The sequence below is a fragment of the Quercus suber genome, unplaced genomic scaffold (genome assembly GCF_002906115.3).
Source record: "Quercus suber isolate HL8 unplaced genomic scaffold, Cork oak 2.0 scaffold_6, whole genome shotgun sequence".
NCBI classification, from domain to species: Eukaryota; Viridiplantae; Streptophyta; class Magnoliopsida; order Fagales; family Fagaceae; genus Quercus; species Quercus suber.
Genome location: NW_027069472.1, coordinates 1,353,850 through 1,425,938, shown reverse-complemented (window position 1 = coordinate 1,425,938; position 72,089 = coordinate 1,353,850). Strand labels below are relative to the sequence as shown.

Below are 72,089 nucleotides of genomic sequence, written 5' to 3'. Positions count from 1 at the left end.
CAAGACAAAGGATTTGGGCTCTCAATTTACTTATTTGTGGGCTTCTTCACAGTCTTACAGGTAGTTGCTTCAAATGCAGCCTTGACAGTCCAATTTCCATCGTCACTTTGATTTTAAGTCCAACACCATTATCCTCTAATCTCTCCTCTTCCCTTCTTTCCCCTTTCTCGTTCTCACCCCTAAGTTTTCTCTCCCAATTTTCCCCAAATTTTCTGACCAACCCCTTTTGTCTGCCCTCACTCCCCTTATATATATATATATATATATATATATTCTGTCCTTAGTGGGGGTTCAAATCATTGCTTTTTCACTAGTTCCCATGCAATTCTACTTTTACCCGGAATCCTTAGAAACAATCATGTCTTCTAAAGATTCTCTCGAAACTTGCTCTAGATGCCAAATGACGTTTGGCAGCGAACTCCCCAAAGGCACTAACGGTACCTGATAACTGACTTAAATTTAACCATTTCCTTGTGGATCTCCCACTATCTTATCAGTCGGTAGTGGGCCTAGCTCGGCCTGAACATTATGGTATGCCCTAAACGATACTTTCTAGGTCCTAACGTACTTATCGTTGGACTAGGCCTATTCCTACAGGATTTAGGCCCAACTCAATCTTCTGATCCAGCGTTGGCTACTCAGGTTGATCTTGGGCCCAAGTTAAGTGGCCCGGTACTGATTACCCAGGCTCGAGCCCCTTACACATATTATTGGAAGAGTCTTGCAACCAAACCAACCTATTCTTACTTTTTACTTTATTTTCCTTTGGTATTGAGTCTGTCGATGTTTTAGTGTCCAAATTTTATGCACATTAATTATGGTCACATAGCAGAATCTGGCATTTTGAGGGTTCCACTCGAGTTATCGATGATTTAAAATAATGCAGCAACATATACCAAGTATGTGATAAACTTTACATGCAATAATATCTAGCAAATCTCAGACCTCCATATTACAAACTTCTCTTGTACAAGGTGGATGATAACAATTAAAATAAATCACCATGTGCTCGCACCGTGAGTAATCCAACACCAAACATGTTGAAAAACATTGAAGGGATTTTTTTTTTTTGGGTAATTCAGCTTTTATTTAATGAAACAAAATACAGATTACAAAGGAAAATCCCAAAATAAACTAGCAAAGGGAAACCTCCATGCTACGGCAACCAAAAACAAAACTAACCATAAAACCAAAGCAAGCCAAAACAAATGGCAAAGCAAAACACACTAAAACTACACTAACAACTAAACAAAGCATCTATAAGGCATCCCAATCAATACCTTTAGCACAGTAGCACATAGACTAGCACTTTGGCAAACACAGCAGTACAAGATTTCAAGGATAAAATTAAAATACTACTTGGATCAATCCTCCAATTACAATAGATGGTAGCATTCAAAACTGACTTCTTGAACTTGGTTTTAAACCCCAACCAAGCTTTGACATCCATAATGATGCTTCTCTTTAGCTGTTCTTCCTTCCAAATTCTTTCTTCATGAACTATGACATTTCTTTGTAGCCAAATATGGTAGACTGTTGCCAACCAAACAAGTTTGCAAGCTATTGCTCTCAGCCCCCCAAGCAATTTTTCTAAATTCTTCTAGTGAAAGAACATTCAAAGAAGATATGATCTCTACTTTCAAGGAAATTTCTACAAAAAACACATAAGTTATCACCCAAGTACCACTGCTTGGTCATTCCATCTCGTGTGGACAGCTTGTTGATTATAGCTAATTAACCAATAAACGAACGCTTTGGGATAGTTAAGTGGAACTAAAACAACTTCCACCACTTAACTTCACTAGATTTATATCTAATCTCAGCATATGTTGCAGCACAAGAAAACTTCCTAGATTTAGTAGCTTGCCAAAGGGTTTTATCCTCATCTTTAAGCTCAACAAGGAATAGTTGACACTGAATAGTTACAAGGGCATCAAATCTAGCAAGCCTCCAAATCCATGTCTTATCTTTCAGCATAGAATCCATTTTAGCTTCAAGATTACTTGTAGCATCATAAATGAAACGAGAACCAAATCTTTGAACCAATACCCCAGCAAGATGCCAAAGGTCATGCCAAAGAAATATAGTTTTCCCATCCCCACCTCAAACCTAATAAACTTTCTTGCTTCTTCCCTTAATTTAAGAACTACTCTCCAATTCTAGGTAAATTCTTGTGGAATTCTAACAATCCAAAAACACTTACCTTTGAGAAGATTTGCATGAATCCAAGCCACCCAAAGAGATCTAGCATTAGTAAACAAGCTCCAAATGTGTTTCATTATAGGAGCTCTATTCCAACTTGCAACTCTTTGCAATCCCAGCCCTCCCTCTCTTTTAGGTAAACAAACTTTTTCCCATGCTACTTTAGTTTTCCCTTTGCCAGTACTCTGCCCTTGCCACAAAAAAATATTGAAATTCTGCTTTAGAGTCTTGATGACCTTCTTAGGGAGGATAAAGTTACTTGACCAAAATCGTTGAATATTATATAGAACAGATTGAAGAAGTTGTAACCTGCCAGCAAAAGATAGTTTCCTTCATAACAATGATTTGTTTTGCCTTGAATTTTATCAAGAAGTGGCTGATAGTCCTTCAACCTTATTTTTGGGGGGGGGGGGGAGGGGCGATGGCCCCCTCGCCCCTATGTAGGTCCGTCCCTGTCAAAATTTATTTTGTAAAGTTGGTTCAGTATTTCCATTGTAATTGTAAAAGGAATTGTTTGGTTAAAGTAGAAGCTATGGTTTATTTTTGTTAATTAATAATTAGAGGATCTCGATCGCTCAAGTGAATGACCATAAGCCCTATAAGATAGATCCAAGTATTCACACTCAAGCAAGATTCAGCATTACCTGTGAGATAACTTGTGAGTTCTTGACCCCTTATCCAAGTTGCCTAAGCACCTGTGGCGGCTCTAGAAATTTTGTTTAGGAGGGTCATTAAAAAATTTTAATAAAAAGAGAACTTGAATATATCAAGTTATCGACAAAATAATAATAATAATAATAATAATAATACGTGAAGTTTTACAATTTTATTCTACAAGCTAGTTTTCAAATTTGGAATGTTACATGATAGTTAATTACAAGTATTTATTGTCAATGTGGGTAGTTATGAGTCTATGATCATTTTTTTTTTTGGTTAAGTTTATCTAACATTTTTATTTTTATACAGTTGTTATTATTTATTTAACTTTGTTTTTATAAAAATATTTTTGACTAAAGGGCTGTTTGGGATCTGCTTATTTTGCTGAAACTGAAAACTTTTTGCTGAAAATACTGTAGATAAAGGTAAAGAAAGTTAGCTGAAATAGTACAATGAGACCCATGAATAGTACAAAAAAGTACAGTATGACTCATAAATAGTAGCAAAAATTAGTTGAATAGTAAAATAAGCTGGTTTTTTAATTTGGAGCCAAATGCACACTAAATGACTAATCTTAACTCATTGGCTCTGTATTAATTATTGGCGCACACAATTACATTCATTCATATATAAAATCATACACGACGTGTCTACTTAACCAATCAAATACTTGAACAATTACTAACTTTACAATTTTTTTCTTGAATTTTCTAACTTTATAACAAAAAGTTATTATAATATGATAACAATACACACACATGTAAAAAACACCTCTCTATTTCCTAATTATTAAGTTATATAAAGTTATATTATATTTATATTGTACACACAAACATCCACACACATCATAATTTACACAGATAACATTAGAACAAAAAGTAATGTACACAATCAATGGTAAACACACACATAATATAAATTTATAAAAAAGGAATTATACTTACAATTTACAAACACTTACTTTTTACTCTTACAATCGAAAATACTTGTAATAAGAGTGTGCAAGATTAAACTAACAAAAAAAATATTTTACATATATAATTATTATTTTTTGAATAGGCTGTACCGCCGCCCTGGCTAGGCACTCGATCAAGTGAGAGTAATTATTTCCCACAAAAATTCCCGTGAGACTGGGCCATTGGTAATGTGAAGACAGTGCCGCCGGTTGGAAACTCGCTAGGGCAAGTTTGTGCCATATTAGCTCCAAAGCTTCATTAAACACTGTTTTTCATCACTTATCTCTTGAGCTTATTGTTTATGACTCCAAAACTTTCAGAAAATGAGAGGAGACATTTTTCTTATAAATAAGACTAAGTTACACCCCCCAGAGTGAGATTTGCCCATGCTGGTTGTGTATGAATATTTTGACTCTCATTTGCAATTGATTAGAAGAAATGAAAACATATCATCTCTACCTCTAATTCTCTAAATGAAAATTAAAAAGGGGAGATTTCTTTAGAAAGTAAAGAAATAAAGAGATTTATTTATCTATTTTTAGAAACATATATCGTTAATATGCGTTGATTTAATGAGACACATATAGTATGTGTGATGAATGTCATCGGTGCCTTGTTGTAACATTTCTAGTATGGAACATTGCCCATGGTATAAGACTAAAAAATTTTCCCATTCATTTTCTTGATGAAGAAAATCCTTTATCCATTTATTAACTCTTTTACCCATAAAATAAAGAGAAAGGAAAGCCGAAAGTTTATTATTCGTTGCTCTTTTTTACAAAAGAGTATATAACTATTTATAACAAAAGTTATTTTATAAGAAAAAGTAAAAGACAAGAATGAGAGCTACGTGTCCTTATTGACAAAGTGGTAATCTTACAAAAGATACAACCTATAGACAAATGTCTTTGAAGTACAATAATACAAAAGAATAACAATAATAGCTATTGACAATTTACAATCCTTATCTGACACTTGTTGATTACAAGATTCAATCATTTACATATAGTCTTATATATTTTTTATATGACGATACACTTTGAATGTTTTCTACTTATAAGAGTAATAAGTGTAAAGAAAGGATGCATTAGTCAATTACATATAGAATAATTATTTTAAAATATAGGAGGGTTATTAATTAAATTTTATACCTAACTTCTAATTTTTAAAATAAAAAAATATTGGAGACTAAGGATTTTTCATGCCTATTTGCATGAAGTTAGGTACATTGCAAGTCATGATAAAGAAAAAGTATTTCTAATAATAGGTTTACCAAGTCACTCATGTAACATCTCGATGAGTGAACATTATATAATTCAATTTAAAAAAAAAAAACATTTTGAGAGTTGATCCACCAACTTTTCACATGTTGATTGGATTATACCATGAATACTTTAGTATTACTGTTAAAATAGATATTTTCTCCTTGCAACAATGTTATAGGCACAACAAATTTCTCAACCTTGCAAGTCATGATAAAGAAATTTTTTTTTTTTTTTTTTTTTTTTTTTTTGTAGACTGGAAATTTCATTAAAAAACTAAGACAAATGTAAGGGACATATTTTTACGTAATTGACATATCATTTCACAAAACACACTTTACTTGTATTTGAGTAAATCTAAGTAGGTTCAAAATAATCATTATAAGTGGTTACATTGAAGACATGAAGATTACTCAAGAACTGCTTAAGAAAAGTGCAATCTGCTGATCTCCATACCTCATCGATAGAAGCTCAATCTGTTGAGATTCATTAAAGCTCGACACGTCTCGATCTATCGAACTTATGGGATTCAGACTATAGCTAGCAATGTTTTTATTCTAAAATGTTATTTGTTTATGGGTTTGTATAATCTTTATTGGACTAGGAAAGCCCAAGGTTTGTGTATACCTATTTGGAATAGGAGAGCCCATTGAGCTCCTATTTAAACAAGGAGGTGGAAAAAGAAAAACCTAACCCTAGAGAGCTTCATAAGGTTTTCTTTTTGAAACCCTAGCCTCCTCCTATAGAAGAAAGAGTTCTTGTTGTGTTTCTTGTACACTTTTGGGTTCTGTAAAAAAGTAAAGTCTCTCACACCATCATTGAAGATCTTATTGGTGTTTCTATGTGAAGCTGTTGTAAATCAACTACATCAATCAAAGGGTTACTGTGGAGTTAGTCACGTACTAGAATTCGTGCAAAGGAGTTAGTCATGTACTGGGATCCATGCATTATTGGTTAGTCACGTACTAGGATTCATGCATTAAACGGAAAGATTATAGTTACAATACAAGTCTAATTGGGTATAACTGTGGGTTGGTATTTCGGGATAGGCCAAAGGGTTTGGTAAGATTCCCTATACTTGTAACCGCTTGTGATTAATAATAGTGGATTCTTGAGAGTAGTGACCTTAAAATCGCCTTACGGGGTTTTTTTCCTTGGTAGTTTTTCCCATTCGTAAACAAATCACTTATATCAAATTTAATTTCCCCTGCATTTAGTTTTATTGGTGATTTGTTTGTGCTATCATGCTATTGCATGAAATTCGATCTAATTAATTAATTTGGGTAATTAATTAATAAATTGTGATGGGTTAATACATTTCAACCCAATAAGTGGTATCAGAGCAGGTACACTCTGATTGAATTAATTTCCTGAGTATAATCCTTGACCCCTGTTGTTATGGAAACTCTTGATTATGTTGATTTGCGTGATCTTGTGTTGAATGATGATAATGATATTCAAGATGCCTATTGCAAGCTTTATAATTTTTGTATGAAATCTCTTAATTGTTTTACAAAATTAAAAGCTGATTTTAAAAAAGGTTAAACTTGAAAGAGTTGAATTGATTGAATTGTAAAATTGGATGAAGCCAATAATTTGAATGAGAAATTTAAAAATCAAATTTCATTTCAAGAGGACAAAATTAAGAGTTTGGAAGAGCAACTAGTTGAATCTAAAATTGAAGTTGAAAAATTAACTAGTGCCAAACTTCTTGTTGAGCCTAACTCAAAGAAAAAAAGTGTTTATAATCCTCCATTTAAAAGAAATAATGAAGAGTTGAAGACTAATTTTGCTAGGATAGACAAAGGTAATAATTCTGATGTTAACGCTGAAGTTTCTAAACTTATGTCTAAAACTCCTTCTAGGATGAATGAAAAATCTGAATTTGTTCCCATTTGACATGGTCATATTAGGCCAAATTGTCCTAAGTTGAGGTCTCCATCAATCTCTAAGGTTAGACATTCTTCTAGGGTGCCAAGTAGTCCTAAAACTGCTCATGTTTGTCACTGTTGTAGTGTTTCTGGACAAATTCATACTAATTGCTTCAAGTTGTATCCTCATAAGCAAGTGTCCAAACGGTTACAAGTTCCCTTTCAAGGTTCAACACTTTTGTTTGGAGAGTTATTAAAAGTTTTGAGCTTTTTAACTCAATTTCAGGAGAATTCTAACTCTTCTATATCCTTTAGTAGACATACTAGGACACGTGCCTTTTCATCTTCACGGCTAAAGACTCGTGCTATGTGGGTGAGAAATGAGCTTAAGATTTAATTGTCTTTTCTATATGTCCTTTACTTTAATTCTTTCTATCTAAAGTAGGACTCTCTTTACTTGATTTCTTATCTACTTTTGGAATTATGCTTCCATGCATCTGCATCTTTTTTTCATGCTTTCATGTTGTTTGTCTGTTTTTGTTTAGTTTTTTAATGGAAAAAACTGCCAAATGCCCTTTTTAGGCAAACTAAGCAGCGTTTTGTCCTATTTTTCAAACTAATTAGGGAAATGTCCATTTTTTGAAAATTGATTTTCTCAAAATCGAGTTAGGCCCTATAGTGGCATTTTAAAGGAGCCCATAGTGACGTTTTCAGGACCTATAGTGGCGTTTTGTAACTCGATTTATATGAAATTGAGTTATAGGTAAAAAAATTAAAAAAAAAAATTGCCTATAACTCGATTTAATAGAAGCCGAGTTACAAAACGTCACTATAGGTCTTTAAAAACACCGCTATATGACTCAAGAATTTTTTTTTAATAACTCAATTTTGAGAAAATCGAGTTTCAAAAGAGGGGCATTTCCCTAATTAGTTTGAAAAATAAGGCAAAACGTTGCTTAGTTTGCCCAAAAAGGGTATTTAGCAATTTTGTCCATTTTTTAATCTTTATTTTGTTTGTTTTTCAAAATAAAAAGAGAAGAAAAAAAAAAAACAAAAACAATGTGTGTTTGTGTATATTGGTACTTGTGTATCTTGGATGGCCATTGAAACACAGTTTCTAAATTTTGTATCTCTTGTAACTTAGATGGGCATTTTAATGCACAACTAAGTAAGTGAGCTTTGTGACTCGTGTTTGTGATGAGTACGATTAAGATTGTATCTTACATCTCATACTCATATCACTCTTTTTGACAGGAAGGACTAGAAAATCCTAAAGAGAAATGCATAAATAACCAGCTCACTACTAAAACCCACCATCATGTATAACATCTGTGTGCTTCAGCATAGCAAAATTGTGATGTTTTGGCTTACATAATTGAGTATTTCTTTTCTCTCTTATATGCCCATGTATGCCATGCTCAAAAAGAAAAATATGTAAAGAATAAAAGCAAAAAGATCAAAATGCTTTTAATATGGTCGCAAGCGTGTTTTTAGGAGATGTGGGAGTTATAGGATGTACCTTAAACGTGATAGTCCCCATCAAACAGTTATGATTGTGTGTGAGTGTATTAAATATTCTCATATCTCAAATCGTCATAATATGAGAAACTTGTGCACACTTGTTATGTTTTCATACACAATATGCATATTTTTTGCTACTCTTGATACATGTGTAGGTACAATATGTTTTGGTCATTACTAGAGATATATGTGTTAATATATACTTGCTAAACTGTCTTAACTTATTATTCAAAAATAAAATTAGTTAGACTTATTTAGTGTGTGTGTGTGTGTTTCTGTTCTAGGAATGTTTTGCATCTAGAGTTTGAGTTGTGTTTGAGTGCTTAACATGTTGCTTGGATGCTTGTTTGAGTATGCAATCATGTTGCATTTATCTTGTGTGTTTTCCTCCCTTGGAAAACCTTGCTTCTGTCTGCTCGATAGCTGCTTGATACCTTCTCGATAGCATCTCGACAGCAGCTTGACACAAGTTTCTTGTATCGAGATTTCTGGATTTGACATCGATAGCTTCTTGACAGCTAGGTCGATCCATCGAGCCAAATTTCTATGCCCTTTGTTTGCTCGATACATTCTTGACAGATTCTCGATCCATCGTGATTTCTGGGTAGCTTTTCGATAGATTCTCGGCACATATCTCGATCTATTGACGTAATTTTATATGCTCTCTGCCGACTCGATAGCAACTTGACAGCTTCTTAATCTGTCGAGACCCTCTTGCATGCATTATTTTTCACTTGTTTTGCATCTTTCTATTATCTTGTCATCAATAGTATCTTCGTTCATTACATTCATGCATTTATATGGATTTCTTCTGGCCCATTGATCATCTTTGATCAGCTTTATGTTTCTTGAATGAAGCTTTATATCTTTTTATACCTTTTGTCAATCATGACAAAAAGGAGGAGAAAATGTGGTTTCTTTTTAAGATTCAACATGCTAGGGGGAGAAATACTGTGAGAGATCGCACCCCCGACCCATTTTATGAGGGTTGGGCCAAACTCACGTGAATGGATGGAGTCATGTTATTGCCTCTCAAAATGGAGGTTCGACTAGTTATATTTTCCCCCTTAGATTAAAGGTTTTATAATGGAGTCACCACTTATTTAATTATTGGAAAAATAAGAAAACCATAATTGATAAATTCCTCATTTTATTAATTTGAAATTTACATTGATCATAGGAAAATTACATGACTTTGGTCCTAAATACAATCTAAGATAAAGTACATGACTTTGTTCCTTAGTTACAATCTAAAAATCGAAAATTACATGGATAAACATTTGACTTACTAACCCTTGATCTAAGCTCGGAGACTATGTTACAAGGTGGGAAGGTGTTAAGCACCACTTTGTCCGGTAAAACTGGTCTTCTAGACTATGGTAGCCAACATTCATAACACATCATCCAATATGTTATCAGTCAATTTGCATGTTGAATTCATTGTTTGTGCATGTGATAAACCCTAATTCAATTTATTAAACATTGCATTTAGATTGAAAAATAAATTCTAATAAATGTGTGTGGATGGTGATATCCTAGATTCAAGAATTTGAAAGAATTATTAAACAAACTTCTTTTTCATATTTTTGATGTGGATTTAAGATCAAAACTAGTGATATGTATGAACATGTGATGAACAACCAAGAACATGTGAAGAACATATAAGAACATTCAAACATATTCAAGAGAATTTAAACAATTGCTATCATGATTCTAAATTCTCATAATGGCAACATAAAAAACCAATTAGGGAAAAGGATTATACCTTCATGCAAGATCCATATGGTGGAAGAGGAGAATCTTGATGAAGGTCTTAAGGGTGGAGGAAAAGAAAAGTTAGGAGAGGAAGAGTGAGTCTCACTCAATACCTTGAGTTTCAAGAAGACCAAAATATGACAAGACTACTCTATTTTACTAGAGCTCAAGAGAGGAGAAAAGAAGATATTTTTGTGTGTTTTGGAATGAATGAGATGAATGATTTATATTGTAGCGGTGGAGGAAATATGAATGGAAGACCATTTAATGAGGGTTGACAAAGAATCATAAACCTAGACTTTATTTTAGGCTTGAAGAAAATCTAATGCATTAAATGGAGAGATCGGTGGGAGTGAGGAGCAAGCCAAAATTCGGTTTTCCCGTAGCTGCTGTAACAGCCTGTAGAGCCAACTTCGAAAAATCATATTTGACTCAATTCTGATCATAATTATCTTGTTCTTACTCAATTCTGATCATAATTATCTTGTTCTTACGCTCAAATTGAAGCCCTGGATGTCTAGTTTCTGGGGAAATTAACCTCATTCATAGATTTAAAATATTTTGAGAGATATCGATGAAATGGTGAGCAGAGATCATTTGTTAGAAAATGATTTCAGCACAATTAACATTAATAGGTCCCAAATTAGCTCTCAATTAACATTAAATGGCTCCAATCACTCCAATTTCAGACTTAATTGGTTCCAAGTTTACTCTAATTAAAAGATAATTGCACAAATTACTCATTGAATAATTCATGTTTAACCATCTAATTAATTAGGTGTATGCAACCTTACCATAAAATGTAATCTTAACTAATCAGATTATGACACATCATTGATCTCAAATTGATTATACTTATAACCAATTGAAATCAATTGTTCATAATTATATATGGTCGGACTCAATTTGTAATAGTGTATTTCGGCCATTAAAACTTGATTTGATGATAACTTTCAATCGGGTGGTCCGATTAAAGCTTATGACCAGTTGATTTGATCTTTACAATATCAAGATCATTTTGGTGAAATAAGATTATGGATCTAATGGTCAGAATCAAGATGCATATTTCTAAGGAAAAATTACCCTTTTACCTTCCAAGTGAGGTTAAATGCGGATTGTAAAATGCGGTGTCAACAAATACATGCCTTTGTAAAAGGGAGTTGTGTTTCATCTTGTCAGGGGGAGTTTTTACCTCCTTGTTATTTTAGGAGCTTCTTTTAGCTTTTTATACACCGGTCTTGTGACCATTTTTACATACATTGTACTTATCTTTGATATATATATATATATATTATATGTCTTCTTCACCTATCTTTACATGTGTTGTTTCTTTTCTATCTTTATACGCATATTTCTTTATGTACACAATCTTTATTTATGTTTCACACATGATGCCTTGATGAATTTTGTTTAAGTGTTTCAGAAAAACAAGTTGTGAAAGTCTATCTTGCCATGAACTCTCTTTTGCAAAAATTTTCAAGAGTTTGTAGTAAGGATAGATTTATTTTGCAATACAACAAGTGGTTATGAGTTTAGTAATTTAAGACTTCTCTCATGATTATTTATTTTGTTGTGATTTTGTCACAAATTGCCAAAGGGGGAGATTGTTAAGGTCATATTTTATATAATTGATTAATTATTTGACAAAATGCACTTTATCTGTAATTTGGTAAATCTAGGATGAGTTTAGTACTTTAAGAAACATATTGTTCAAGCCAAGTATTAAAGCCATGAAGATTGGACCAAGAAACAAATGAAGAAAAGTTTTTCATTAAAGCTCGACAGAAGCTAAGTCTGTCGAGATCTATGAAATCAAAATTTCCAGATCTAATTTTCATCTTATGCCGACATGTATGCATAAGGTTTCTTTTCTCCCAACTCTAGACATATATAAGACTTATTTTAAAGGTCGCTATATAGAGAGAACACATGCAGAAAGTGACCTAGTGCGTTATTCTCTCTGCAAGAAGTTACTTCATTTTTGCGCATTAGGTTTTTGTAACCAAGTGTTTCTTGATTTTCATTGTTGAAGAAGTGAAGAACTTTGCAACTAACAACATCTTCTTCAAGTTGCTGGAGTTAGTCACATACTGAGATTCGTGCATCATTGATGACATTCATATACTAGAGAGTTCAGAGGTTCTAAAGCGGTAGAAGGTTTCTGCTGTAAATTCGTCTATTGAAATTATAGAATCTAGAGACAAAGGTTTTGTATTAGATCTGAAACCCTTTTTATTATAGTGGATTGCTTTTTGGGAAGGTTTCCCCTCAGGTTTTTTTACTGTGAAACTAGTTTGTTTCATTGGTTTTTCTAAGTTATCACATCTTGTCTTATTTACTATTTCGCTGTGCATAATATTGACATAATATTGATGTTTGTTTGTTTTAACAAGACTTATTCATAATAAATCTAATTAACAACTTGAGTTTAAAATTTGTTAATTCTATCAATCGTGGTCTAAATTTTCCAACAACAAATTACAAATTCTAGGATAAACTACATTCCAAGAATCAGCTAACAGTTGGTACAAATTGCAAGGAGAGGGGTGGGGCAAACAATAAAATTCCTAGGGGAGTTGAATCCCCCTTTTGCCAAAAGGTCCGCACAATGGTTTGCCTTGCGGTGGATGTGCTTGAATTGAGCTTCCTCAAAATGTTGGAGGAGGGACCTGTAATTAATAATAATAACACTGTAAGGATGGGTAGAGTTGAACTCAACGTTTTCATAGATAAAGAGGTTTACTACTGCAAGGGCATCCACTTTGACAATGATTTTTTTGATGTTTTGATTTGTTGCAAGATTAAGACCATCTCGAAGGCCCCACAATTCTGCTGCCATAAAGTGAGTGTGCCCGAATTTTCTAGAGCAGCTACTAATCCAAGAGCCACTCGCGTCTTTAATAATACCACCTGCGCTAGCAACACTCGGGTTTCCTTGGGCTGAACCATCCGCGTTCAACTTGAAGAAACCTGTGGGTGGAGGTCTCCAGCCAATGTGATGTTTGGTTTTAGGAGAGTTATTTATTTTGGAGGGGAGGGTGTAAAAGAGGTCAGTGGCGGTGGAAATGATTTTTTTGAGGATGCTATTACTGTCGAAACATAAGCCTTCCCTGACCAATTTATTTCTCGCCGTCCAAATGCTCCAAACAGCCACTGGGAAGACGACAGACCAAGGGATGTCACTAGGAGGAGGAGGGTGGCTATGAGTGACCATTTTCTTCAGCCAGTTGAGGGCATTGTTGCAGTCAAAGTTGCCGGGTAAGATGGAGTTAGTGAGGTTGGTCCAAATTGGCTGAACGTGAGAGCATTCTCTAAGGATGTGAAGAGTTGTTTCAGCTTCGGAGTGGCACAGAAGGCATGAGTCATCCTAAACTATCCGTCTCGTGTTAAGAAGAGTTTTGGTGGGAATTTTTTCGTGACAGGCCAGCCAAAGGAAGGTTTGGATTCTTGGGATTGTAGGAGTTTTCCAAAGCCATTTCCAAGTTGGGGGGGGTGATCGGGGAGTTTTGGGAGAGGGCGTAAGCTGAGCTGGTGTTGAACTGGCCATTCGGCGAGAGGTTCCAGGTTGGGATGTCTGCAAGCTTGGAGTGGAAGGGCTTGGGAGTTGCATAAATGGTGTCTAACACACTTCTAGGGAGGACAAAAGAAAGCTTATCGAGTGACCAATTTCTGTCATGTTCCTAGACCACACGGATCGTGAGGGCATTCTTGTTCCTATTGAATGTTGTTGCGAAGGGGTTTGCTACCTGTCCAGTTGTCACGCCATAATTTTATAGAGGCTCAGCTGCGGATGAGCCACCTTGTGCCTCTATCGCAGATGGTCTTTGCCGTGCAAAGGCTTGACCACGTTGAAGAAAGACTCTTGAGACAGTGGGCATTTGGAGGGTTCTTATAATAAATAGTATTTCTTATAATAGGTTTACCAATCACACATGTAACATCTTGATGAGTGAATATTATATAATTCAATTTTTTTAAAATAAAAAATCGAGAGTTGGTCCCCCCAACTTTGCACATATTGATTGGATTATACCATGAATACTTTAGTATTATTGGTAGAAGAGATATTCTCTCTATGCAACAATGCTATTATTCAACAATGCTATTATTGGTAGAAGAGATATTCTCTCTATGCGCACGAGCCCTCGTCATCGCCAACGTCCAAGACGAGAAGGGCCATTGTCATCGCTCTCCGATCTCGTCGCTCTCTCTCTCTCTCTTTTGTTGGTTGGTTGTTTTGATTGTTGTTGGTTGGATGATTTGGGTTATTGGTTGATTTGGGTTTCGATTTGTGCGATGGGTGGGTTTTGGTTTGTGCCGTGTGTGGTGGCTTGCGTTTCGGTTTGTGGGGCCTTTGTGGGTTTCGATTTGTGTCGTCTGTGGGTTTTGGTTTGTGTAGTGGGTGGACTTTAGTTTTTTTGGGATGTGTAGTGGGTGGTGGCTGTGGCTAATTCAGCGGAGCTGTGGCCGTGGCTAGTTCGGCGAGGCTGTGACTGGGTTGGATAGGTGGTTGTGCCGTTGATAGGTGGGTGAATCGGTGATTGTGGCCGCATTGTTGTAGTAGTTGCTGTTGTTGTTGTTGCTGCGGCGGTGGTCGATGATGACGATGATGATGGGAAGAATTTTTTTTTTTTTTGAGAAACTGATGGGAAGAAATTTAATATATTATTTTAGTTTGTAGGAAATATTATTTTAATGTATAGAATTGAAGGATAAAACATCTGATAAATAAGATGTTATAAAATGATGTGGTAAAATAATAAAGTATGGTTTTAATGTGGCAAAATGGCATAATTTTTGACACATCTGATACGGATGCTCTTAGCACAACAAATTTCTCAAACTTTTTTACAACTTATTGGAAGTAACAAATTGTGATTAGTGCAACATTACTTTCTTAAGAGACCACTACCAACATCGTTTTTATTATGCATCAATCATAATCTGCCACCTTAACGGTTGTGAAACATGTAGTTAAAGTTTGTTGTTACGTTCAACTTATTGGTCTCCATGATAACATAGTTTCTGGAATTCATGTTCAGTTGGAACATTTTTTGAGCTAGAATTCTACAATATCGAAGGCCCAGAGTAAAATTTATATATCAGCCAAGCAGCAGTAACAAAGCTCGGTCCAAGGAATAGGAATAGTGGAATACTACATGCGGTTTATGCCACAATTATGGTGATGGGACTGACGAAATAGATCCTGCAAGAGGTAAGGCCGACGACGAGGAAGATCGATAGTGACGAGAACACACGTCATTGACGAGGGTATCCCCTCCATCATTACCATCAGTAAATGATAAGGGGCGGTTACACATCCAGACGAATAGACCGTTGGGACCAACTTAAAGCCACTTAATAATGCCAGCAGGCGTTATGCAGAGAGAAGTTAAAGCACCATAAATCACCCAACGGCTAAAATCTACAACAACATATATAAATCCTTCACATCCCCCAACGGGAGAGGTATGAACATTTCTTTTACATTTGATGCTGTGTGTTTGTTTTGCTCTCATATAATTCTTGACACTGACTTTAGCATCGGAGACGTTGTGGCAGGCACCACACCGGTGACCATCCATCAGGAAAGATCATTCACGAGGTTTCAGTTCGTCTCTGATCTTCATCACTACCAACATATGACTTTAGAGAATTGTACGCATGCATGCATAAGAAATTGTTCGTGCAAAGCTGCTATTTATGATTCCTCCAATTTGGGAAATTGCTATTTACAATCCCAAATTTTCTCATTGAAGTCCAATTTTGAAGAAACAGAGTCTAGGTTTAAATTATACATTAAGGTGCAGAATATTCCTCCTTCACAATCACAACTCCAGCTTGATATACTATTGGGATCCAGCCTCGCATTTGCCCAGATTCTTTTTATTGGAATCTTTGTTTTTCTATTTTGTAAGGAGGAAGTTGTTGAGGAAGGTGAGGATTATTGTTTAGATCAAGTAACAAGAATACTCACAAGATATTCTTACGTTGATTTGCAAGCCATAACAAAAAATTTCAATAACAAGCTGGGCGAGGGAGGATTTGGCACTGTTTTTGAAGGGACTCTAATCAACAACACTAAAGTTGTAGTGAAGCATCTTGATGGTTTCAGTCAAATCAAGAAATCATTTTTAGCTGAGGTTAAGACAATTGGCAACATTCATCATTTTAACTTGGTGAGATTAATTGGATTTTTTGTTGAGAAATCTCATAGACTTCTTGTTTATGAGTACATGTCTAATGGGTCTTTAGATAAATGGGTATTTCACAAAAATCCTAAGATGTTGCTTGATTGGCAACAAAGAAAGAAAATCATCATTGACATAGCAAGGGGGCTAACTTATTTACATGATGATTGTAGGCAAAAGATAGTTCACTTGGATATAAAACCTCATAACATCCTCTTAGATGATAATTTTAATGCAAAAGTTGCTGATTTTGGATTGTCTAAACTAGTTGATTGTGACCAAAGCCAAGTTGTGACAACCATGAGAGGGACACCTGGGTATATGGCTCCAAAATGGTTAAGTTCAGTAATTACTGAAAAAGTAAATGTTTATAGTTTCGGAGTAGTGCTCTTGGAGATATTATGTGGAAGGAGAAATGTGGATTGCTCTCAACCAAAGGAAGCAATGTATTTACTTGATATTTTCAAGAAAAATATTGAGGAAAATCGATTGTTGGATTTGGTTGATAAGTGCAGTGAAGATATGCAACTACATGGAGCTGAAGTTGTGAATATGATGAGGGTAGCAGCATGGTGTTTGCAAAATGATTTTACGAAGAGGCCTTCCATGTCCATGGTGGTTAAAGTCTTGGAGGGTGCTATGAATATTGAATTTGACCTAGATTGTTTCATCTTGAATCTACCTTTACCAAACATGAGAGCTGGAGTTGATGATCAAGAAGTTCATGTTGTTGTTGCTACTCCATTATTGCCTTCAGTTCTATCTGGACCACGGTGACTTTAGCTGTACCATCTCCATTGCTTCACCAATGAGGTAATTTCCATACTTATAATAAATTCTCTCATCAAGTAACGAATATTAATTGTTCAAATTCAATGGGAGCCTTCAACACCTGTCGTTCATGTGTTCATATTGGCAATATCATGGCTTCTCGTTAACATTTATTTGGCAATGTTGCAGTGATGTATATGTGTGTGTACTCTGCTGGTGACACTAGAATTTAAGTTTGAGTGGTAGAGTATTTGTTGTATTGTTGTGTTTGGATCCTAATGATCAGTGTGTAAAATATAGTATTGTTTATGTAAGTTTGAATTAGGGGTGGCAAATGGGTGGGTTTGGGATGAGCATAATTAGATTGGGTATATAAAACTCCTTTGTCCATTAAAATCCATTTAACTAATTGCTTCTAATTCAAATCCAACACAGCCTAATTATTATGGGTAAACCCCAACCCACCCAATTACCCAATTATCAAAATTACCAAAATGCCACTAAAATTCAGTTCCTATCAGGCAATTCAATTTATAATTAAAAAAAAAAAAGGAGAATTCAACAAAAGAATCCAAATTTTCTTTCTCTCTATTCTTTTCCCAGTTCACTTTCCTACATTTTCTCAGCAACCAAACATAGAGTACAATCTCAAATTTCACAGAGAAAGAGGGAGAGGATTGAGCACTTGTGGGATTCTTTATTAGGTTCATCCAAACACCAAACAGAACTACACAGACTAGAGAGCTTTTTATTTGTTTCTTCAATGGATTCGAATCAATCGGAAATGCAAGAACTGAGTATCGATACCGACAAGCTGAGCTACAAAATCTTCTTTATTCTAGAGACGAAGGCTCTGTTTGGCTACAATGACCAGAAGATTTGGATCCCCAAGCAGATTGCTCCAGCAGCCGAGTCCAAGCCAGAAACTCAGCCTTAAGCTCAACTGCAACCGAGGATGGTTGATAATGGCGTATCGGTGATCAAGAACCAGAAAGGCAAAATCTACATTCTGAGCATCGACGAAGGTGGCATGCAAGGCATTCTCTATGTTTTTAGTAAAACGTGATTAGGGAAATGAAAAGTGAAAACCCTCTTGAAACCTGAAACGTTTGAGACTCTGAGGGCTGGGTGTTTTTTTTTTTTTTTTTTTTTTTTTTTTTTTTTTTGTGTGGAAAGGATTGGGTTGAATTTGGGTGTATTGTATTTGGGTTAAATGGGGTTCAATGAGTTTTTAGTTAAAACCTAATAATTACTAGGTCCAATTGGGTTGATGCTCATTTAACCCAACTAATAATTGGATGAGTTTGGGTTTAATTAGAGTTGGTGGGTTTGGGTGGGCAAATGGGTTTGGGCTTATTTTGCCACCCATAGTTTGAACCAAAGTTTTAGAGCTGGGATTTTTCTGTTCATATATATATTGTCACATCCCGAACCCAACTATAAAATAGGCACGTGACAACGCTGCACGCTTATAAAGTGAGAACCATATAAGTGTGCAAGGCATTCTTAATAACTAAAATTTATCCTCAAAAATTAAATCAAATAAATCCATAATACCTCAACAAATTCTTTATGAATAGATCTCCAATAATTTAATAGGAACAAAATCCAAATCTTATGTACATAATGCCAATTGGCCAATAAGTATAAAACTATTAAAAGACTATCCAAATTCCAATATCTCAAAGCTTCTTTTCCTGCTCACAACACAACATCAAAATTCCCAAAACTTGCTATTCTTCACAATCTGAAACTGGAGGGAAAAAAGGGGGTGAGTTGATAACTCAATAAGTAACCAAAGTCCTAATAAGTTCTATCAAGCAATAGATCTGTAAAGTAATAAGATAAAATATGAGTCTTCAAAAGTTATAATATACTATGGGTTTTCAAAAATAACTAAAGAAGTTTCATAATCTTAAAATAATAAGTTGCAAATAGATCACATACTTTAATTTGACAAATATATCACAGATGGTTTAGAAAATAGTCAGTTTTCCATAAATCAAAACTATAACTTACAATATGTTCCAAAAAAGATACATAAGTAGTTCTAATGACTCAAAATGGTTCAAATACTCAAACATTTCCAAAATCACATATGTAGTTTTAAGGACTCAAAATAGTTCAAATATTCAAACATAATTCATATTCTTAACAATCTTATGACTGTGGTCACGTTATATCCCCGTAACTGGGCATCAGAGTATTAATGAATCACCCCTATTGGTTGGGTATCAGAGTACCAATGAATGACCCTCATTGGCTGGGTATCAGTGTACCAATGAATAACACCTATTGGTTTGGGTATCAGAATACCAATGAATAACCCCCATTGGTTTGGGTATCAGAGTACCAATGAATAACTCCATTAGCTGGGTATCAGAATAAACTCATAGTCAAACTGTTCATAATCATATATGTGAAATCAATCATAGTTTCTAACAAAAATATATCTTATTCAAATACACATATATATATATATATATAATTATATATTCAATATTCAAATTTATTTGTGATATTTCTATAATTCTTTACTTTAAATCAATATAGCTAAAACAATTAAATAAAATAAATCTTATATTCAATGCTTATGTATATTTGTGAAAATTTTTTATTCCTTACTTTGAATCAGTATAGCTAAAAACAATTAAATAAAATACATCATATATTCAATAATCAGATATATTTGTGATAATTCTTTACTTGAAATCAATAATACAAAAGAAATAAAATTGTAATAACTGTAAATAATTTTCAGAAGTTAAAATACGCAAAATAAAACCAATTAGGATAAGATTACTTACCTCTAAAAGCCATTCCTACAAGAACTTTCCCTAACACTTCTCCTAAAATCCTTAAATATCACCTAGAACAATTTTCAAATATTTTTACTCAATAATCAAATAATTTAAGAAAGACTTATAACGGTACCCGAACAATAGAAAAAATGCTAAAATATCCAATAATTTCTCTTTATTATTTCAAAATAAAAATCCATGTATTCAATATATATATATATGTTCTGCCACCATTTATGCCTTGATAAGGCTCCTATGTCACTCTAGGAAAGACAAGGACGTGTGCTACACTTACTTTACAGGCTTTCTTCTTCTTCATTCCATTTTTTTTTTTTTTTAAAACTTGTCAGACCTCAAACCTAAACCCATGCTTTGTTGACTTTTCGTTTTTCCCCTATTCGATCCATTCGGGCACTGTTTCTTAAACAACAAAACTGTGCAGAAAGTTGACCCTTAAACCCATCACGTGTAAAATCTACAACTTCAGGCTACGCTTATTGCAACGGAGCATATATATATATATATATATAGATTTTAGAATGCTGAGCACAGAAAAATCTGTAGGTAGAAGCATCGAATTGACCGAAATATAAATCTAAACTTCTCTTCGTTTGCCTCATTAAAATTTTTAAATAATTAAATAGTTTCACTACTGATCAAAATATCCACATAAGAAAATATTTTAATACCACATAAAGTCTAAATTTGACAAAAATACAAAATTTTTTGAGTTCTTACCTCAAGGGTGTAGTCAATCTTTCTCTACTTCAATCCTTTAGGTAATCTCCTCTCTCAAAATATCACTCTCTATACGTTGACTTAATAAGCTTGGGTTTCAACCTTATTTTTAAAAAACTCCTTTATAATTAGAAATTATAAATTGGCCCCACAAAAATTTACTTAAATATCCCTCCTTTTAAATCCTTTTTTTTTTTTTTATCGGGTATTACATATATAGTTCAAACTCGCATGGTTTAAGTCACATGAGAATGGTTGGAACTGTGCAGTCATTGATCAAGTTTGCATATTGAAGTTCCTATTAAATGGAGAAAGGATCAGATCATGCAAGTTATATATATATATATATGTATGTATATATTTTGTTTGAAAAGCCTCTTTATACAGATGTTTGCTTAAAAATCTTATTTAGACCCCTCCAACCTATGCGACAGAATAATGAATTAACTGGGCTCGTTTGTATTGAAGGGAAGTGAGGGGAAATGGAGAGAAGTTAGGTAAAGTTGGTCGAAAATTATGCTAAAAATGGACAAAGATTTTTAATGGAGTCCAAAAGTTAACAAATTAATATATTGCACAAATACAATAGGTATCACCAAAATCCACAATAAATAACAACAAAAAGCATATAAGAATTTGGTAATGAAGTAATGTTTGACACAACATACGAACACAACACATTTTTTTCGCGAGTTATTGTTTAGTGTAAATAAATTAGTGTCAAAGCAAGTTGACACAATTTAACACAATTAGTAAATGGGTCAATTGCAGGTTGACTTGCTTAACCTGCAATCAACCCAAAATGACTGGTTTGTTTGAACAAATATTATCTTATCTGACATATATAAATTAGAATTCTAAAAAGATTTGGGTAATTTAAAGAATTTTAATGTTTATATTGATAAATCTTTTATGATGCTCTAAAATCCTAATCCTTTTACCCAAAACAACGAAAACAACTCTATTTTTTGCTTTATTTTCCAAGACCTATTTAACTTGTTTGACTCAACGAATGCCCTCTTTACAATGCTAGATAATGCCGAGCATAGTAGTACGCAATGTTTTTGAAAATGAAGAATTAATCAAGCCCAATGGGTGTTTGTCGATTATGTGTAGCGGTAGGCATCCTGATGTGCAGACTGATATTATGGGGCTTTTAGAGGGCTGGCCCTAATGAGCTTCCAATGGAGCCTTGATCGAGGATCATATCCTAAGTGTAGAGGCTTAGGTAATTCCTTTACAGTTAGTTCCAGCTCAGAAAAAATGTCATAGAAGCAAAACCATCCATCTTATTTCTTATGGAAACCAAGCAATAAGTAAGGGAAGGGAAATACTAGGTTCGCATGTGGAAGCTTGAGAAATTTGTGGAAGTAGCACTGGAGGTCCATGCCTAGGGCCTTCTGTTGTGTTTTGTGTTGGTCAGGTATCCCATTTTATGAATACAATCCTCTACCCCACTTTAGGTGTTAGAACTAGACCACTTTTAGCTATTTTACCACCTCAAACTCCAATTTAGTGCCCAACATTAATGATGCCAAAGACAATGTTTTTTTCCTTCTTGCTACCGTGAATTGCCAAGACTAACAATTCACTGTAGCAAGACGGTAAAAAGAAAAATTTATTTTATCACTTAATTTGGTTTCGTGGCAAAGAAGAAGTAAGAAAAAAATTAATAAAAAAATGAATAGTATTTGGCTGATGGAAAAAATAAGAGAATTGATGCAAAGTGTGTTGTGAAATTGTGTGTTAAATAGATGAAGTAGCTTTTCACAGTGTTAAATGCTAAAATTTTTAGCTTCACCAATGTGGATGCTCTTAGAAGCAACAAAAAATGTAATCCATGTAGAAGGTGAAAATGGGGTTTTATTTTTTGGAAAAATAATATAATTTTATTAATAATTATTAAAAACAGATCTAATTTGTTTATTTTTTTTTTTGGGAGAATAGCATCTTCATGATTTTAAGCATTGAAATCATGTATTGAAAATATGATTTCACCTAAAATTCTGTTGATGTGGCAGGAGTTGATAGGGCAAATGTCCATCTAGAAATTGTGTTTCTAAAACACCACAGTTAATAGTGCAAAATTTTCTCCATGCCTACTTATTAGATTTCAACTACCCTCACCCAAATTTAGAGTAAAAATCAAAATTTCAAAATTTATACTGAAACACAATTTTACAATTTAAACACGATTTCAATGTAAAAACACAATTTACCTTGCATGGATTATAGAATTTAAAATTTTACATTAAATCTTGTTTTGCAAACATGAGAGTTACCCTATTAGCAGTAAAATTGTAAAAAAAATTGTGTTTTGAAAACATGATTTTAAGGTAAGGATATTCTCCAAAATAGTTTTTCCAAAATCTATTTTTAATAATAATTAATAAAATGATATTATTTTCCAAAAAAACCCATGTACAAATTTATGGGCAGCCATGTCGTCATAAAAGGCAAGAGGGTTTGGTCAAGCTAAAGGCGGTGATAAATTCTCCCTAAACAGTCCAGACTTCAGACTATCCAGTGGCAATGGTTCAACTCCATAAGGCATGAAGCTAAAGGCGCCCATTAGTCATTACAACTAGGACAAATAATAGACAAGGCAATGATCTTGTACTTGGAACGCATTGATAAAGCTTTGTTAATGAGGAATGGTTAACTGACTCTTGGAATATCAATATATCTTGTTCTGCTGCACTTATCCTTTGAAAGGATTTCTTTCCTCCAGACTAAAAAGTGCTCCAACATAATTTCTGGAAGGAGTAAAATTGTGTTTGGTAACCTCCACTACAAAATCAAGGAAATTAGGATTAGCCACTAATGAATTGGTTGATGTTCAAAACAAGGCTTTTAACCCTGAATTCAATCAACAAGCAGAAGCTCTAAAAATTATTGGACATGGAGGAATCTTTTGGGCTCAAAATGCAAGGTGGAGAATAGTATGCATCTGCCCATAGCAAAGGGAAATAAAAAATTGAAGCCTAGTCCATTGGAGATGTTGCAAAAATTTGTGTAAGCTTGAAAATTGAAGCCTAGTACATTTCTTTAATTTTTTTTATTTTATTTTTATATATTTTTTATATTGTTTTGTTTCCAACATTAAACTCAATCTGTGTAAGTAGTGATATTTCTTGAAGCATAGTAATTTTAGTAAAATACAATATCATGAATCATTAAAAGGTTAAGAACATTTGCATGTTTAGCTTTGGTAAGGACTTGGAAACATGTTTGCGGGGGACAAATATCTCATCTTCTCCATATTGATCCCAACTCCCCAGCAGAGTCGTCAAACTGTTGAGGGTTCTTTTTACGTTTCTTGTACTTTTGACATGTGTCTTGATGTTATTAGACAACGCTTAGTCTAGGCTTTTTCTAAGAAGGAAGTTGGGTCTGGCACTCCGTGGAATGGGCTCCAAGATACCATTCTACTGCTTCTAGTATGTGCGCAAATGTTGAGTCCAAAGTTTGAGGGAAGACGCTGTAAAGTGGGGTTATTCTTTGTTTCCACCATAGAAGGAACATTTCTTCAATTTTTGCAACAGAGTTGACTTTTCTTAAGTTTCTGCTGTGCAATAAAGTTTTCTGCACTTTTCTGCATGAGTGACTTTACTCCATCTCTAGTTCAAAAGAAAGCTTTTTCTAGCTTTTGCGGAACTAGCTTTCCTTAGCTTTCTGTTGTGTAGTTAATCTTTCTATTATGCAGTAATGTTTACTGCACTTTTTTGCAATGTGAATGACTACTCTTCCTTTTCCATTGTAGAAATACTTTTCTACTTCCTATACATAAACAAATCTAAAACCCAAAGAAATACCCATTGAGCAAATGTTAGTTTACATGAGTTAGCATATTCGCAAATACGTACACATACATATATGCGTGTATATATTTATACGTATTAGCACACACACACACACACACACACACATATATATATATATGGGAGAATAATAATTAGTTCGTGTTGAAAGAAAAACACATAATAACAAAGAAATAAGGAAGCTTCAGCAGAAAGATTTAGCTAGCATAAAAACCAACACGGTAAATATAATAAAAAGGTGCTATAGCAGAATAACTATTACAACAAGTAAAAATACCACAACAGGATAACAGATACATCAAACGTGATAAAAAAAGTGCTACAACAGAATTACTAAATACAGTAGATATAAGTTCTAATGAGTGAAATGAAATGTGTTTGCGATCGAAATCAAGTATTGAATCTTCCCACAGAATAAGTAAACCAAGAAGGAACCCAAATCCTAACTTGAACAACCTTGTCATAAGCTTTTGCCATCAAAGTTGTGCATTTTGGAGAGTAGGCCTAAATGGCTACTAGCTATTACTTTTGGGGGATTTCAAAGAGTGGATTTACTAAGAGGGAGATAAAAGATAGTCTATTGATGCATGCCCCTATTTCTGCTGTGTTTTCTCTCTTCTTTTTACCATTTTTTTTCTTTTTTTCTTTCTTTCTCTTCGTTCTTTCTTTCGTTCTTAGTTTTTCAGTTTACCCTTGGCTTTTCGTGGGTTGCTCTCTTCTCTTTACCACCTTCTTTTCTTTCTTTCTTCTCTCCGTTCTTTTTACTCTTAGTTTCTTGCTATTGTCTTACCTTAAGTTCCTCCCCCCTTTCATCTATTGCTATCTCCCATTTTTATAGTGAGTTGATTTAATGGGATTTCTCCCTTTTACCCTTAGGGATTCATCAACTATTTTTGGTTTGTTGTAGACATTCTTTCAAGATTGCCCACCAACTTATTGGTTACCTGGCCACTACCATTGCTCAATACGTGTTTGCTACACCACTACTAATTTCATTACAAAATTTCCTTTTGTTTATTCTTGTTGTATACCTTTACCTCTGGGTTCAAATAGATAAAGATTAGGCTATTTCACCACCTAACTCTATGGTATGCATCAGTTAGTCCCAGCCATCTATTACCTCTTTTGGGTAAGATACCATCCCAGCAGGGTATATTCCCAAAAGAAGCCATGACTGGAAACCAAAAATAGACCCCTTTTCCCCCCACCACCAAACCACACCCTCTGAATCTCTTGACCGTGGGCTTACCTCCCTTATATTGGCTGGTGTTGATGTTCATTTATGGCAAAGGGTCCAACAGCAAAAGAAGCCCAACAATAGAGAAGGTGAGGAAAGGAAAATGGTAAAGGAATAAGGAAACGAGCCCAGTAGACTGAAATGGTAGGATTGTTGGCCAGCAGGCCCACAAGAATAAAAAAGAGATAAAAAAGAAGTAAATGGGCTAAGAGAGCCCAAAGAATGAAGTAGTAAATACATGAGAATAAAAAGAGGTAAAGAACAAGTAAATGGGCTGGGAAAGCCTAAGAGATGAATTAGTAAACTCAATGGATTGGCTTAAAGGCCAATAAGCCCAAAGAGTAATAAGAGGTAAAGATATGGTAATTGGGCTGAGGAAGCCCAAAAAATCTAGCAAAAAGCCCATGGGAGTAAAGAAGTAAAGAAGAAGTACATGAGTCGAGGAAGCCTGAGGAATGAAGTAATGAAATGGGCTGGCACAGTAGGAATGTTGGCCAACAAAGCCCAATCGAGGTAAAGATGTAGAAAGTGAGCCAAGGAAGCCTTGAGCAAAAGATTGATGAAGAAGTGGCTAGCACGGCAAGAACATTAGCCCGCAAGCCTATGGGGTAACAAGAAATGAAAGGAGAGGTAAAACTATAGCAGGCACGATGAAGTGATATGGCAGAATCAATAGCCAAAAGGCCTATGGTCACAGAAAAGGAAAACATAGGCTCGGCATGGAGATGAGGGCTTTCGCCCAAGTAACGCCCAGTCTAAGAAGGGTAAAAGGCAGAGAATATGAGCCCAAAAGCCTGCACATCCTTCACGCTACAAAAGATAAACACCAACTAGCACGTATAGCATAATCAAACAAACACGAAGATAGCAGAAATGATGTGAAAGCCAAAAAGAAACAAATTCAAATGGAGTGGAGCATGCACAAAGGGGTAGGGCACCACCTACTTGTACCCAACCAATACATGGGAGGTGGGCCACAAGTTAAGACTTTCAGAGGGCGCGGTTTGGTGGTGGGGAGAAAAAAGGGTCTATTCGGGGGTTCTCGCTCAAGCTTCTTTGGGGAGAGATGTCCTGTTAGGATGGCATCTCACCCAAAAGAGGCAAGTATGGGTTGGGACTACCTAGTGCATGTCATAGAGATAGGTGATGAGAGAGTTGAATCCTTATCTAGATGAGTGAAATGAAAACGGAGAGAGGTAAAAAAAATGAGACAAGCAAGTTTGTCTAGAAATAGAGAGTGGTGCAACCAACATACTTTAAGCAGAGGTAGTGGTTGGCCTACCGACAGGCCAGTGGGCAATCCTAGAAGCATAGTTATTTAATCCAGATCAGACGTTGACCCAGTCTATGAGCTGGGTCACCGGGTCACTGGTTCAACTAGTGGGTCATCGATCGAAACATAGGGTCAAATAACAAGATTTTAAAAATTATATATATATATATATATATAATTAAGTTTGAGAAATCATAACCTAAATATGTAAATTTAAAAAAAAAATAAAAGGCATATGTTTCATTATAATTCAAAATGAATGTTTCATAAGCAATAGCATTAGAAATTCTATAAAATTCACAAGGAACATAAACAAATTTCATATGATTGCAACAAAGTCTTTGCTAAAGAAAATCTTGTTACATGTCTAAAAATTATGTATATTAAATAAATAAAAATGTAAATCTCAAACTCTAATGTGTATTTCTCTAAGTCTCTCACACACTCACACTGTACATGACAAAAACAAAAAAATAAAATAAAATAAACAAAAGATGCTTAAACTAAAAAGCAATCAAGAAATAAAGTAGCCTATAAACCCCGAAAGTAAAGGATATGGTAACTTGGGCTGAAGAAGCCCAAAAGAGCCGGGGATGCCAAAGGAAATGAAGCGGGCCGAGGATGCCCCAAAAGAATAAAACGGGCCAAGGGAGCCCGAAAGCAATGAAATAGGCCAAGGAAGCCTAAAACAGCATGAAAACAAATCCAATGATAATGCTGGGCTACTGGAATTGAGTAGAAGGAAAGCATACAACAGGCCCAAAAGAGGCCTAGCAAGCACAAGTCCAATAATAGCATGGCAGGAATGACAAGATGGCATGGTAGGAGTGTTAACCGACCCACAAAGAAGGTAAGGAATGGATTGAAGAAGGAAAGGCCCACGATCAAGCAAGAGCCAATCCAGGAAAGATGTAAGACATAAATAATGAAAGTTCAGAGACTCATCCACGCCATAAGAGGTTAAGAACAAGTAGCAGAATGTGTAGACAAGCCCTCAGGTCATGGCAAACGCATAAACGCAGACAAGCCATGGATGCATATGGAAGTGGGGCATGCACAAGACTTAGGCACCACTAACTTGTACCCAGCCAATACAAGAGTGGTGAGCCATGGGTTAGAGGTAAGAGAAGGTGTGGTCTGGCGGTGGGGAGAAGGGAAAAGCCTATTTTGGGGTTCCCGCTTAAACTCTTTTGGGAGAAATATCCTGCTGGGATGACATACCACCTAAAAGAGGGAAAGATGAGTTGGAATTACTAGGTGCATGCCATGAGGGTAGCGAGAGAGAATGCCACCCTTATTCGGATGAGAATGCCATGGTGAGTAAGAAAAAAAAATAAGACTCTTTTGTTTGGGAATGGGATGTGGCACAGCCAGCACAGGTAAGTGGTGATGGCTAGGCAGCCAACAGACTAGTGGGTGGTCTGGAAAGGACACCCATACCAGGACAAAAGTGGTTAAAGGGTAAAATAGTAAAAACTTGTCATGACAGATAGTATGAAAGGGGTCTTAGTTGTGCATAGTAAAGGGGAAGGTAATAGAACAGAATAGAACAAGGTAGAACAGAGGAGAGAAAGAAGTAAGAAAAAGAGTGAAAGATAGGAGGGAAAACAGAAAACTTAGAAAGAAGAAAAGGAATCAGAGAGAAAAAACAGAGAGTAAACAAGAGCATGATAATGGGCATGCACCAATAGGCTATTCTCTTCTCTCCCTATAACAGCCTACTCTTTAGTGAGGATTAAGAAATTTGAGGATAAGTCATTTAGGCCTGTTCTTTCAAAGTGGGTAATTTTCGTGGTAGGATTTCCTTGTAAGATTGCCTACATTGAATAGTGGTTCCCTTCTTGGACTTAACCCTGTAGAGAAATTAAGCATGACAGACAGACCATTCTTCCTTTATTTTATTGATTAAGCATTAGGTAGTAGAAAACTTTATCTCCCTATCTGGTGGTAACCCTGACAAGTCTTCTAGAAACACATCTGGAAACTCTCTCACTACAGGAATGTCCTCCAGCTTCAATTCACCTTGTTGTGTGTCTCTCACGGTGGCCAGATATCCTTTACACCCTTTCTTCATCATACGTCTAGTTTGTAATGCTGAAATCACCCGTGGAGTAGTATATGCCCCATTTTCCACAAAACAGAACTCAATCTGACCAGTTACTTGGAAAATTACCTTTTTCCTATGACAATCAACTATGGCATAATGGGTAGCCAACCAATCCATCCCAAAGATTATTTCAAAACCCCGCATCTCCAACAATGTTAGATTTGCTAGCAACTCTCTATCTGCTATTTTGACAACACAAGACTTGTAAACACTATCAGTAACTACTACACCCCCAACTAGGGTATCCACACATAATTTAGACTCCATAGGCTCAAATTTAAAATTATGTTTCATTGCAAAATTAGTAGATATGAAGGAGTGAATGGCACCGGGATCAAACAATGCATAAGCATAAGTTGTGGAAACTGGAATAATACCTGTTACCACAGCATTAGAAGTATTAGCATCTTGTTGAGTGAGTGCATAAACCCTTCCTTGGATCTTGGGCTTTTGGCTTACTCCCAGACTCTATCTTGTTGTTGGTCTTGGAATGGTCTGAACCTCCTTCCATTGGGGACACTTAGCAATCCTGTGACCCTTTTGTCCACATGAGAAGCATGCTCCAATATTCCAGTGGCAATCCTTATCTGCATGAGACCTACCACATCGAGAGCACTTTGGCAGTGCCTTGGTATTAGCACGTTGTGTTCCTTGTTTCTTGGCTTGAAAGCTAGAGCTTTGCTCTCCTTCCTTAGGCCTCTTCTTCTGGTTGTTATCTCTATCTGTTTAAGCCTTATTAAGCCTCATCTCCACTAATAAAACCTTACTCACCACTACCCTAAAGGTAGTCAACTCAAAAGGCATAACTCCTTGTTTGATTTGAAACCTTAATCCATCTTCAAACTTTCGAGCCTTAGTTTCCACCATTGTCGGAGCAAATTTGGCTAACCTAGAAAATTTTGCTTCATACTAAGCAATTGTCATGTTACCTTGTGTCAACTTGATAAACTCTTTTTCCTTCTGAAAACAGATGCTCTTAGGAAAATATTTCTCATAGAATACAGACTTAAATAGCTCCCAAGTCCAAGGCTCAGTCTCTTGGCTACGTTTGTCTTCTTCCAACCGCCACCAGTTATAAGCATCTCCACACAACATATATGCTGCATAAGCCACTTTCTCACCCTTAGAGCATTCAAGAACTCTGAATACTTTCTCCATCTCAATGATCCATTTTTCTACTTCCATAGGCTCAGTAGTCCTTTCAAAAGTTGGAGGAAACAACCTCTTGAATTCAATCATCCCACCATGATGACCTCGGCATTGCTCCATCATCCTAGCCAGGTTATCTCCAGTAGTGATAGTAGTGACCTATTGTTGGACCACTCCAACCAAGGTTTGCATCATCTGGATCATTTTAGGTGGCTGGCCTTGGTTGTGCCTAATTTCTCGGTTCCCATCTTGCTGATTCCTACCCTTGCCAGAGTTCTTGGGAGTGTTCGCAATGTTTTTGTTGCGAGGTGGCATCCTAACCTTTGTTCATTATCCACATGACAAATTAACATGTTATCAAATTTCTAATTTAATTAAAAAAAAAAAAAACAGATCAGAAACTCATCTAGTATATATATCATACAACGTATCCCCAAATGCCTAATTTCTACCCCTCTCACCATTTAGTTTCATAAATCAATGCCTTAGAATCCAACCTAGAGCTCTGATACCATATTTATTGTCACGCCCCGAACCTAAGTAACAGCTTGGCACGTGACAACAACCACACATTTATAAAGTTGACACCCTACAAATGTGAAAGGCCTTGCTAAAAACTAAAGAATTATCCTCAAAGAAAATTTCATCAATAAATTTAAAAATATCCTCAATAATGTAATTCTCAAAAGATCTCCAAATAATAATCTTCCAACATCAAAATAAAAATAAACTAAATCCTTTAAATCTAAAGGTCTACACAAATGGTAATTTTAAACATAAAAGTTCAATCTTATTCCATTGATTTCCTAAACTTCACTTATGCGCACATCCCAGCAGAAGCCTAAACATATGCTACTCTTCCTGATCAGAATCTGAAACGGGAAAGATGGGGGGTGAATGGACAACTCAATAAGTAACCAAAGTCCTAATAAGTTCTATCAAGCAAATAGATTTGTAAAATAACAAGTTGTTATAGATCAAATATTTTAAATCTTACAAATATATCATAGATGGATTAGACAATAATCAATTTTCCATATATCAAATCTATAATTTACAATAAGTTCCAAAAACACATAAGCAGTTTCAAGAACTTAAAACAGTTCAGATATTCAAACATAATTCATATTCTTAACAATCTTTACGACTATGGTCATGCTATATCCTTATTACTGGGCATTAGATTCAGATGAAACTAGTTCTGTGCTAATGTATATCCCCCATTAGCTGGGTCTAGAAACATGTAGGCTCGTGATGCTCCAGATAGAACTAGTTTCAGTACCAATGAATAACTCCCATTAGCTGGGTGCCAGAGTCAAAACATAGTTAGATTGTCTAAAAATCATATATATTAAATCATAGTTCAAACAAAAATATATTTCATTCAAAGACATATGTAAAATCATATATTTAGTAAAAAAGTATATTTGTGATAATTCATTATTATTTACTTTAAATCAATGTAGCTAAAACAATTAAAATAAAATTGTAACAATTATAAACAGATTTCAGTAGTTAAAATATGCAAAATAAAATTAATTAGGATAAGGTTACTTACTTCAGCTAGCTCACCACAAAAGAACTTCTCACTAACACTTTCTCTAAAATCCTTAGATGTCACCTAAACAATTTTAAAGCACCATTTACTTTATAATCAAATAATTCAAGAAAAACTTATAACGATACCCGGCCAGAAGAGACACTTCCAAAGTATCCAATAATTTTCTCACTATTAACTCTCCTACGGTTTCTCTATGGCTATATTTCACATTCTACAACACAAAAGATCATTTGCATCAACTCTTTTTCAATACACTAGAACACGCCAACTCACAAAACTGCTAGCGGCAGTTGGAGTCGCGGAGCTCTAGATATAGAGGACAAAATTTTAGTTCATTCTAAAATTTTAGCACTATGTAATATAATACTCTCCTCACAAAGGACAAAATTTTAGTTCATTCTAAGCCTCTCGCGATCTTTAATCCTTTTTTTTTCCCTCACACGATTATTTTTATGCTAAAAAGTTAAAGCATTCATAAGGAATGAATAATATGTAAAGTTGAGTACAATCTCTAATAAATAGCATCGATCTCTTAAAGCATTCACATCCGGGAATTCTATCCTATCCTATCCTATTTTACCACCTCAAAAAACTACTTTATCAATTATACAATACCATTTTACAATACATCTAGCATCCCAACTTTTATTTTCCTATTCTACTCATTAAAATAATATATATTATCCACTAAAATATATAACCAAAAAAAAAATCTCCTCTCTCTAATTTTCCCTCTCTTCCTTCCTCCCCTATCTCTCTTTCTCTCTCCACCGTGAACAAACCCAAACCCCAACCATAGGAAGAACAACCACATGAAAATGGCCACCTTGCCACCACCATGCCAGCTGCCAGCAACCACCACCACAACTAAACTCACCACCAACAATAACCACAAGAAACAACCACTAAGAGGAAAAGAAACACAAAAAATTGCCAAAAACCACCACCAACAACCACAATCACAGGACACGGCCACCATAAAAACCACCGAGAAAAAAAAAAAAAAAAAACGAAGAAACCCACCACGAGGAAACATAAAGACATCGAAACTGGGTTACAAAAACTACGATCGAGGAAACCACTTCAAACTAAACAATTGAACTAAGAAGAAAACCCAAGCCACCAACTCCACACGCCAACTCGCCGACTCGAGGAAACCACTTCAAACCCAACACGCCAATTTGCCGATCTCCATACGCTGATTAGCAACCCCAAGCCATTGATCAGCAAACCCAAGCTGCCAATTAGAAACCCACGCTGCTTATTAGAAACCTAGGTTGTTGATTAGCACACAACTCACCGATCTCCACCTAAATCATGCCAATCTCGCCACAAAAAAATACCCAAAAAAACACCATCACTGCCATGAGAGAGGCACTGATCTCGCCACGACCACGCATGAATTCACCGATCTCCACTGCTGAATCACGCTGTGAGTCCATGACCATGCCAAATCCAACCCAACTCCGGTGGCATGCTTTGAATGAGAGAGAGAAAGAAATGTGAGAGAGGGAGTGAGAATTGATGAGCATGAAAGAAAGGGAGAGAATCAAAGAAAAAGAAAGAAAGAAAGAAAGAAATAGCTGAGAGAGAGAGAGAGAGAGAGAAATAATATAATAAGTTTACAAGTTGCTACAGTACCATCTGATGTAAGACGGTACTGTAGCAGTATTGTAAAAAATTTTAAAAGTAGCAAATCGGATGCTAGGCTTATTTGGTGCATTTATGCTAAAATTCTCTTACATATAGCATTTGCAATACCAAATGTGAATGCTCTTATCTTCGTAGACTCTAAAGTCTAGTAGGCTATTAGACTAATGGTCTAACCAATAGTCCATTTTTCTTATAATAAATATTCACAAAAGAGTAATATGCACTCGAAGCAACTCCATGACCAACAAAGCACCAGAATTGAAGATATTATAGATGAAGACGTACAATGAAAACGAGATTTTATCACCCAATTCCAACCCTTCTCTGTTTACACTTACGTCGTAAAACACATAGAAATTTTTAGATAATTTCGTTATTGGCCAAAAATACCAACATAAAAAAATATTTTAAATCCAAATAAAACTTAGATTTGACAAGAAAAAAATTCTTAGGCTCTTACCTCAATTGTATAGTCAAACCTTCTCTACTTAAGTATTTTGGGTAGTTTCCTCTCTCAAAATATCTGTCATTAGCTAAGGTTTCAAACTTATTTTCTAAAAACCCCCTTAATAATATTAATAATAAAATTGACCTCTTAAACAAATTTACTTAAATACCCCTCCTTTTAAATCTTTTTTTTTTCCTTCCGGGTATTACAAGATTGACAAGTACCATGAAGATTTGTGGATTCTCTAGATTTATTAGGACTTCTTCCTACATGGTTGTTGAGTTCTAAACTAATCCTAGCTTCTAAGTTGGGGTTCAAGAGTCTTGAAATAGAGTTGTATGCTAAATCTGTTGTGGACATAGTCAACTCCAACTCTTCTTCTAATAGATCTTTCTCCTCTCTTTAATTTGATTGTAGGTGGTTGCTGAACGAGCTTGAGCAATACAATCTAAAGCATGTCTTATATGAAGCCAAACATTGTGCCAATGTGTTAGCTAATTTTGGAAGTAAACAGGAAGAGGACATAGGCTTTTTAGTTTATTTTGTTGTACCTTGTGAAATCGTTTTGTATCTTAATCAGGATGCCATTGCTTAGTTTTTGAACTAAGCGATCTCGGTTGTTAGAAATATATTAGTCATATTAGCCCAATGTAATAGGCCCAAGCCCACTCCTACTTGTACTAGTAGTTTATGATTTAGTCGCCTATATATACTCATATTAAGGTTCATTGTAACACATGTTGTTGTACAACACTCTTACATAATAAAGATGTAGCCCTTAAGGGAATGTTTGGTACACTGAATGAGGATCACGACAAGAATTGTAATCTTTATTACTAGTAATAAAGTATGCTGTAATGTAATAACTAAACCTATTCATTAGTTTGGTTGTGAATTGTAACATTAGAATGAAACTTAACATTTATTTTAGGAAATATCTTACACATACAATTATATCTCCTTAAAAATTGTTATTTTTAAATTTAAGAGAGATATGTGTTATTTTTTATGATTTTTTATTTTTATAATTGTTAGATGTATATGGAAAGTTTGTTTATTTGGAAATACATTAAGTTTTGAAATTATTGTACTTATTAAGGAATAGCTAATACAACCTTTTAAAGAGGAATAGTTATTCCTCATTTTGAAGAATAGCTATTCATAAGGAATGACTATTCTTTGTAATAAAAACACAATCAAACTAAAAAATAACTAAACCATAGGAATAACTATTACATTACAGTGTCTATTACAGTCTACCAACATGCCCTAAGGGATTCCTTTGTAGATGTAGGCTAACAAGGCTGAACCACGTAACCCTCGTGTTCTCGTTGTTCCTATTCTATGTTTCTCCTTTCGCATCTACTCTAGCATATACAACATAGTATAACACATCGCGTTGTTAATATATTTAACATTGGTTAATAGCTTTGAAGTTCGTTCTACCCAAAAAAAAAAAATTGTTTATAATTTTATATATGTATTTAATCTAGTTTAAACTTTCCTGGTTTAAATCACATGAGAATTGTTGCATATTTGAAGATCGTATTACCTAGAGAAAGGATTAGATGAAGAGGTTTCTAATCTACTATATATAGAATTCCTTATATGCATTTTAGTCTCTTGAAGCAGCTAACAAACTTTTTTTAGGCAAGTTAATTTATGGCAAACAAGGCACGGTTCCTCGACGCCCCCGAACAACCCCCCTTCCTTTATTTTATATGTAACTATTTTATATTTTCATATATACAAACATTATATCTATTATCTAGTTGTGCTTATTTGTAGATATATCACATGTATATACATAAGGTTACAAGCTAATATTTTTTAAAATGAACATGTAAACAAATATAAAAATTATTGATCCATGTGAAAAGACAGAAAAGCAAATGTCATATAAAAAAAATTCTCCAAATTCAATTCCAAATTTAGGGCCTGTTTGGTTAACTGAAATAAGCACCGATTTTTATTTTCATTTTCAGTTTTTAGTGGATCCCACCACTAAAAAACTGGTTTGATTTTAGCATTTGTATTTATTTTTCATTTTCAGTATTTTAAAAGTTAGAATTGAATACAAAAAATGAATACAACTTTTCAGCGTTTTCTATGAATACGAATATAGTGGCATATTCGTAAATATTGTGAAAACACTAAGGGCTTGTTTGGTTTTAAAAAATGGTCACTCATCACTCATCACTCAGTTTTCATCACCCATTACTCATCACTCATTACTCATCACTCAAATCCACTATCAATGAAAAAGTCAAAAACTCTTGTTTGGTTAGAAAACTCCAGTCACATAACTTAGGGTTGAACTCCAATTTTTGCCAAAATGGTGGAGCCCATGAGACTAACATTGCACAAAAGATTTTTGGTAAGCTCCTGCGTCCCTTTTCTCTTCAGCTCTTCCTCCTCTTTCATACTTCCCCAGAAAATGCTTTGTTTCCCATAAAGCCAAAAGCAAAGTCACCTCCCACAATACCCCTTCTTCCTCTTCTTCTTTTTAATCTTCTTTCATTTTCCCTTCCACAATACCCATTTAATCTAGGAAGTTGGATCTGAATGGCTATCCCTGTCAGAGGAAGCCGAGGCAGCGACAGCGGAGGAGGATTCTGTCTCGGTGGATTCAGTCTTCAGAGTTTCTTCTCTTTCCGGATCTTCATCTCCGCCATGTTCTCTCTTCTCTTCATCGCCACTCTCTCTGTTGTCTTTACCAATCCTTCCACCCCTGACCACAACTTTGTAAGTCTCCTCTCTTTTTCACACTTCATAGCAATTTTACAATTTAATTAGCAAAACCCAGATGGCAATTTCACAAATTTAGCAAAACCCAGATAGCATTTTCTCGAATTATGCAAAACCCAGATAGCATTTTCACAAATTAAGCTAAACCCATATGGTAATTTCAAAAATTAAGCAAAACCCAGATGGTGATTTCAAACATTAAGTAGAACCCAGTTAACATTTTCTCAGGCCTGGTTTAGTGCTTTGATCACGGATTGTTTATCATGGAGTTAGCTCGTTGGGGATGAAGAGGGAAATGAAAATGAGAAGAGGCAATGGTAATAACCCAAAGCCTAATTCCGATGCGACAATGCACTGGCAAAGGGCCCACAACTTTATCTAATTTATCGACTTCCCAATGAAACTCAGTTTTTGAGTTTTGAAAACAGGTGAAACCTGTTTTCAGTTTTGGTCACTCACATCCATTTTCCTAAGAAACTGAGTGATGAAAACGGTGATTCAAAACCAATCCAAACAAGTGCTGAGTTTTGAAAACAGGTGGGACGCACACAATTTGGACGATGAAAACAGAAAACTGAGTGATATCACTCAAAACTCTCTTCATCCAAACAAGCTTTAAGTTATTTTTTTTTTTTATTATTTTTTTTAATGTGTGATGTGTGTGAGTGAGAAAAGTTACTTTTTATTTAAATAGAAAACAATAACCAAACCCGGATATGATATATTCTATACCTAAATGAATACACCACTTTTTAAAACCAAATAACCCTAAAATTTCATATATATATATATATATATATATACTGTGGGAGGAAAAACCCAATCTAACATAGTGGGCCTAGGGCCCTATTTGAGGATTACTGTGTGTCTGAAGAGAAGGAACCAGGTTGAGATAAAGTCCATCTGGAAGAAGGATACCTGGAAACGAAGGAGGAGTACAATCCGAAGAGGTCACCAGCGGTCCAAAGAGGTCCTACTCCTCGGATATGAATAGTATTGATTAATCAAACGTGTGGAAGGTTTGAATGATCTTCCTAGCAACCCCAATGATCAAGATAAACTCTAAGTATATCTGGAGATGATAAGAACGAAGAAATATCTAAAGGAAAAGCTGCTATCATTGTATTAAATGCACTGTAGCAACTTTTCTGGCTGCATTTATGTGGAGAAGACCCCTGAACAGTGTAACCTCAACTACCGCCACTCACAAAAGCTAAAAAAGATACATGGCATGACATACACTCAAGTAGGTACTCAGATGAAGAACAAGTGGACGATGGGGATGATGGGGAAGGATGCTATATAAAGAAAAAGGGCTCCTGATAAAGAGGGGAGAGGGAGAAAAAGAGGGAGACGGGAGAAGAAAAAAGGAAAGGTTTTACTGTAGCCCTAAGAACTGTAATCATTATCCAATTTATTGTAAGTCTCTTCGGACCTCAACTTATTTCATTTTTACATGTATCTTTGTGCTGGTTTATACTTGGACGTTATAATCAACCGTTGTCAATTCCAAAGTCAACCTAGCTCTATCACTTATGCTCTACAAATTTATTGTTTTGGGCTTGGGCCATAAATCCTAACCCTACATATACTTTGCCTCATTTTATGAGCAACCAAAAAAAGGCTATAGAAAGTTTACTATCTAGAAAAAGAAAAATATGAAGGAGAGAGAAAGAGAGGATAAAACCTTGAGAGATTTAAAGAGTTGTAATACGAGGCTAACCATCATTTATGACTTGGTTTGTACTCAGTGGCTATGCTCACAGTCGAGGTACCGTGTTTGTCCTTTTGTCTTGGTCCCGAGAAAATCAAAGATGGCAATTACGATGCAAAGGCTCAATGTTTAGCTTGGAGCTTCAACTAGTAAGCCTCATTCATGGCAACTTTCTCATTGAGTGGATTTGATAAACTAGTGCAGAAAAAAGAACATGATCCTCTTCAATTAACTTAAAACGGAGAGTCTATTCACAATTGAGATTTTATTTCTTGAATCTAATAGAGTACAAAGTGTAATGTCATTTAAATTTTTAAAGGACGTGATATTGAACTTAGCTTTACCTATCATATAACTCTAAAATTAATGAATTTTGCCATTTTTGGGTGCTTCACCATCAATATAATGTCATTATCATGCTATGAACTTTCTCAATTCTTTGCTATGTGGAGTGTTATTAAGTTACATCAACTTCCTTTGAGGTTTCATGAAATAACTCTCAAAATTATAATTGAAATAGTTCTCTCTAGTTTTTTTTTTTTTTTTTGATTAAAAGGAATTTCATTAAGAAGACTAACGAGAAAACAAAAGATCAGGACAAAACCTGTTTACAACCAACCCCTGGCAATCAGCCACAACAAGAGGCAGCAAGTCCACAGGCGGACAAGAATAGGAAATGAAATCTACATCTTGACAGCTACCTAATTTAGCTAGACGATCTGTACACTTATTAGCTTTCCGATAGATATGCTTGATACTTAGCTGGGGAATCTGAGCAGCAAGAAGTCTACAATCATCAAAAAGCGAGGATACAATAGTATTAGTATATGAAGGGTTATTAAGAGCATCAACCAGAGCTTTGGCATCAAGTTCAATCATGACAGCATTAAAATTATGCTGATTGCAAAGGAGGAGCCCATCACGCAGAGCCCATCAACCAGAGCTTTACCTATCTTTGGAGGGCTGAGTAAAAAAGATGAGATAAATTTTTTTTTTCTATCTATATACAATATCTATATTATTAGTAATAGTCTAACAATTATTCTACAACTACATACTTTTGTTACAATTTTTGTTACAACGTGATGGTTTGTGCTATTGTAATTTGTTAACCATTACTTACACATGGACTCATTATTATTTTTTACATCATTCACAACCCTATATGTTAGGAATGTAGAAAGAGTTGTAGCACAAAATTACGTCTATAAATTTTTTTATAGTCTAAAATAAAATTATAAATATAATGCAATTGTCATTAAATGCATAAATAAATATAATAAAAACAAATAGAAGAAGAAAAGACACGTAACTGGGAGTAAATCAGTAATCTGATATCAAATTATCTACTTTAACTTTTGAGATTTAGAAATAATTTTATTGACTTGAGTATTATGTCAGAAATGTTAGACATAGATTTATCTCATTATCTGTAAGTGGGCCAGTTTGTGAATAATAGTTTTTAGGGGTGCAATTTGGTAAAATCAATTTCCAACCCAGCGTCACTACTCACTTCCCAGGGAAAACGCAAGAAACGCCGTCGTTTAAACAATTGAACTGAGAAATTTAACCCGCTTCTATTTCGTTCCTTCACTGATCTCTCTTCTCTCTTCTCTCTTCTCTCACACACACAACAATGGAAAACGAAGAAGTACTCGCAACCTCAAACGAACCCCTAGACCCAAACCTCCACAAGAAGCACATCTCAATGATCGAGCGCCTCTCTAACCGCCACCAAACTCGCCTCGACAACTCACTCGCTCGCCAATCCGAGTCCGACTCGTCCTCCTCCTCCACCGCCACCGCCACCACCACTGCCTCTTTCCTCTCCCGCTTCTCCGACTCCAAGCGCTCCATCGACTCCCAACTCGCCCAGTCCCGACTCACCGATCCCGCTCAACTCAGATCTCACCTCGACGGCATCTCCGCCTCCATTTCCGACCTCGAAAAGCTCGTCGCCGAGTCCTCCTACTTCTTGCCCTCCTACGAAGTCCGTTCCTCTCTCAAAACCATCTCCGATCTCAAACAAACCCTTGAGAATCTCAACTCCGAGCTCATTCCCAAGAAGAAATTCTCTTTCAAGAACAAAGCCTCCAAGCAAGACCGAGACCGATCAGTCTCCGATTCAAAACAAACCGCGCTGGAAAACGCCGATTCGTTTTCAGTTTCCCTCGAGAAATTGAGTTTCCAGGTGAGAGTCTCGCCCGGTTTGAGAAACAAAAACGGCGAGACTTTGGTGAAGAATTTCAAAGGCTTGGAGATTGGAGAATTCACGGTTTCGGATCTCGATTCTTGCGAAGTGAGACTGATTGGTTCAGTGAGAGCATTATTTGTTCATAGGCTGAAGAATTGTAGGGTTTATGCTGGGCCTGTAACAGGCTCCATTCTGATCGAGGGAGCTGAGGATTGTGTGTTTGTAATGGCGTCGCATCAAATTCGGATCCACAATGCGAAGGGAACCGATTTTTATTTGAGAGTGAGGAGTAGGCCGATAATTGAAGATAGTACTGGGGTGAGGTTTGCGCCGTATTGTTTGAGCTATGAAGGGATTGAGGAGGACTTGAGGGAAGCGAGTCTCGGCGAGGAAACGGGGAATTGGGGCAATGTAGATGATTTCAAGTGGTTGCGTGCAGTGCAGTCACCGAATTGGTCGGTTTTGCCGGAGAATGAGAGGGTTGGGATGGTACAAATTTCGAATTCGGGTGATGGAATTGAAGGAAATTAGCTTTGTTTGATCTTCTTTTTATTAGTGATTGTTCAAAAGTGCGTGTTTTAGTTTAGGGGGCCTGTGGAGCTATTCAAATTTCAGGTAATGTTCTTTGTTATACTTGTTATTTGTGTTGATGCAAAATATATTGTTACCAATTTTTCGGTCCCCGATTAGTTTGATGAGGATTCATTCTTGTTTGTTTATGTAATAATTGCTTTTTAATTGGATTTGATTGTGGCGAGCGAGAAATTTTTTTGCTATTTATTAATTTGCTTGCCCCGTTACTAGTTCTTAGATAGATTTTGGTAGTATTAATAGACTTGTGGGAAAAGGAGTAAACATTTTGATTAAGTTTACTTGGGAGCAATTTTGTGTGCAATATGGAGAGCATGGTTCTTTACTGACGGTGTGTTTAGTCTTGATCCAAGCTGAAGATGTGACGTAGTTTATAATGAGAATACTTTATTGATGGATAACGGGTCTAATAAAGACGCGGGTTGGCTAGTGTTTACTGGTTTTTTGAGGATGATGCGTCTCTTCCCTTAATCTTCACTGCTTCCCCTTTCTTACCGTTGGCTCAAAACTGTCCCTTTTTCACAGTTCTGTTAAGGCTCTCCAAAAGGTCTATTCACTTCAGATTAAGGCCATATTTGGTCTAAAGAGTGAAGTTTGAATGTTGAGCTGTTAGTGAAGGTATTTTAGAGTTGCATTTGAGTTCAATTTTCCCTAGATATGGTTCTTTGTTGAAGTCTGTTTGGACTAAAATGGTGCTACTTTTGACTGAGTTACACCCATGCAAATGCAATAAGTTTTCCTCATGTCACAGTGCTACATATATAACATTCTTACTGTTGGAGGTTTTCTATCTACAATAAGAAAGGGATGATAGCATTGATGTTTCTTTTTCCCCTCAAGTTAAGGGAATACGAAACATTTTCTCAGATTTAATGTCTATGGCAGTCCATTGAGATATACCATATTTAAAGCTTATTGGTTCAGATTTAATTGGTGACTGCAGTATTTTTTCTTTCTAAGGAGTGACAAGGTCCTCCTTCCTTAATTGATTATATCATTTTATATAATATGTTTTTTGATAAGTAATACATATTATTAGATATATAGAAATGCACCAAGTTCACAGGGGTATACGTTTTTAGTACATTTTATGTACTAAAGCCATATAAAGATGTTTGCTGCCGAGAAAGGAATATATATATAGAATCTCTGCACTAATGTTGTGCAAATGGCTAAGCAGGTCTTCCATTTGCAGCTTCCCACGTTGAGAGGCGAGAGCCAAGGAACTACATAGTGCTTCTGCTATTAGGTTATCTCTTGGTCAAATTTCTGAAGGACTAAGACGTTTGAAGGCATTAGGATTCTTCTAAGCAAAACATGATAAGATAGCATGCTGATCCGATTTGTTGGATCCTTGTAGTTTGTACCCATTTTCAACTGCACATAGTATACCCATACAGAGGGTCTAACCATGGTGGTTGTATTTGTGGTTAGGATACTCTTATTTCTATCAAAAGGGATTTTTTTTTTTTTTTTTTTTTTGGGGGGGTGGGGATCATAAAAGTTGCCAGCTTGGATAGTGGACTGCCTTAAGGTGAAATTGATGCTTTCTGTACACTACTGTTGGCACTAAATCTCCTTAAATTGAAAATTTTTATAGGTTGAAAAAAATCTGATCCCAAACCCTCTTCCAGAAAGAGAAAAATTAACTAGCTGAATCCCTTGAAAGTAATTTTTTTTAGAATATATAAAGAATATCTAAGGTTGAATTTTATAGGAAAATCCATCCCTTCCCTTGTTGAGTATTTTTGAACATCTAAGTCAGCTGAAGTCTTTTGATATATTTCAATTTATGGTTATAATTACTAAATGAATGAAATTATAACTTGAGCATCCATTCTTATTGAATCAGATTTCATATTAGTGCAGTTTCAAATGATTTATGAGGATTTTTTTTATTAGTTCTCTATGATTTATACTTCTTTTATTTATTTTATTTTTTGAGATGGTTAGAAATATTTTGTTGCTGCTGATCCTGCAGCTTGAACCTCTCCCCCCTAAACCACCACTCACCTTACATGTGAGGAGGTACCATTCACCTACAAGGGGGTGGTGGATTCATAGTTGATTCCTTAGGAACCTTCTATATGTCATGAGTGCATTTTTAGTTGATTCCTTAGGAACCTTCTATATGTCATGCATGCTCCCCTTATTTTGTTTGCTAAGTTGCTTGTGGTTTTCCAACTCGAGTTATTAACATGATATTAATTGATTATTTGTTCCTTGATAATGAATTCAATGGAAAACGTTTTTTATTTGACTCCTTTTTAGCTTTCTCAGTTATTCTTTAAGTAGTGTAGGGTAATTTTTCTTTATAGTTTATAATGTTCTTTAAGTTTGAATTTTCTACATGGTCTCATTCACATACTGTGAAAAAAAATGGATTAACATAAGTTTCAAAGGGTCTCTCTCTCTCTCTCTCTCTCTCTCTCTCTCTCACACACACACACACACACACACACAAGGCTGTTTTAGAAAATATGAAATCTATTCCAATTTATTGGAATTTTATGATTTTCGATTTGGAAGTTGATTTTACATAATTATCTGTATTTGGAGTCTACATCTTGATCATTGTTTTGGTTGGTATCCTTGCTAAATTGAAGAAGACCAAGGACTCAGCAAAGCTAGAGTCAATCCCTTTAGAGCTGTCTCCATAGAATACTCTAAGGCTAGGACATATTCTTCTCTTTATGATGGTTAGGAGGCTTTGACTTTGAAATCATGGGAGTTCATTTGTTTCTTTTGATGCTTTCTGGATGTTGGCAACCATAATTCTAACTGATCTCCTCCATCCGATTTGGATAACTTACCTTTAAAGCTAGAATTTCGAAAGAGTGAATGATTGCAAAATCCTCATATATATATATATATATATATGGTGAATCCAGTTCTTTCATTGCAACCTGTATCATCCAAAGCAAGTAAATATTGGGTGTGGGCATCTCTGCTCCAACTGCGAAAGGGGCATTGATAAGGTTTCCATTTGCCACAAACAATAGTAAATACTGCAAGATGGATGAGTAAAACTTAGGTACAATCCTTAGGTGCTATATCTTGGACTCCCCAATTGAATTCAACCATATAGTTGAAACCTAATTGAGTTAGAAAATTAAATTTATAAGTTAATTGGTCAATGCAATTACATGATAGAATTTAATTGAGGAATATAAGATACAATACCCGAAGGAATTATAACTAAGTTTTACCCGAAGGTGGATTTTATTGGTTAAGAGGGGGCAGCAGAATCTCTAATAACAGTTGGAAATATCCTTGTGTCCTGAATACATTTAACAGAAGGATCACTGATCCTTCGATTTCATATTTTTATGTGAACCATGGAGAAAACTTACCGGTTTTGACTATCAGATTATGAACTCATAATCAGTAAACAGATATCTGCATTTTGGTATCACAGGATTTAAATATTGGGTGGCCTGGCCCTATTTTCACACTAAGAATGGTTGCATCCACACCCTCTCTTATGTCATGGGTCCTGATGTCTGTTTTGTTAAAAGGATAGTGCCAGAGAAACCGAGTGTGGAAATATCATTTCCCTTGAGTAAGTATTTCTTCCACTCGGCTATTCCACTACTTTCTGGTGCTAGCTAGGCTAGAAAAACATATCTATTATAATCTGTCTTGACTATATTTTTGGCTTTGTAGGAGGGAATCTAACCAGTTTGTATTAAGAGTTCCAATTAAAGAACTACATGTTTGAAAATGAAGGAATTTTGCACTTATTTTATGGTTAAATAAATGTATGTGGAATACAAAATCAAAGATCCCAAGGTTTGATCCCTGTCTTTTCAATTTTCACTGTGTTTGTTTGCACATGGGTAGGGAAGAAGTGAAGAAAAATAGAAAAGAGAGGAATAAGGGGAGAGAGAGAAAAGAAAATGTTTCTAGAAGAATTTATTTTCTACATGTTTGGTTTGCACAAGAAAAAGAAAGGAAAATAAATGATTTAACCTATCAAAAAGAATTTGACTTTTATTTATTTATTTATTTTTTTGCAAAGAAAAATTAACTAGCTGAATCTCTTGAAAACCAGTTGAAAGTAATTTTTTAGAATATTAGAATAGCTAAGGTTGACTTTTATAGGAATTTCCAAACCTTCCCCCTGTTAAGAAGAAAGAGATGTGAAGTTTGGACAACCATCTCTCTAAGGTTTAGTATTAATGAACATCTAAGGTCAGCTGAAGTCTTTTGATATATTTCAATTTATGGTTATAGTATTCTAAATGAATGAAAATTTAATTTGAGCAACCATTCTTATTGAATCTGGTTTCATATTAGTGCAGTTTCAGATGATTTATGAGGAGCTTTTATTTGTTCTCTATGATTTATACGTCTTTTATTTATTTATTTTTTGAGATGGTTAGAAATATTTTTTTGCTGTTGATCCTGCAGCTTGAACCTTTCCCCCCAAACCTCCACTCACCTTACACATGGGGAGCTACCAATTACCATTCCACCTACAAGGTTGGTGGTGGATTCATACTCCTAATGGACCTAATTTACATGAGTTCATTTTTAGTTGATTCCTTAGGAACCTTCTTTATGTCATGCACACTACCCTTATTTTGTTTGTTGAGTTGCTTGTGGATTTCCAACTCAAGTTATTAACATGATATTAATTAATTATTTGTTCCTTGATAAAGAATTCAATGGCAAAAGTTTTTTATTTTGACTTCGTTTTTGCTTTGTCAGTTATTCTTTAAGAATGATAATTTTTCTTTATAGTTTATAATGGTCTTTAAGTTTGAATTTTCTACATGTTCTCATTCACATATTGTGAAAAAAATGGATTAACATAAGTTTTGAAGGGTTTCTCTCTCTCTCTCTGTCACACACACACAAGGCTGTTTTAGACAATATGAAATTTATTCCAATTTATTGGAATTTTATGATTTTCAATTTGGTAGTTGATTTTACATAATTACCTGTATTTGGAGTCTTCATCTTGATTACATTGTTTTGCTTGGTATCCATGCTAAATCAAAGAAGACCAAGGGCTCAGCAAAGCTAGAGTCAATCCCTGTAGAGCTGTCAAATGAGTCTCCATAGAATACACTAATGCTAGGGCAGATTCTTCTCTTTATGATGGTTAGGATGCTTTGACTTTGAAATCATGGGAGTTCAGTTGTTTCTTTTGATGCTTGCTAGATGTTGGCGTTCCTTGGATAGATATAGAATGCAACCATAATTCTAACCAATCTCCTCCATCTGATTTGGAAAACTTACCTTTAAATGCTAGAATTTTGAAAGATTAAATGAGTGCAAAATTCTCTTATATATGTGTTGAATCCAATTCTTTCACTGCAACCTGTATCATCGAAAGCAAGTAAATATTGGGTGTGGGCTCTAAGTACACCAGTCTCTGCTCCAATTGCAAAAGGGGCTTTGATAAGGTTGCCACTTGCCGCACACAATAGTAAATACTACAAGATGGATGGGTAAAACTTAGGTACAATTCTCAGGTGCTATACCTTGGACTCTCCAATTGAATTCAACCATATAGTTGAAACCTAATTGAGTTAGAAACTTAAATTCAAAAGTTCATTGGTCAATTCAACCACATAATTGAATTTAATTGAGGAATATAAGATACAAGACCTAAAGGAATTATAACTAAGTTTTACCTGAAGGAGGATTTTATTGGTTAAGAGAGCAGCAGAATCTCTAATAACAGTTGGAAGTATCCTTGTGTCCTGAATACGTCAAATAGAAGGATCACTGATCCTTCGATTTCTTATGTTTTTGTGAACCATGTAGTGAACTTAACGTTTTCAATTATTAGATTATTAACTCATAATCAGTCAACAGATATCTGCATTTTGGTTATCACAGATTTAAATATTGGGTGGCCTGGCCCTATTTTCACACTAAGAGCATCCACATCAATGGATGCAAAATCTTGCAAAATGCAAAAAACCCTTCATTTTACACATTTTGACCAAAAAAACACCCACATTAGTAGGCGTAAAATTGTGCATAAATACACAATTGCTATAGTATGGTGTATATATGCACGGTTACTATAGCATTTGCATTTAATATATATTTTTTTCTCTCCCATTCTATTCACTCTCTCACTCTTTCTGAACACTCTCTCTGAACTCTCTCTTTGTTTCTCAGTCTCTAATTCAAGCTTCATCGTTAGCTTTGCCGTTCACTCTAATCTGCGTGTTGGGTCATCGCCGTCCCTCACTCTCTCTGACCTTCATCGCCGATGGTTTTCCTTTAGTTCTAGTGGGTTTTGGGATTTTGATAAATGGGTTTTTGGATCTTTGGATTTGGGTAGGTTGATGATGGTGATTGGATCTTTGGATTTTTGTTGTGTGGCTTGATGATGGTGATTGGGTAGGTTGATGATGGATCTTTGGATTTGGGTTTTTGGAGGCTGGTTGATGGTGGCTCGGTTGAATGGGTATGTGAATTTCATTGATAGTAGCTTGGTTGAATGGGATGGTGGCTGGGTTGTTGTGTGGCTTGATGATGGTGGTTGGGTGGTTGGATGATGGTGGCTGTGTGGGTTGTGTTGGGTTTGTGAGAGAGATGACAGTGGGAAAAAATGAATATTTTATTGAATAAATGTGTATGATAGAGAAACTGATGTGGGAGTTTTGTAAAAATAGGTGTGCAAAATAGAAAAAAACAAGTTTTTTTTTTTTTTGGCAAAATGGACAGATTTTTTTGCATCAACTAATGCAGATGCTCTAAGAATGGTTGCATCCACACCCTCTCTTATGTTATGGGTCCTGATGTTTGTTGTGTCAAAAGGATAGTGCCAGAGAAACTGAGTGTGGAAATATCATTTCCCTTGAGTAAGGGTTTCTTCCACTTGGCTATTCCACTACTTTCTGGTGCTAGCTAGGCTAGAAAAACATATCTATTATAATCATTCGGATGACTGTCTTACTCTTGACTATAGTTAGCTTTGTAGGAGGGAATCTAGCCAGTTTGTATTAACAGTTCCAATTAAAGAACTGCATGTTTGAAAATGAAGGAATTTTGCACTTATTTTATGGTTAAATAAATGTATGTGGAATACAAATTCAAAGATCCCAAGGTTTGATCGCTGTCTTTTCAAATTTCACTATGTTTGTTTGCGCATGGGTAGGGAAGTAGAGAAGAAAAATATAAAGGGAGGAATAAGGGGGAAGAGATAAAAGAAAATGTTTCTAGAAGAATTTATTTTCTACATGTTTGGTTTGCAAAAGAAAAAGAAAGGAAAATAAGTGATTTAACCTATCAAAAACAATTTGACTTTTTCTTTTTTTGCAAAGAAAAATTAACTAGCCGAATCTCTTGAAAACCAGTTGAAAGTAATTTTTTTAGAATATAAGAATATCTAAGGTTGACTTTTATAGAAATTTCCAACCCTTTCCTCCTTAAGAAGAAAGAGATGTGAAGTTTGGACAACCATCACCCTAAGGTTTAGTATTAATGAACATCTAAGGTCAGCTGAAGTCTTTTGATACATTTCAATTTATGGTTATAGTATTCTAAATGAATGAAAATTTAATTTGAGCAACCATTCTTATTGAATCTGGTTTCATATTAGTGCAGTTTCAGACGATTTATGAGGAGCTTTTATTTGTTCTCTATGATTTATACTTCTTCTTCTTCTTTTTTTTTTTTTTTTTTTTTTTTTTTTTTGAGATGGTTAAAAATATTTTTTGCTGCTGATCTTATAGCTTGAACATTTTCTCCCTAAACCTCCACTCACCTTACATGCGGCGAGCTACCAATTACCATTCCACCTACTAGGTCGGTGGTGGATTTGTACTCCTAATGGACCTAATTTACATGAGTCCATTTTTAGTTTATTCCTTAGGAACCTTCTATATGTGATGCACACACCTTATTTTGTTTGTTGAGTTGCTTGTGGCTTTCCAACTCAAGTTATTAACATGATATTAATTGGTTTTATTCCTTGATAACGGATTCAATGGCGAAAGTTTTTTATTTGACTTCTTTTTTGCTTTGTTAGTTATTCTTTAAGTATGGTAATTTTTTTTATAGTTTATAATGGTCTTTAAGTTTGAATTTTCTACATGTTCTCATTCACATATTGTGAAAAAATGGATTAACATAAGTTTCGAAGGGTTTTGCTCTCTCTCTCTCTCTCTCTCTCTCTGACGCGCGCACATCACACACACACACAAGGCTGTTTTAGAAGATATGAAATTTATTCCAATTTATTGGAATTTTATGATTTTCAATTTGGTAGTTGATTTTACATAATTACCTTTATTTGGAGTCTTCATCTTGATTACATTATTTTGCTTGGTATCCATGCTAAATCAAAGAAGACCAAGGGCTCAGCAAAGCTAGAGTCAATCCCTGTAGAGCTGTCAAATGAGTCTCCATAGAATACACTAATGCTAGGACAGATTCTTCTCTTTATGATGGTTAGGATGCTTTGACTTTGAAATCATGGGAGTTCATTTGTTTCTTTTGATGCTTGCTAGATGTTGGCGTTCCTTGGACAGCTTTAGAATGCAACCATAATTCTAACCAATCTCCTCCATCTGATTTGGAAAACTCACCTTTAAATGCTAGAATTTTGAAAGAGTAAATGAGTGCAAAATTCTCTTTTATATATATATATATATATATGGTGAATCCAATTCTTTCATTGCAACCTGTATCATCCAAAGCAAGTAAATATTGCACTTGCCACACCAGTCTCTGCTCCAACTGCGAAAGGGGCTTTGATAAGGTTGCCACTTGCCACACTCAACAGTAAATACTGCAAGATGGATGGGTAAAACTTAGGTACAATCTTTAAGTGTTATACCTTGGACTCCCCAATTGAATTCAACCATGTAGTTGAAACCTAATTGATTTGGAAAACTAAATTCATAAGTTCATTGGTCAATGCAACCACATGATTGAATATAATTGAGGAATCTAAGATACAAGGCGGACTTTATTGGTTAAGAGAGGTCATCAGAACATATGGAAGTATATTTGTGTCTTGGATACGTTAAACTAAAGGATCACTGATCCTTCGATTTCATATTTTCATGTGTACCATGTGGAAGACTTTCCAGTTTCAACTATCAGATTATGAATTCATAATCAGTCAACAGATATCTGCTTTTTGGTTATCACAGGATTTAAGTATTGGGTGGCCTAGCCTATTTCCACACTAAGAATGGTTGCTTCCACACCCTCTCTTATGTTATGGGTCTTGATGTCTGTTGTGTTAAAAAGGATGGTACTAGAGAAACCGAGTGTGGAAATATCATTTCCCTTGAGTAAGTATTTCTTCCACTTAGCTATTACACTACGTTTTGATAGTTAGGCTAGAAAAACATATCTATTATAATCACTTTATAATTATTAGCTTGTAACCTCATGTATATGCAAGGATACACTTAAAGATATACAATAAGATGAATAATATAATATATATATATATATATTTAAATACTATTGATAGTTATTTTTATATTTTGTTAACTTTTTAAAAAATTTGTGAGGATATTATTAAGTATAAAATGTAAATTGTCTATGTTTTTTTTAAAAAAATTATTGTGAAGCACTTTTTTTTTTTTTTTAATGATTCATTTATTTTAGACTCTTTGGTTTTTGTACTTAATAACTTTCTTGAATGAATATTTATGATGTGGTCCCATATTTGATTTTAAAATTAAGAAATAAAACTCTTTAAGAATAAATAATTTAAGACACATGGCACAAAATTAGAACTCTAATTTGAAATTTTAATTTGAGTTTCTCTCAGCTTCACCTATTATTATATATATGCAGATGTAGATATGTAGATTCGGACGACTCTGTCTTGACTATATTGTTGCCTTTTTAGGTGGGAATCTAGGCAGTTTGTATTAACAATTCCAATTAAATAACAACATGTTTGAAAATGAAGGAATTTTGCACTTAATTTATGGTTAAATAAATGAATGTGGAAAACGAAATCAAAGATTCTAAGGTTTGATCATTGTCCTTATAATTTACACTATGTTTGTTTTGCACATGGGAAGGCAAGAAGAGAAGAAAAATAGAAAGGGAGGAATAAGGGGTAAAAGAGAAAAAGAAAATGTTTCTAGAAGAAAATAGTATTTTTCTACATGTTTGGTTTGCACAAGAAAAAGAGAGGAAAATAAATGATTTAACCTTAATGCCTTTATCAAAATAATTTGACTCTTTTAAATTTTTTTAGCTTTGCAAAGAAAAAATGAAGAGCAGGTTAGTAATTTCAAACAAATGGTTCACATTTTCAGATGTCAAAAGTTTCTTCCCATTTCCTTACAATTTAGGCAGACAGTGGAAATTCAGTCTCTTCTCTCAATTTTCTCTTCATTCTTCTTCCTAGATGTTTGACTGAGATCTAGATTTGATCAAACTGTTAAAATAACTCTTTCAGCATTGTCAAAGTTGGATTTGGCAGGATCAGATCTCTAGGATATATCCAACCTATCAAAAGTCAGAGCATGGAATCCTGTAAAGACTTTCTGCTTTCCAGCCTATCTGTAGTTGTCTTTCCAGGAAAATCATGGACACATCAGAGAGAAGATGCCCCTGCACATGGTTGTTACTACCTTTTCATTTCAGATGTTGACATTTTTTCTAAAAGCTTGCTCCAAATCAGTCTATTGGTGTTGATTTCAATAATCAAAATGTTATTAGTGACTTTGAGTTAGCTTTAATAAAGTTTCTTGTCGAATTAGGAACTTGAGGTTGAATTTTTTCAATAAAAGAAATTCATTGATGTCTTCTTAACTTTATACTTTAATAATAAAAAACAATATAATATAATGAATGACAAATATACTTTAATAATAAAAAACAATCATCTCATCTAATGAATGACAAATAGATTCAAATCCAATTATATCTAAAAAAAAAAAAAAAAAAACAAAAAGAAAAAAAGTTCAGGTTAATATAAAATTGAACTTGTATCTTTAAGTACACATGGGAAGGCGAGCTCATAGCTAACTGTAAGAGAACGCTCTCACAGTAGCCTTACTGTTATATCCACTAAAGATTGTTTTTTTTTTTCAAATCTCTTTCTTACCAACTCCAACTTCGGGTTTAGCATGCAGCATATTAAAAATGATTGCACAAAATATAATCTAACTTTGACTTGATATTGCATTGCTGCCAATACACTGATACACCCAATAACAGAGATGATGGTGGTGATCTTTTTTACTTTCAACTCCATGTGACCAGCTTTGCATGCAGCATATATGAACCTTCGGATAGATCTATCACACTATCCATTTAGATATATATATGAACCAACCTGGATGATAGTGATCTCTCATCTCTCTCTCTCTCTCTCTCTTTCTCTCTGAACATTTGCTGCTACATGCACAAGTGCTTATCTTCTTACCAGGCCAAAACACAAAAAAGTGCTTACAAATTTTGTTTCAATTCTCCCATTCCATCAATATTGCCTCCAGCTCCTCCTCTACCATGCTTTCTTTGGTCAAATTCCTCTTCTAAGGTAGAAGAAGATGATACTTTACAAGATCACTGCAAATCTTTAAGGTATGTTTATCTTATATATATCATAAAGCTTAATAATTGCATATGTAATCTGCGACTGTGTTGTATTTTTAATGCAAATGCGACCGGACCGGGGTCCAAAATATTAGATTTTATCTTCTTATTCTAATTACACGTCTAGAATTGCTATTTCCTCACCGGAAAATAGTGCCACTCTTTTACATTTTCTTCTTGAAATCATCCCTTTGACAATAATGAAAGGTGATAAGCTACACCCTACAGCTACAAGCAATGGTTTCATATTTATGGTTATTTATTTACTTTGATGTGAGTTCATAATTGAAATGGGGGTTAAAGGATTGTGCAAATGGACTCAAACGACTTATGCTTTAGGAAACATTTAAGATTCGTCTATACTTAGTTGCACTTTTATTCCTTTGGTCCTGTGATTTACATATGTTACTTAATTATAATATAAATTGAATTTTTATTTTTTGGAATTCAGCTAACTTAATTGGTAAAGTCTTCTATTATTGAATAAGAGACCTAAATTTGAATCTCACCTATACATATAGAAAAACCTATTGACATCTTGGCCTAATGGTGAAAAGCAATCATAATAGAGCAGATTCTATAAATTTCAAAATTTTATAATTTTTATAAAAGAATTACTTTTTATGGGTTCTAGTTAATTTAATTAGTAGGGTTTCTTATTGTTAAATATGAGATTCAGGTTCAAATATTGCTTACACCAAAAAGAAACTCATTGGTTAGATACTGTAGATTTCAAATCCGATCTTTTTTTTTTTTTTAAGGAAAAGAATATAATGCTGGTTGGGTGACATATTTTTTACAAGTTGTGCGAATATAATCCTTAGGTAGTCCAAGAGTTAATTTGTTTGGGGCAAGTACTTTGTAGATGTGCATAACTTGGGTATCAGTTTTTTGTTTTAATGGAGCTGCAGTTCATTTGAACAACAATTGACTGTATCTTTGGCACACAGCCTACTTCTGTGATATGTAATGCCAAAGGAGCATGATCTACTTAGTCTGTATACCATCTTGTGCGTTTCAATCTAGTGAATCTACCCTTTTGATTTGACCAAAGTTACTTGTGAAGATTTAGTAGGTTTAACACATTTAGAATCCGTTAAAAAAAAAAAAGTGTTACATTTAGAAACTAGTCATTCAATTTAGCACAATAAGACACAAAAACCAGTTGTTAGTCTTAGTCACGCCAACAATTCACTATTTTTTTTGGGATTGCACTATAAATATTACAAATTTTACTACATAAATTTTATAGAGATGAGATCTCCCACTAAATCTTTTAATTCCTTTTATTTTTTATTTAGATGTAAGACGCGTGATATTTAAAAATGAAGTAAATGACACGTGCTTTTATATACTAATCTGTCAATTTTTAAATATAATTAAAAAAAAAAACTTTACTTCTGTTGATGTAGCACGAATTTTTTTTTAATTTAATTTATAAATTATTTAATTAATGATATTCCCATTTTCACCGAAAAATATAAAAAATAATTCGACATTAATTAAGTTTGGGCGTTCTACTTATCATTAGGCTTGTTTCGCCGTAGCATCAAACATGTATCAATTCAGCCCATAAGCCTCTCAGTTTTTTGAGTACGGGTTAAGTGGGCTGGGTTTAGAATAAGTCTAAACATGACACATTTGATGCCTTTTTAAATTGTGATAGGGTCCTGGGCAAACGAAATTGTGATAGGGTCAATGGGTGCAGTGGATGAAACCTGGACCCAGGATTGTATGATTTGGATCTAATCTATATGGAGTTTGGACATAGGACCTTTTTATTTTATTTTATTTTTTTAATAGTGAGAGGGAAGGGAAAGATGACCAAAATATATAAACATTAATATATTTTGGCCACATTTCTCTCTCATTTTCTCAGTATTTGTTCCAATTCCAAACATATTTGTGTTCGGGAATATGAAAAATGGGATGTTGGAAAAAGTTGGAAGAATAAAAATTAGAAAAATAGAAAATATTTGTGTTTTTACACTGTACATGCTTGGTTTAGAGAATGAAAAATTGAAAGAACGGAGATTAAATTACTATTATATTTTATTATATAAAAGTAGAAGGATTGAAAAGTTGGGAGATAATTTAATTATTTAGTGAAAGAACGGAGATTAAATTACTATTATATTTTTATTATATAAAAGAAGAAGGATTGAAAAGTTGGGAGATAATTTAATTATTTTCTTCTTAATGCCGCTTTTCTGTCTATGTTCTTCTCAATTTGAACGAAAAAAATAGTGGGTCAAAATTCCACAATATATTCTTTTCTCTCCATTTAAACCACTACTAAACAAAGCATAAATTCATTTGGTATTTGCTATAGTACAATTCTATTGTATTTATTTTTGTAGCATTTTTTAATCATCTCTCTCTCTCCACAACTAAAAGTGATAAAAAAATATATTTAATGTAGAGTGTATTGTAAAATGATGTGATAGAAAAAATAATATTTATGTAAAGTGGCAAAAGAATAAAATATGTGTTAAAAAAAAATAGCTTTTTGATATGTCAGAATAATATTTTTTTTACAATACCTGATGCTAATGCTGATACAGTGTGAATGTGACCTATAACATAGGAAAAATAAGGCAAATCTTATGAATTGAGAAATAAGGTGCGGACAAGGGTAGTTGGTAAAAAAGATTATGACTTAGTATCATGATCGGATTCTCCATTGTTTTTTGGGTTTATAAAATTATGGAGAGAGAGAGAGAGAGAGAGAGAGAGAGAGAGAGAGAGAGAGAGAGAGCGGTATAAGTACAACGCAGCACCTAGGTACCTAACAGTGGTTCGAATTGAGTTTTTTTTTTTTTTTTTTTTTTTTTTTTTTTTTTTTTTTTTTTTTTTTTTTTTTTTAAATCACTATATATATAAGCATAAAAATAGATGTTGATTCTTGACCCCTATAATGTGGTCCATTTGGAGCACTATATAATACCTACACTTAATGATCATACCTTTTGACTATGGAAAGGACAATGATCGTATTTAATATCTAATTTCTTGGCAAGTTTAGGTGGAAATTCTACTTTGGCCTATAGAATTATCTAGTATCTACAGCCGTTTAATTATATGATGATACATTTTTTTAAGTTATATTTTAATATTGTTTGCTTGTTAAGTATAAGGGATTGAATCTCAATATTTTTCCACCAATAAGGTGGAGGTGTCACTAGGCTAAAATGTCATCAATTTTTTTTTTTTATATTTAAATATATATATATATATATATATTTTTTTTTTTGATTGATAGTTTCAACTTTATATGATATTTGCTTTTAAAGATTGTTTTTTAATTTATATCATCAAACTAAAACATCAATTAGATTTTTGGTGTGTGCACATGGATCGAATCCCAGATCTCTTATTTTACAATAAGAGACTTTACCAATTGAAACTTTACAATTCTTATATATAGTTTATTGTACTTTGTGTTGTTTTCAAATTTTATTGAAATTATATTTTAATAGAAAAATTAATTTTCTATAATTTCCTAAGGTTGCATAATTAATTAAGTGCTCGAGTATATGGCTGAAATATTAAGAATATTTGATGTTACTAGGGAATATGAGTGGTCCAATTGTAAAGGTTTAGTTCCATGTAATTTGGTTAGGTTAATATCTTGAGTTCAAATATTTGAAAACAAAATTGGTTCTTATTAGGATGCCCAAAATTTTATTTTATTTGGAAAATAGATTTGAATTATGGATTATTTCTATTGGAAACACCAAAAAATAATAACTAGTTGAGCTATAAGGCCCTTGACAAATGCCCAACTGCTAATGTTTTATTTTATTGGGAAAATAGATTTGAATTATGGATTATTTCTATTGGAAACACCAAAAAATAATAACTAGTTGAGCTATAAGGCCCTTGACAAATGCCCAACTACTAATGTTTTATTTTATTTGGAAAATAGATTTGAATTATGGATTATTTCTATTGGAAACACAAAAAAAATAATAACTAGTTGAGCTATAAGGCCCTTGACAAATGCCCAACTACTAATGTTTTATTTTATTTGGAAAATAGATTTGAATTATAAATTATTTCTATTGGAAACACCAAAAAATAATAACTAGTTGAGCTATAAGGCCATTGACAAATGCCCAACTACTAATGTTACAAAAAAATCTCTTTGGGATTGAGGTTAAGCTATGGTTAAACCCACTTCAAGCATTAGTTCCTTATTCAGTAGGTGCTGCTATATTCACCCACTAATAGGGTCTTACATGAATTGGTCACTCCCAGCCTTTATTTTTTGGGCAAGATTTATTATACAAATCTGGCAATTTGATCTTTGTATAATTAACTTTTGAAATACATTTTACAATATTTTCTTTAGCAAATTGCTTCCGTTCAAACATATATCATTGTCCATAAAATAGGTCTCAGTTGCACCTGGTCTTTTTGTTATATGCCTTTCGTACCAATGTAACATAATTAAAATGGTATTTTCTGTTTTATTTTAATATCAGTTTCAGCTTAATTCCATGGGTAAATTTTCTTCCTCCATCTTACATATTTGTTGTCTTTCTATAAGCTTTTTTGCCTTCATTGTTCTTTGAAAAATAGGGCATAATTTTACCAGAAAAGTGCCTAAAGGGCTCCTACCTAACAATGTATGGATAAAGTTTCTATTTAAATTAGTTTGGAGAGAAACCCTTCAAACTCCCCTTATATGTATATATATATATATATATATATATATTTTTTTTTTTTTTAATTTATTGAATTTGAATTTTAACAAATCCAACATTAGATTGCATTTTTTTAAAATTTTTTTTTAAATTTTCCATATTTGCAAAATTTCAAGAAAATAAAAAATTAATAATTATATCATCAATTAAATGTTTAAATTTCAAGTTTTTGTAATATTAAATTATACATAAAAAATAAGTTAATGGATTGAATAGCAATTAACATCTGATTTGAATATCATATAACATACATGTTAATAACATAAAAAATATACAATCTAATGGTTAAATTTTTAAAATATATAGCCATATTAATTTTTTAATGGGAATTTGAAGGGTTTCTCTTTAGAATAGTTTGGCGAAAAACTTTGTCTGTATTTTATTGACACTAAATTTCCATAATTTTATGTTTTACAGATAAAAAGAAAAAGAAACAAATATTTAGGTGTAAGTCACTAGCTAGATTTCATTTCAGCACTAGTTGCATTTAATTTTAATTCAACATATGTAGACTATACTAATTGTAAACTTGTTTACATTCTGATATTGCAAACAGGCCCATGTTATGTAATATAGATACAGTCAAAACATAGTATTATATTTTGCATACAAAATTTCTCCAAGTGCATCATGTGGATTGTGGATGATCATTTTAGGTAAGTAACAATCGCATGCATGCAAGATTAATGGAATTCCCACTGTATAGTTGCCAAATATAGCCTAATCAAGTATATATACATAATTGGGATCAGTTACATACTGAACTCAGTAAAATTCTAAATAGATAATAGGACAAATGCAAGGGAAACGTTAAACATAAAATAGCATGATGATGTCGACTGTTAGTGCTATAATGCAACTTGTATATATATATATATGCAACAATTTTATAACATCCGAGCATGAAGAATAAATATGGAATTATAGATCTACTAAGATAATAAAAAGAAAAGAAAGTGGTTGCTCGGCATGAGTCCCACGGCTGAATTAAGTAGCTACAATAATTGTGTTGTGACACTAATTTTATATTCCTCTTACTTGTGCTAAAAAAATCTACGTACTTTGTCATCAATGAGATTAAGGTTAAGATTAAAAATTGTGGACGGACCTAATGATAATGCCCACTGTCACCTGGGTTATGACAACTACTATTTTGGGCTCTTTCTGTTTTCTTCAAACATTGCTGAAAATGATTTCCACATACCCAATCTTCTTCTGCTGTTTGGGAAGTAGAAGAGGTCACTTTAAATAGCTTTCGTAAAAATGAATTTCCGCGTACCTGGGTCATCTTCCAAACTCAAATAACTTTCTAAAAAAAGAAGAAGATAATAAGGGTCTTATAGTAATTGTGAATAATATTATTGTTGTATTAGAAATAATAAGGGCTAGATAATGATAGCTATACTATATCCTGAAGATCAATAATCAACTCAAACAAGCCATTTCTGATCAGGCCCTTCTATTGGTTTGGTAAAATGAGGATATGCTCACCATTCATTTTCTCAATAACTCAATATAGTTGTTAGTATTTGTTTGGATACCGCGTTTGCAACTTTCAGCGTTTTTCTCTCTTTTTTTTTTTTTTTTAAGCCACATATGTTGACCTGCAGCAGCACTGTTCATGGAACAATTATTATTGTTCACGCACTGTAGCAATACTGTTCACGCACTGTTTATGAGACCCACAACCACTTTATTAAAAAAAAAATTAAAAATGGGTCCCATAGCACTATTAACATATTTAAAAATTATTTTGCTACATTATTTTCAGTTTTCAGCTTTCAATTTCAGCAAAAATAAGTTGTATCCAAACGGACCTTAGTGATATTGGGATATTTACCTAATCTTATGTGTTTTATTTTTGATTCGTTTGGCACTTCTGAATTATTGTCATCTTTATTTGCTTTATATTCTATCTTATATCCTCAACTAAAGAATAATATACGTAAAATATTCAACAAATTTTTGTGATCAATGGCCAATTCATCTGAATTCTGAACCACTATGTGCTTCAATTTGGTATTAGAGCCATCCAACCATCATGGCTTCCAATTCTTTGACTTCATCTCATCCATCTTCTTCCAATGTTCACCCAACTAATATTTCCCCACAAAATTATTTTGTTCATTCTCTGTCAAATTCCCACCATTTTTTTATTCATCTAGTTTACCAAAAAAATGACCTCGATTCGAAAACTAACCTTATTCCACGTCCACCTTCTACAATCTGTGTCGATAACATTATGTCTCCAAATCCTGCAATCATCTCTTGGACTCGTCAAGACCAATTCTTAATTAGTCTTCTAATTTCTTCGCTCTCGTATGAGACTCAACCACTTGTTGGTCTTACTACCTCTCAAGACAATTGGGTCGTCAAACTTCAATCATCGCTTCTCTCTGCTTTCAATACCCAAAATTTTCAAATCCATAGACAACTCCAAAGTCTCAAACAAACCCCACGATTGTAGTTCAGCCTTCTCTTGAACTTTATTATTTGTCATGGTTTTTGTGTGTCTCGAGTTGATGCATCTTTGTTCACATAAAATTGGGATGGTGTTTGAGTATTCATCCTCGTGTATGTTGATGACATCCTTGTCACTAGCAATACTACCCATCCTATTTCCTCCATCATCTCTACCCTGAAATCGAATTTGCTCCTAAGGATCTTGGGCTATTGCATTACTTTCTAGGCACATAGATCACTCATCTCCCGACTAGTCTTCATTTGTCTTAGTGCCACTATATTCATGACATTATTGAAATCTCTAGTGTGGCCAACTGCAAGCCTGTAAGCAACCCCCTTCTATCCATCAAGCAATATCTCCAAACATAATGAGTTGTTATTCCATAATTTCAAACTTTTTTTTTGTCAAGTTATGGGTTCATTACAATATCTATTTCCCCCCCGCCAAGCAGATGAACACTAGGTTGCTGTCAAACACATTTATCGTTACTTAAGCACACACTTTAAATTGGTCTCTTTATTTCCAAAAATACATCTCTCCAACTTCATGCTTTTTCTAATTCTAATTGGACTAGTTGTGTGGATGACAGACACTTTACTAGTGGTTCTGCCATATTTCTTGATCATAATCACTATTTTAAAAATCAAATTGGGCTGGCTGTTTCAACTGAGAACCAGTCCGGTCTAGTAAAATGCCCCAAAACCGGTATAAGATTGGGTTAAACTAAGAACCGGGGTCAAAACTGATTTTTTGACTGTACCGATTTTTAAAAACCATGGTCATAATCTCATTTCTAGCTTGGTCATCAAAGAAGCAACAAATTGTTGCTTGCTCCTCCATTGAGTCCGAATACAAGGAGTTGGTAGCAAAACTCTCACGGCTTTGTTCTTGGCTCAATAAACTTGGTTTTTCTCTTCCTCATCCTCCAATTCTTTAGTGTGACAAAGCATGTGGAAATTTATTTTCCATTTGTTCCTAACAAGGTTGCCTACAATGCCCTTGGATTTCGCTTCATCTCTAGCAAAGATCAATTAGCTGACATCATGACCAAAGCACTCTCTTCACCACAATTTATCTTTTTATGTGTCAAGTTGAAGCTCTCCTTATGAGAACCTTTAACTTGAGGGGGCATGCTGAGAGATATACCTATTCTTATTTGCTGTATTTTTATTTTTGTTGGAACTTTTGAATATTGTCATCTTTATATATTTTATATTCTATCTTGTATCCTTAACTATAATATTATACATACAACACTCAACAGATTTGTCTGAATGATCAATTCATCCGAACCACCGTGTGCTTCAATTAGTGACATCTGCTTTTCCTTTTTCAGGGTTTAGTTTTGGGGTCAAATCCATTCATTTACTCTTAGAAAAAAAAAAAAATAATAAAATAAAACCCAATCTAATCCTTTTCAATTAGTAGTATTTTATTTCATATATTGTCGATTTCTTCTTTCTTTGAAGTTACAATTCTGGTGAATATGTATGTAGGTCTGCAGACCAATTTTAAATAGTCAATTCTGATTTGTCCCTTTAAATTATATATAGTTTTTTTTTTCCTTTTTATTTTACTATACTAATTAGACCAGATATATATAATGAGATAGCCTTCGGCTTACCAAATTTCCCTAATCCAAGGCACCCTTCCCTTAATAAAGGGAGATAAGAGCCACTATGTCATAATTATTTCGAAGTGATGACTCAAAGTTCTCTCTACTCGACCAATCTTTTCTCCTTTTTATGTGTCTGTGTGGCTAATATATAGTCTTCTGCTGCCTACCATTAAAGAACACCTCTCAATCTCTTCGATCTTCACCAATTTCTCCCACTCTGATGGAAGAGAATACTTCACCAGTCCATATGTCATGTATTGATCGAGCTGGTGTCATGTTTGGTGGTCTACAATGATATAAAGGGGGGCATAAGAGTGACTGAAAAAACATTTTGTCGTGAATAGTGTAGTTACATAAAATTGATACTATGTCAGTCACTATCTTTCACTGTCCATAGCTGTGAAGGTGAGGTCATTGCCAACGGAAGTTAAGCCAACATGCAACATATAGGACGTAGTAGTTGACAGCTAAAACAATGATTTAGAAGAGTACTTGATTCAATAAAATATTAAGCATATATGCTTAAACATAAATATTCATCAATCACATTATATTAAATTTATGAATGGTTGCTTATGTATTTATATCAATGCATAATATATTCCTAATCAATCCCACAATGTTGGACAAAACGGTTGAGAAAACTAGAGGCTATAAATGAACCTATATTAATTTTGTAAATTATTAAGGAGTCAGTAAGAAGCTTTGAGCAATGTTTAACTAAAAATTTCAATAGACGACTCAAAGTCCTGGTATCGTTATAGAAGAAATCATAATCTGAGCCTATTTTACATATAAAATGCATGCACATTGTAATAATTAGGTGAGAGCTAGATATAGCCTGTATGGATGTTTGGGTACGTAACAGACCAATAGGGTTCAAGAATTGAGCACCTATAAAGTAAACTTACCTTTTGACATGTAGTTATCATTGAAACGGTAAAGATATGATGAAATTAGCATAGATTTTCTTGACCCCACATTATTTTCTATGCTTTTGTGTTAGGGTTGTTTGGCTATGAATAGGGTAAAGTTGGTGTTCGATCTATGCCCACAAATACGATTCACGTGTAGTAGACGTAATTGAAGTATCTTTTAATAACTATTTTTTGGTGGTCTCTTGGTTTTCAATACGTATTTGTTTAATCAATTGCTTAAGGATGCTTAAATTGACTGTCATTGTCACTGATAAAGAAAAAGAAAGAAAGCACTCTCAGCTTATTTTATCATTGTATGTTAACCAAACACAAAGAAGAATAACAAAAACATCAATTCTTCAATTATATATGTTTTTCTTCCTTTATCTTAATAGAAGAATGACTATATTCTATTTATTCTTAATTTGAGTCGTTTGAATATGCAGCTAGAAACCCTAGAGGTGGCAAGAAGTTCTTAACTTCGTCTTGAAACTCATCTGCGTGTATCAAGCTAGTCAACGTACTACTCATGTCAATGCTAGAAACCGAGATGCATTTTATTGAAGGTTCTGAACCTCATTAAAGGTAGTGTATATATGCTTAATTTACTTTAGAATCCATGAGCTTTCTTCTTAGGTATACTATCATCATGTTATAAAACATTGATAGCCAATTTTTCCTCTGGAATTCTCCAAGAATTAAGTAATTAATTAAACGCTTAGAAAGGCATGGAAAATAAACCGTTTTCATTGGTTTTCTGATATATATATATATATATATATTTTTTTTTTTTTCCCTTCACTTGTGCTTATTCTATAATGGTTGACAAGAAGAATGAGTAAAACTAAAGGAAATTTCTTTTAATGCTTGAAAAAATCATGTACATTTTAATATATTCCTGATTGTTTACCTCAAAATCTCCGCAAGAACCAAATGAAATATCAAAAAAATTTATAATATATACATGGGGCACGTGCCTAAGTTAATTATAAAGTATTAGAGTAATGTTTTCTTCTGCATGGAAAGGGAAAGACACAAACCATATACGTGTCATGAAAAAGCATAGAAGTCCGAGTTTCAGATGTATTGGGTAGAAACTTAACCGAGCAAGCAAATCAGTTGTTTAGCTGACACTACAAACCATGATTTTCTAATGAATAACACAAGGTTAAGGTGACATCACACGCGCTCTAAATTCTTTATAAACCTGCTTCCTTTTTGATTTGAGAAAGGTGGTCCACCGGACAAGGAACCTTAGTTGAAGAAGCAACTAATTTCTCTCTGTGTGTTTGTGTAACATCTGTCACTAGCTAGATTTCGTGAAGAAGGTGTTACTGAGTTCTTAATAATAATTCTAACTCTTTTCTCTCATACTTTTCTCAAAACCTTAATTTGATAATTGATTTGTTTAGTAGTTATTAACTTGTGGCGACAGCAACATATACAGAGGCTGGCGTTCTCACTTGTCGTCCTTTTTTACTTTGACTCTACGTGGACATTGATGTGATGCTTTAGTATGAGTTTAGGTTTGAAAGGGCTAGCTTATGAAATAAGAAAATGTCCTCGATCTCTGTGGATGAAATTAATGGACCCTAGATTTGAGTTTATATACGAAATGGCCATTGACTAACCCTTGTAATGCATCATACACCTTTATCAGTGTGAATAGGATGTGTTTCAAAGACGGCAAATTAATGAGTATAATGTTTGTGAACAATTCAAAGCTCGAGCAAATGCTTTAAGCTAATGTTTAGGCTCATTAATTAATAGATAAACTAAGTTAAAGCAAGACAAATTAAGGTCAGTATACTAGGCTAGCTTGCGAACTTAACTATGATACAATGATTTTTGGAATTCTATGATACTGAGGAAAGCTTTAAATTGGAAGTTTAAATTGCAATACATTAGAATATCTTAAATTGATCTTACCCAAAATGCATGGTTTTGAAAACGTGAAAGTGATTACTGCAACCATATTTCTTATATACCATATATTTGGGTATCAAAATATTAATTTCCTAAATCATAATAACATTGCACAATTTTGTATGATATATACTAATCTTATAATTTTTTGTCAGAATATATTTGGATACTATTATAATGAAGAAATTATGATGAATATCATAAACCATGCATATCTGAATATTATGGTAGCTTATAGGTTTAGAGTACTATACTAAACCTAATGTATTACTCTATATGCCATACATTGGGTTTATTTTAGCACACTTGGAATATGAATTAAATGATTAAATTCACAATTTTTTAATAATTTAAACTTTTAGGGCAATCGGTAATTTACTATAGACAATTTAATATAGTACAGTATAACTATTTGGGGCTTTATGCTGTGGACGTAAGTTGTCAAATCAAAACACGTCAACTCTCTCTCTCTCTCTCTCTCTCTCTCTCTCTCTCTCTCTCTCTCTCTCTCTCTCTCTCTCTCTCTCTCTCTCTCTCTCTCTTCTCTCTCATTTTAACATGGTAGAATCACAATCTACATTCTTTATTAACCTTCATTGTCTTTCTACTGTCGATATTAGAGCTTACACCTAGGATCTAAATCCATGAGGACCCACCTATATTCATAGACTCCCCATATTTGCATTCGGGTCCTCTTAGAATCATTGTTTCATCGTTGCACTTAGACACACCCTCAAGCGTAGTCTTAGAACAACCGCATCAGTATGTGTAAAATTTCTCTTCTATTTTAGCATAAAAACCTATTTTTTCTATTTCACACGGTCACTTTTCTAAAACACTCACATCAGACTATCTATTATACACAATTTTTTATTTAAATATTCATTTACTATTACTATTATTTTTACCTTTATTTTTTCTCACACGTTATCTCTCATTCTCATCTCTCACACGTTCTCTCATCTCTCAGCTCTCTTCTCTTCAGAGTTCAGACCATCACAAAACTTCCTTGGTTGAACCTCCATAGCCAAAACTCAAATAGCCACCACAAAGGCGAACCTCCATGGCTAGGCCTCCATTTCCTTCATCTATTGCTGTCGTTGTTTGCTGTTGTTGCTGCTGCTTATTCGATGTTGTTGTTGCCTTTTTTTTTTTTTTTTCTACTGCTATAGTCGCTGCTTCTTCTTCTTTGTCTTAACCACTTTTTCTTCTTTGATGATTCGCATATATTTGTATATGGGTTTAATGATATGGTTTTTGTAAATGGGTTTGATGAGTTTGAGATTTAGATTTAAGAAAACCATATGGATTTGATGAGTTAAGATCTAGATCTAGGATTTGTTTGATGATTTTGATGATTTGTCTGGAATTGATGATTTGTATAGAGGAGATAGATATGAAAGCGAGTTGAGAAATGACAGAGAACAGAGAAAATATGACTTGAGAAATGAGAGAAAAAATTATTCAAAAAATAAAATACAAAGCTATTGTGACCGTGCATATATGCACGGTTACTGTAGCAAATGTGCAAATATGCACACTTTTAGAAACACTGATGTGGAGCATTTTTAAGGCAAAATGAGTAAAATTTGTGTCTTTTTGTATTATGCAAAGGTTTACAGCCACTAATGCGGATACTCTTAGTTTTGTTCATGTGCTTACTAGTGGTTGCATCCACCACTTCCTACTCTAAAGACACCCTCCATGTGTCTCACATGTGCTTAGAGCTCTCATGTTCCTGTTTCACATTGGTGACATGTTTGACCTATTATTTGATTTCCATAGGTCCTCACTCAACACAACATACATGATGGAGATGCGCCTACTTTCACTTTCACACCATAGCTCATTCCTCCATTATGGGAATTCTTTATTTTTAAGCGTTCTTCTTAGTTTTTTCTTCTGCTAAAAAAGCACAGCAAACACTCTTTGAGACTGCAACAGCATGTTTTCATTGAGATAGAGTCTTTAATATGCATCACGCAGTTCAAGGGCTTCTTCTTTTTGTACGATGAATTTTTTTAATCATTTCTTGCTGGCTCCTAGTTCATTCAATGAGCATTAAAGACATACCTTGCATTGAAATTTTTTTTCTTCCAAAATTTAGAGCACGTTTGGTAGAATGTAACGGTAATTACATAGGAATAAGAATATGTATTATAAAGAATACAAGATACTGTAATGTAATGTTTATTACTATTTATTTGTTTGGTGACAATACAATAATAGAATCGTGAAGACAATGGAATGAAAGTATTTTAAATCAAATTTAAGATATATTTTAGGAAATATCTTACTCATATAATTATATTTCCTAAAAAACAATATTTTTTAAATTTGAAAGAGAGATTAGTTATTTTTTTATGATTTTTTATTTTCATAATTGTTAGATGCATATGGAAATATATTAATTTTAGAAATTAATACACATACTAAGAAATAACTATTACAACCCTTTTAGAGATGAATAATTGTTCATTATTTTAAAAAATAACTATTCATAAGGAATGACTATTTCCTCTAATAAAAACATAACCAAATTATTGAATAGTTAAACCATAAAAATACCTCTTACATTATAATACCTATTACAGTCTACTAAACGTACCCTTAGTTTTTATCAAACCTTTGCCTCGAGTTTAAGGAAAGATTTAGCATATATTAGGATATCATATATCAGGATATTAGTGTAAATATTGTAGACCATAATTGTCTAAAAATGCTATAGGCTACCATGATTTTTGTAATACCACGGATTGGGCTTCTAGGGTTTCCATACTAAACCTAATATATTCTTATATATACTCTACATTGGATTTATTGTAAAACACAATTTAATATTGTAATGATGCAATTGCTTGGGGCTTTCTACTGTGGATGTTGGCTGTGAGGTTCTCTCTCTCTCTCTCTCTCGTTTAACAGTGATGATCAATAACAAAAAAAAATCTTCCTCCATCTTGGAAGAAAAAATATGGTGAAACGATCCCTCTCTGTGATGAATCTTTCTATACGGGACAAAGAAGAAAGGACGGAGGCATCACAGCCGACACGTTCTCAGGGTTGTAGGAATTTGTCTTGGGGTGTCAAAGGGGGTAGAAATTTGGGGTGTTTGCTACACCAACTTCCTGTCTAACAATCACCTCCAATGGTCCAATGGGTCACATCTTTTCATGTCCCTATCTTAGAAAGTTTTGTTTTGTGATAAAACCTAAGTTATTTGATTGCCTAGGTGTTAAATTTCGCATCTCACATGGATTTGGTTCTCTAGGATCATATATATTTTTTAACGTTTTAGCGTGTGATCTTGGTAGACATTGACAGTGTCTGTTAGAGTTTCATAAATAAATTCACAAATATTAGTTGCCGTTTTCTGATACACAGCTTGAAGAAGGTTTTGTTGACTCCAATTTTCTCAAGTAGCTAAAAAAGAAACTGAAAGTCCCAGATTGAGCTGGCTGATGAGCAATGCAGTTGGCTAGCACTCAAAATTAATTATGATGCACTACTCAAATTCAACATATTAGAAATCCCAAAGGACAAGAGAAATAATTTTATGTATAGCCTATATATGTTACATCAGGTAATTTTGCATAACATTGTCCATCTACTTTTCCCTTTATTAAGAAATAGCCTCCGTCAGAGTCTTTATTACTTTGTTGCTTATGATCACTATTTCCTCCTTACAAATTGGACATGAATAGTGAAACAAGTGACCCACTGGCTCGCAAGGGTGCTTCATTACCAGCCTCTCTCTCAAATCTTTCTCATTGATTCAGTTATAGAAAATGATCAATAACCTATTATAATTTTTTCAGTGGCACTAGTATTGAAAAATCTTTTCTATCTCTATACATTTATATAAAAACTATGTCTTGGTGTCAAAATAAGGTATATGGTCTAAAAATGATCCGGCGTTGATTTCCAATTGAAATGTCAGAATCTAAAACACTTCAGTGATAATACTAGATCTCTTCATGCTTACCTATGTATATCATCACTATATTTGGAAGTCTATCGGAGATATTTTTAGTAAATGTATGCATTGTACTTAGAAGTTACATACAAAAAAATTCCTATTCCTTTGTTTCACAATGGAAAAAAGAAAATTTTAATAATTTTGCAACTTCTTGGCCAACAACTAAAAAAACTCGTCCAGCCCTTCTATGTCCTGTAGCTGATCTAACTATGATATTTGCTTTTGAGATAAAGAGTAAAAACAAGTAGTGGCAGCTTTAAGTCTTTAAGATGGTTCAAAAGGATATATTATTATACTTGCAATCATTTTTTTTTTTTTTTTTTTTTGGGGTTTCATAGTTTCTTCGAAGTGCCAAATGAGCCTCTCTCCATGTTGAGTATTTGCTTCTACATTTGTGTGATTTGGCGCAATGTGATTGGTTTGTGGATAACCATTACTAGAGACAAAGCCAAACTCATTTGAGAGACTAGTGGCGTAGTACTACGTCTAAAAATGCGTAAGCTGGCCAGAATTGTAAGAGGAGAAGAGGACCCATCTATATAAATACGTAAAAAGATTTATGAAAGAAACCATGCAATAATCAGTGACGAAACCATGGCCTTTGTTGCGTGCATGGAATAGCCTCCGACCAGCAATGACGTGCATGCCACCTGTTCCCTGATGCTGACTTTTACTTTAAGCTAGCCCTAATTTAATTTGTACGTACCCAAAGTAGGATAATAATGGGTCATAATTAATCAGTTAAATTAGGCACTTGGAACCAAACATTGCCCCAACACTTATTGTATTCTCACGTTTGCTTTTTCCTCTTATAGATTTGACAAATCTTGTTTAGAACTTTAAATGGCATTTTCAAAGCTTATGGTATCTAATTAGGGCTTGCTTCACTCATCAAGTGGTCTATATTATGTACGCACATAGAAATTGTGTATATTTTTGACTATTTCTATGATGTACGGTTAAAAGCAAAAAAAATCAATTAAATTGACTTGAAGGTGTATGCTGTCTTCAAAGATATGTATATTGATTTTTTTTTTTTTTTGATAAAAAGATATGTATATTGATTTAAGACAAGAACTTAAGAGTTAATTAATGCTTCACTTCAATGAGCGCTTAAATTTCCTACTAATATGCATATTTCCTATGTTGTAGTTGCTTTAGCACATCTAAATACTATTCTGACTTTCTCATAACAGGATGGTAAATTTAAGAAGTAATGTCATTTACATGTATTCTATATACTTGCATATAATTTATTTTTACTTTTGTTCTTAAATCACAATTACTTATCCGAAAAGTTATGCCCCCACACGCGCGGACGCGCACATACACACACATATATATATATATATATATTTTTTGATAGGATATCCACACATATTTTTAGTGCACTGATCAACATGTAAAAATAGATTTAGCTAGCCATTTAAAAAAAAAAAAAAAGGATATGAGTCACATAATTAAAAGATTGCCACTCCATCAGACTGTTTGGATGCTATATGTTTGTGTATCCCAGACAAACACAAAATCAGGGTCCACTTATGATTAATTATTTAAGACTAAATGCCAAAACTAAAACAAAGTCAATCCTTGTAAAAGAAATGGTGCAGAGAGAGAAGGATACTTTTGTCATTGCAAGAAGAAAAAAGGGATACGGTTGTTTTGCTAGCAAATGGGGAATTAGCACGTCAACCACCTTCTATACAAATTGGGAATTATTTAGTCAGGGGGACTACAACACCAAAGTGTGTGTATATATATAGAAAGGTTAGGTTAGAATTAAGGAAGGCAGCCCCATTCTTAAGAAAAAGGTTGGATTTGAGGAAGGCAGCCATTTTTCTTAAGGAGAAAAGAAGAAGTTGGGAACAAACATGGGAAGGCCTCCTTGTTGTGATGAGAATGGCCTCAAGAAAGGTCCTTGGACATCCGAAGAAGATCAAAAGCTTGTCAAATACATCCAAAAACATGGACATGGAAGCTGGAGAGCTCTTCCCAAACTTGCAGGTATATATGGATCCATGACACTCCAATCCCATCTTTGTCTCTCTTTCTCTTTTTCTCTCTCTCAAAGTGTGTCTACTTTGTGCTTTTTTACAGGGCTTAACAGATGTGGGAAGAGTTGTAGGTTAAGATGGACAAATTACTTAAGGCCAGATATCAAGAGAGGGAAATTTTCCCAAGATGAAGAACAAACAATTCTGAATCTTCATGCTGTTCTTGGAAACAAGTAATTTCAGCAATATTTATGATTTTATTTATTGAAAAATAATGATATATGCCTTTTTTTTCTTCTAATAAATAGGAAGGGGAACTTGAACTCTGATTTTCCACACAAGAAGGATTGAATAATACAACTGAATTACTATACTCTTGACAATAACTTGTTTGATTATTCTAACTTTTTCTTTTCTTTTTCTTCTACAAGATGGTCAGCAATTGCAGGCCACCTACCTGGTCGGACTGACAATGAAATCAAGAACTTCTGGAATACCCATTTGAAGAAAAAGCTTATTCAAATGGGATTTGATCCCATGACACACCGGCCTCGAACTGATATCTTCTCGAGCTTGCCTCATCTTATAGCTCTGGCTAATTTGAAAGAGCTTGTGGACCACCATTCATGGGAAGAACAGACTGTGAGACTACAAGCAGAGGCTATTCAAATGGCTAGGGTTCAATACCTACAATATCTTCTCCAACCCCTAGCTTCTAATGGAACTACCAACAACAACTTAAACAGTAGTTTCATGGACATGGACAGTACTGTTAGTCTTTTGAATTCACTGTCTTCCATGAAAGATAACTTAGCTTTGAGTTCACCTCATCAATTGGATACTCCAACACAATCTCTTGGAACTTCCACACTTCAATCAGTCCCTGATTCAATCCTTTTCTCTCATTTGCCCCAGTTGGAAAACCCTTGCACCTATCAAACACCCTTAAACAAGGACAATATGGTTCAAGCAAATGAGTTTACGGCGTTTAGCCAGGGCGAAAACTCTCCCAATTCTCCATGGCTTGCTTCATCTTCAAGTACTCCATCTCCTTCCGTGGCTCCACCCGCAGAGACTAATTCCATCGATGCTTGCAGTACTTCAAGCTATGGAGGAGCCCCTTTTGCTTGGCCTGACCTACTCCTCGAGGACCCTCTATTCCATGAGCTTTCTTAGTTTTAGATGTGTGTGAAAGGTTTGTAGTTGCACTTGCACCACCACTTTATACTCTGTGTGTAATAGTAATTCTCCTAAGCGTATTATACTCTTCGTCGTGTGTATAATCTTCATCATGATACGCCAACTGGTTCTAGTGGTTGAGTAGTATTGTAATCTATAGATTTGAAATCTTAAGAAATGCTTGAGTTAGTTAATGTTTTTATCGTTAAGAGAACTAGCTAGGGGTACCCCTAGCACGAAAAAGAAAAAAACCTTAGCAGGAAAAAAGAGAAAAGGTTTCTCATACATTAACAAAAACTAGTCATATGATCAGATTTTTTTTCCTTTCCTTTCTTAAAGTTAAATATCATTCACGCACCATATGGATTTGAAGTTATGGTATATATAATGTTATGATATGTGGGAAGAAGCAGAAAGAACGTTATAAAACATATTTGTGCCACAACCTCTATCATTGAGTTCCATCTTTTCATTCACACAAACTATTCAACATAACGAAAGGATAATTACAGAAAATTAGATGGGAAAACACCAAATTCAT

The 72,089-nt window shown here is 34.2% G+C and overlaps 3 protein-coding genes across 4 annotated transcripts; all 3 read left to right on the top strand.

The window, feature by feature from the left end:
- The first annotated feature begins 15,695 nt into the window (after positions 1-15,695).
- Positions 15,696-17,192, top strand: LOC112033307 (G-type lectin S-receptor-like serine/threonine-protein kinase SD2-5). The gene has a single exon (XM_024066093.2). The coding sequence runs from the start codon at positions 15,696-15,698 to the stop codon at positions 17,190-17,192; it is 1,497 nt and encodes a 498-aa protein (XP_023921861.2).
- A 22,790-nt stretch (positions 17,193-39,982) lies between these two features.
- Positions 39,983-41,376, top strand: LOC112033303 (tubulin-folding cofactor C). Its single transcript, XM_024066088.2, has one exon. The coding sequence runs from the start codon at positions 40,073-40,075 to the stop codon at positions 41,159-41,161; it is 1,089 nt and encodes a 362-aa protein (XP_023921856.1). The 5' UTR covers positions 39,983-40,072; the 3' UTR covers positions 41,162-41,376.
- A 10,959-nt stretch (positions 41,377-52,335) lies between these two features.
- On the top strand, positions 52,336-71,742 carry LOC112033310 (transcription factor MYB93). 2 transcript variants are annotated; one of them, XM_024066096.2, is made up of 5 exons: positions 52,336-52,753; positions 62,920-63,058; positions 69,975-70,379; positions 70,473-70,602; positions 70,801-71,742. In XM_024066096.2, the coding sequence occupies exons 3-5, from the start codon at positions 70,247-70,249 to the stop codon at positions 71,543-71,545; spliced, it is 1,008 nt and encodes a 335-aa protein (XP_023921864.1). In that variant the 5' UTR covers positions 52,336-52,753; positions 62,920-63,058; positions 69,975-70,246; the 3' UTR covers positions 71,546-71,742. The 2 variants fall into 2 exon arrangements, with proteins under 2 accessions (XP_023921864.1, XP_023921866.1); XM_024066098.2 differs by lacking the exons at positions 52,336-52,753; positions 62,920-63,058 and having other exon boundaries at positions 69,893-70,379.
- The last annotated feature ends 347 nt before the right edge of the window (positions 71,743-72,089 follow it).

Excerpts from the sequence above, each read along its gene's own strand:
- LOC112033307 (XM_024066093.2), top strand. The coding sequence starts at position 15,696 with ATGAACATTTCTTTTACATTTGATGCTGTGTGTTTGTTTTGCTCTCAT.
- LOC112033303 (XM_024066088.2), top strand. The coding sequence starts at position 40,073 with ATGGAAAACGAAGAAGTACTCGCAACCTCAAACGAACCCCTAGACCCA.
- LOC112033310 (XM_024066096.2), top strand. The coding sequence starts at position 70,247 with ATGGGAAGGCCTCCTTGTTGTGATGAGAATGGCCTCAAGAAAGGTCCT. Across the intron at positions 70,380-70,472 it reads AGCTCTTCCCAAACTTGCAG|GGCTTAACAGATGTGGGAAG; the intron begins GTATATATGGAT and ends GCTTTTTTACAG. Across the intron at positions 70,603-70,800 it reads CATGCTGTTCTTGGAAACAA|ATGGTCAGCAATTGCAGGCC; the intron begins GTAATTTCAGCA and ends TTCTTCTACAAG.